This window comes from Gossypium hirsutum, chromosome A09 (assembly GCF_007990345.1).
Source record: "Gossypium hirsutum isolate 1008001.06 chromosome A09, Gossypium_hirsutum_v2.1, whole genome shotgun sequence".
Taxonomy (NCBI): domain Eukaryota; kingdom Viridiplantae; phylum Streptophyta; class Magnoliopsida; order Malvales; family Malvaceae; genus Gossypium; species Gossypium hirsutum.
This window is the reverse complement of record NC_053432.1, coordinates 84,608,819-84,679,921: the sequence shown is the minus strand read 5'-3', so window position 1 is coordinate 84,679,921 and position 71,103 is coordinate 84,608,819. Positions and strand designations below refer to the sequence as shown.

The window sequence follows — 71,103 nt, the reverse complement described above, 5'->3', positions numbered from 1 at the left end:
TGTTTACAGATTGATGACTGACTAGTCTAGCTTCTTTGTGGGTGATTAGGCACATGCTTATGATAGTTGATAATGAGGAGTTTTATGAGCAGGAGAAGCCTCTGTCTTTGAAGGATGTCAGATGCCTAATTGTCATTCTGAGACAGGTGACTTCATTTTGTAAAGTGTAGTTCAGCAAACTATTATTTAAATTATGAAGTAATTTTTAAATCAGAAAAAAGATCTTATGTTCAGTGCACTGTGCTTGCTTTAGATTAAGGACACGATTTGTGGATATCCATCAGCCTTATGATAGCATTTGTGAAAACCATGATTATTATGATTACGTGGAATTGCATAAGAAGGTCTAACTGACATTCTTCTCCTCCTTAATACAGGCTTTGTGGCAGATCCTATGGGTGAATCCTTCAGCTCACCCCAGTTCTGGGAAATTCATCTCCAACACTTCTGGTCATAAGAAGCACCCTGTTGAAGCTATTCAAAGTAGGGTTGGTACTGTAGCCTCTGAGCTGCTATCCCAGGTAGATGCCAGTATAAACTGTCAAATTTCTCACTTCCCACTTGATATTTTCTCTTGTGCATGATATTGCTGATTAACTGGGTTGTGTTCAATAAATATAAATAGAGTGACACATTTCCTGAGAGAAATGGCATGTAGGGAAACATTATGCTTTTTTTTTTTCTCACCTTTCTGATTTTGTTATTTAAACCTACTCTTACAGTTGCAAGATTGGAATAACCGGCGGCAGTTCACTCCCCCTAGTGACTTCCATGCTGATGGTGTAAATGACTATTTTATTTCTCAGGTAATAGCTTCTCTATTGCAGTTTCAAGTTCTAAGCATCAATTTTCTGTTGTAACTTGTTTGTTCTGACCTCAAACTTTCCCTAGCAGGCTGTAACGGAAGGCACAAAAGCGCATGACATATTGAAGCAAGCACCTTTCTTGATTCCATTCACTAGCAGAGTTAAAATATTCACTGTGAGTAACTAGCAAATTCTGTTTGTAACTGTTGGTTCTTGGAGAATAAGAGTTGTGACTATCATAATATAAATTCATTGGACTGAGAGGTTGGGAAGTTATGTGGCAAATTAGTCCAATCTATGCATTCTTTTTCCATTTATATTTAATTTCCTTTTTATCTTCCCTCTATATCTCCATCTTCCAGTCACAACTAGCCTCAGTCAGGCAGAGACAAGAGGCTCATGGTGTTTTTACCAGAAACCGGTTCAGAATACGAAGGGATCATATTCTGGAAGATGCGTATAATCAGATGAGTGCATTATCCGAAGAGGATCTTAGAGGACTGGTATGCTTTACTTAGGTCTTTTCACTCTATTATCTTTTCCTTTAGGAATCTGGATTCTTCAATTTTGACAGTGCCCAACAATGATACAAGCAGTTTCATTTGCTGCCCTGCAGATTCGTGTAACATTTGTCAATGAATTTGGAGTGGAGGAACCTGGTATCGATGGCGGTGGAATTTTCAAAGATTTTATGGAGAATATTACTCGAGCTGCATTTGACGTGCAGTATGGGTTATTTAAGGTTGTTAATTTATGCTACTGCTATCTCCTTTTCATCTTTTCATGTAAACAAGTAATTTCTCGATAAGCTGGTTGGGCATATCCACAAGATACTTTTATTTTTTATTTCACTTACGGTAAAGATGTCACTTGGGGCTTCCTTACCTTTCTGATTTAAGATGGCATGCTTCTTTTGGATCAAATAGGTTGAGAGAGCATATTAATATTCAATTCTTGCTGAATGAGGGAAAGATAAAAGAGGCAAAGAGATGCTCATTTCAATGAAATATTTGAAGATAAAGATGGATTTAACACCAATTGGAATCTGAACCCCTTTGTTTTTACATAAGATTGGAATCTGTACTTGGTATAAAGATATAGAAGAGGTCATGGAATTCAAATAGAGGATATCATTACCCTCTGCTACTAGTTGTTTTCTCGTATTGTCATGTCTGTTATTTAAAGTTCATCAAGTTTTCATGTTTTTCATTTTAAGTCAGTTTTGGCTGTAACTGGTATTGATCCTCTTTGTTGCACATGTTAACTTGTCTCGCTATGTATTATTTCTATTATATGTTCTTTTGACATACTACTTGGCATGGCTACCCAGGAAACAGCTGATCACCTTTTATACCCAAATCCTGGTTCGGGAATGATACATGAACAACACCTCCAATTTTTCCATTTCTTGGGATCACTCCTTGCTAAGGTACGCAATTCTTTTACAGAAGCTTAATCTATTCTATCCAATGCTTTGTCTATGTTTAATATTTAATTTGCTTGAATGCGATCTCAGCTTTATCTATCATAGGCTTATTGATGAGGCATAATATTACCTTCCTTGTAGGCCATGTTTGAAGGAATTCTTGTAGATATACCATTTGCAACATTCTTCTTGAGCAAATTGAAACAAAAGTAAGGTTTTGAACGGTTTCCTCCTCTCTGGAAGACATTGTATTATAGAGATATTTATCCATGTTTTTTTTCTTTTAATTACTTAGGTACAACTATTTAAATGATTTGCCTTCCTTGGACCCTGAGTTATATCGTCACCTTATTTTCTTGAAGGTAATTTTCCTTGACCTTTTCCCTTTTATATCTCTTGCATCCATACTTTATGGAAATATAGTGACTTTAATTGCAGTCACCCTTTAATGCACTCTACATGTCATGGTTCTAGCATTCTAATCCCCACCTTTGCTATGATCTCAGCATTATAAAGAGGACATTTCAGAGTTGGAGCTCTACTTTGTAATTGTGAATAATGAATATGGAGAGCAAACAGAAGAAGAGCTGCTTCCAGGAGGCAAAAACATTCGTGTTACTAATGAGAATGTTATCACATTTATTCATCTTGTATCTAACCACCGATTGAATTTTCAGGTAGTAAGACACTTCATTTCTAAGTATCTTAATGCAATTTAGTTTTTTACCTTGCATGATGATGAGACAATGAAATGATGCGCCATTGCAGATACGACAACAAAGTACACATTTCCTTAGGGGATTTCAGCAACTTATGCGGAAAGAGTGGATTGATATGTTTAATGAACACGAGTTGCAGGTATTTTAGTCTACTAAATTTTGCAGGTTTCTGCTACCATCTGCCTATTTAAACATGATAGGTAGAGTTTTTTGGAATTCCTTTTGGACTTTAAAAGGGTAATGAACCATCAAAATGTTATCTCCGTGAATTGCATTTTTTATCGAGATTTGTGATTGTCATGCATAATATCATGAAACAAGTACCGTATTCACACTGGCTGAAACATCTTGTTATCTTTTAAATTATAAATTTCATCACTTGATTGCATCTGCTTAAATGTAATTTTGACATTTTTTAAATCCTCCGAATCTATTTTCTTTGCAGCTTCTGATATCAGGTTCACTTGACAGCTTGGATGTTGATGACCTACGACAGAACACTAATTATGCAGGGGGCTATCATGGTGTAAGTTTTTTATGGCTCTCATTTTTTTATAGTTGAATTTGAATGATTATTACATATTACATACCAAGTGTGCTTCCACTTTTCCTAGTTTTGTTAAAGGAGTGCAAGTTGTTACTGATCAACTTGTTACCCTATCTGTTGTATTTACCAAGAGTCAGCCCTTTATACTTATTTTCGCTTCTTTGCTTGACAGGAGCACTATGTCATTGATATGTTTTGGGAAGTCCTCAAAAGCTTTTCTCTGGAAAACCAAAAGAAATTTTTGAAGTAAGTTACATCATCTGTTATCTGTGTGATTGTCCTCCTATGATGTCTACTTGTAATTATTAGCTTCAATAATTATTAACGTGAGAGAGAAGAATAACTTGATAAGGTTCTTTTTAGGTTTGTGACTGGTTGTTCCCGAGGACCGTTGCTGGGATTCAAATATCTTGAACCTTTATTTTGCATACAAAGGTAATCATTGTACCAAATGTACTCTGGAAATATGGTAACTTCAGGTGGCTGACAGCTACTGAGGACATGACTTATTTCTCTCTTCCGGCCTCTGTTTTTAATCTTTCATTCTCCGTTTCCGAAACAGAACTAAAGACTTTACTATCAACTCCTTTGCAGAGCCGCTGGAAGTGCCTCTGAAGAAGCATTGGACCGGTTACCAACGTCTGCGACTTGTATGAACCTTTTAAAGCTTCCACCATACGGAAGGTTTGTCTCTCCCTCCCTCTCTATTAGCAGCTTACCTTAGAAGTAATAAAGTGAGTCAAATTCTGATTAGAAGGAGCTCATCATAACCATAGTTGCTTATTTAGATATTGGCCTTTTCCTTTAACTTTCATTGCAATATAATGAACTTCCACATCATGATGTTTGTGGTTATGGTGCAGCAAAGAGCAACTGGAAACCAAATTGCTATATGCTATAAATGCAGATGCTGGTTTTGATTTGAGTTGAGTTGTACTCTACATAAGCAACTCGACACGTAGACAAAGACTGGCTCTGGTGTCAGGTTTGAGTGAAGTATATGTGCGCATCGGTAATTTATATTCTTATATATCGGAATTGGAATGTCAGAAATTTTCTAACCGATACCATGAGAGCTGGAAGGGGGGGATGAATGGTTGTTGAGACCAAAAGGCCGAGAACCATAACAGTGAGTATTAAGATAAATAGGTAAGTTAGCTGTGTGGTTGCTGCTTGGTTACTGGGAAAATGTAGAAACAAACATGGAGTTATCGACAGTGTGTGTATTCTGTTTTAAAATGTAGATTCTGAATCTACAATATGTGGAAGATGACCCTTGCAGGGTCAGGGCCAGGGTAGTGCAGGGTCTAGGTGATACAATTATTCTTGTATTATGATCATTTGTAAATGAGTAACATCATCATCTTCATCATTATCATAATAATTTATAATAATATCCATTTGTCTGCTCTGTGTTATGTTGCAAGTAATTTACCATTTTTTCTAGTTATTGTGCCCATCTAAGACGAAGAATCCTTTCTTTGCAAGGCTTGGCTTTGGCATTTAGCAGACTGATAATTTAGGCTTAATTGATCATGTAAGTGCTAGGTGTAAATGAGATATGGTGCTCGAATTATTCGAGTTTGTTTTGAATAAATTTGAATTCGACCTGATAATTATTGAATCAAATTTGAGCATCGTGATATTTGATTTGTACTGTTTGTGAGTTTAATCAAAGCTTTTTATTTAATATATTTTATATTATGAAATTACATCTTTACTCTTATTATATATAAGAAGAGTTTAAACACGAACAAGTACAAGTATAAATGAGTTTAATCGAATTATTTGAGTTCAAATATAAATTAGCTTAATCGAACTACTTGAATTTAAAAATTGATGTCTGATGTCTGAAAGAGCTAGAATTGAATATCAAACTTCAAGTCGGGGTTTGAGCTTGAATTTGTTACCTTTTTAAGTTTAGCTTGGTTCGGTTGCACTCCTTAAATTAGTGCTCTTATTAATAAAAAACGGGTGCTGTATAAATATAATAATTAAAAAAATGTATGTAAAGGGATGGAGAATTAATGAAAGGGATTCTGAGTTTTGATGCCAACTAATAACCTAACACGCGCACGCGCATATAACTTTGTATTTAATTAAACATATCTATAATGTTAAGACACACAATCTCAGGGATATTGCATTTATTGAATGAAAGGAAGATATGCTTAATTAATTTAGGTGAAATCATAAAAAGGAAAAAAATCCAACCATTCCCTCCCTCCTTCACTATGCCCCATGACATGAGCACAATTATTTGGGTTGAGAATACAATAGATTATTCCTAATCACTATAAAACTTGATTTTGGTGTTTTTTTTTATATTAATTATTCATCATTTTAATCTCTAAAATAATGTGGCATATTGAATCTTGTCATATTATCATCTAATTTTTTTATATAAAAAAAATTAGTGATTATATGGGATGATATTAAAACGTTACACCTCACCTGGATTAAAACAGAAAGAAATTGATAAATTTAGAGAGTAATGCAAATATAAAAGTTAAAAAAATATTTTGAAGTTTAATTATAAAGTGGACTCTTTAATTCTCAATCTCATATAATATTGTATAAGATAGTTTGAAGAGTATCCGTAAGTCCATAACGATTGTTTCCAAAAAGCTATTTAAAGCTTTAATTAATTCCCCACTTTAAAAACATCATCTTCAACCTAAACCAAATTCCCAAGTCCCACATTCTTCCGTATATATGTTGAAAACCTTTTGATATTTTATTTTATTAAATTATATAAAATGTTTCTTTACATCTATATAGAGAGTTTGTTTATATGTGAAATGTCTAAAATCTAAATGTGTTGGGGTATAATATCAACTCTAAGAACCAATTAATACTTTCGGTTTGATCCCCATATATATTTCTCCATCTTAATTAAGTAATTTGATTTGGATTGTATATAATAGGAAATAAATGCCACTAAAATTTCAATCATATGTAAATAATTTAAATATATTTCATTTATAGTTAATTAACCTCAAATTAAGGGCGCATCCTTTTATTTCTCCAATAAAATTAACATAAATTATTTATTCCAAAATTAATATTAAGGTAGTTAAAAAATTAATTAGTTGCCCGTAATTATTACCTTAACAATTACATTATGTTGTCTAAGCAAACCTAAATGAATGGAGTTTTAATTTAATTTAGTAATAATCTAAAAAAAACATGAATTTTAATGCATTTGGACACTTAAATATTTTTAGTGTACGATTTGTATATTATGCGAAAGAAATATCAACACGTGGCATATTAAAAAATAATAAAAAATCAAAAGGTAGCCACGTAAGTTAACTTCCAAAATGTTAGTTATTTTATCTCCTTTTTGTTATGAATTATCCTCACCAACCGACTACCAATTTGATAAGGTAATGCCATGTGTACAATAAAGTAAATCAACACTGTCCAATTAACACCAAATGTACTCATTGCTAGTTTCTCAACCGTTGGATTTATCCCTCTATGAGACACTAACTATGATCCAATAAAGGCTCCTTTTATAAACCCTTTGTGTTAAATCAAACATTTTTGGAAGTAAATATTAAATATTCTCCAAAATTATTTCGAGATTAAATTTATTTGATATCTAAATATTTATATTAGGTAAGAGAAATTATAAGAATAATAAGTTTCAACTTTCATATTTGATATGGTGATTAAGGATTGTTCATCTAGTTTAAATTTTTGAAAAATAAATGATAGACCTTTATTTAGATAACTCTCTTAAAACGTAATATGTAGTGTAAGTATATCTCTACATTAAATTAAATTCAAGAAAAGTATGATTTAAATTTAAAATCTCGAAATTTGCTAAATCTCAAAAAAGAAAATATATATATATTCACCTTTAAAAGAGTTAAAAAAACTTGCCCTTTAATAAATTCTTTTCACCACCATTTCTTGAAAACCCTTATAAATAGACCCAAACCCTTCGTGTTCACCAATTCCCCGGCCTCTCTCAACTCTTATTTCTTACCTTAACTTTATAACCTTTTTTTCTTTTTTTTGGTCCAACAAAAAAACATGTCCCCAAATGTTGTTGTCTCTGGTAATAATCCCAACAGAGCTTATGTGACTTTCTTGGCCGGCAATGGTGATTATGTCAAAGGTGTTGTTGGTTTAGCCAAGGGTTTAAGGAAGGCTAAATCGTTGTACCCTTTGGTGGTGGCTGTTCTCCCTGATGTGCCATGCGACCACCGCGAGATCCTTCGGTCCCAAGGATGTATTGTTCGAGAGATTGAACCGGTTTATCCGCCGGAGAATCAGACCCAGTTTGCCATGGCTTATTATGTCATCAATTATTCCAAACTTCGTATTTGGGAGGTAATTAAATTTTAAAATAGAAAATCTTTACTTTTTGGCGTGCATGCATGACATCCATGTAGTCGATATGCACGTTGTGTACGTAGATTAGTTTAGTTATCCATATGTAGTTTAGTCCAGAAAAACTATTTAAAATCCAATTAAAATATGATTTTTTTTTATCTTTTTACTATACTCAAAATCGAGATATTGATAGAAGAATCGATGTATTTTAATTTTGGACAATTTGATCGTTCTATTATTATATAATTAATACTCTTTTAATTAAAATACCGAAAATGATTTTCCTCTTAAAAACACTCATTGCAACGTTAAAAGAATCAGTCCTAAGAATTGCGTCAAATTAAATTACAAGGATTAAATCTCATATTTGAACATATTAGAAGGACCAAAATTTCACCTTTAAACACCGCCTATACGTTATCATGATTTTTTTAACATGTTTACGTCGTTTTACATGCATGTTGCTAAGACTATTTACCACCAAAATGGTAGAATTCCTTCTAAAATCCCTGAAAGTTTTATAAAATTATTAATTAATAAAATAGTAAAATTACTTTTTGACTCCCAATTTTTTTTCATGATGTGATCAATATATATCAAATTAGTTAATTTTTTTTTTGTAGTTTGTGGAATATGAGAAAATGATATACTTAGATGGTGACATTCAAGTTATGGACAATATTGATCACCTTTTCGAGTTAGAGGACGGGTATTTTTATGCTGTTATGGACTGTTTCTGTGAGAAAACATGGTCCAATTCTCCTCAATACAAGATCGGATATTGTCAGCAATGCCCGGAAAAGACGAAGTGGCCAGTTGGAATGGGGTGGCCGCCGCCGCGCTACTTCAATGCTGGCATGTTCGTTTATCAACCTTGCCTTTTCACTTATTGTCGCCTCTTAGAGACCCTCAGAGTCACCCCTCCTACTTCTTTTGCTGAGCAGGTAATTAATCAAATTTTTTTTTCTTGTGTTTGTGTGTAGTTAAATTTTTAGGTCAAATCTTGATTTTTGTCCCTCTAGGATACTTAATTAAGGTTTAAATTTTCGTAATTGAGAAGTTTAAAATTTTTTGGGAGAATCCAATTAAAAGTTTCAAAAATCTTGGCTGGCTTAAAATTTTCAAGAGTCTAATTAATTTTTTGTTTTTAAAAAAATTGATAGGGTTAATGAAAATGTTATAAAATTTTGGGGTCCAAGTCCCCATTTCCCTAACTACGTTTTGTGTTACTCCTCATACATTAATTATTTTGATTAAAATGGATTTTTTAAAGAAAAAAAATCTACTTCATTGTTTAAAAAAGAATAGTTAATGGTGTTTTCTTTTTTTTCTATTATAAAGTAAAGGAAGTATATAAAATGCCTAATTTGAGTATAGTAGAGGGGTTAAAACAACAATTTGACCCCATTTTTATATTCCTTATATAATCTTAAATCGGCTTTCAAATATATATAATCTTAAATTGGCTTTAATTAAGTTGGATGTGAGCACAAGATTTTCTTGTTCTCAATAAAATCACAAACTTGACCCCTTTGTTTTCATGGGAAAATTGCAATTGCAGGACTTTCTGAATATGTTCTTTAGGGATATTTACAAACCAATCCCTCCTACTTACAACCTTGTCTTGGCTCTACTATGGCGTCACCCTGAAAATATAGATCTTGACCAAGTCAAAGTCGTTCACTACTGTGCTGCGGTAATAACCATCTCCCTTACATCCATTCATCCATCCATGATGAAATGAAGTTAATATACATGCACGAATGCATGCATGTAATGTTTTTACAGGGATCAAAGCCATGGAGGTACACCGGTAAAGAAGAGAACATGGATAGGGAAGATATAAAGTTATTGGTGAAGAAATGGTGGGATATTTATGAAGATGAATCTTTGGATTACAAGAATAATAATGTTATTACGAGAGCCACCATTGATGAACCAGAAAAGCTTGGTTCCTTGGTCTCTACTACCTTGTCTGAAGATGATGATGGTGTTGTTAACCCCCAGTGGACTGCTCCCTCAGCTGCTTAAATTTTAACAAGCATATAAAGATTATTAATTATTATTATGGTGTTTTAATAAAAGTTTAGAACAATTTTAATTTTTTTGTAAGTTTTTATTGTGTTGAGTATGTGGCTTTTTAATGCCCACTGTTATGATACTGGGAAATAAATAAGTTGTTTTCTGTAATTTTACCCCTTTTTCCCTTAATTAATTAAGGCGATTAATCTACTATTATGTTAGAATATTGTTATGATGTCTTTTTTTTTTAATGTAATAAACCAGATTGAATCTTTTGTTTACACTACTATATCAATTGGATTTCAATTCAATTGCGGTCCGAATTCAATAATCATGATGCAAAGACAGTGGTTGACATTAAACCAAATCTTTTTTGATTATACACATCAATCCTCTAGGTGAATGTACTTGGTAGGTCTCTCTATTATAAGAATTATATTAAATTAATCCATCTATTATTAAATGAATCGATTTAGTCCTAATACTATAAAAAAGAATCAAATAAGGCAAAATTAGAATAGATTTAACATTTTTTTATATAAAAAATGTCATTTATTGTTTACCAAAATTATATTTTGAAAGTTTCTTATGGTCATTCAAATGAAATATTTTATTTGGAGATGAACTGTAAATGAAAAAAATAATTTTCGTGTAACCTTTTTAATAGTAAATGTTAATTGTGTCCCAATTTGGTTTTATTTGATTCTATTTTATAGTATAGGGATTAAATTGATTCATTTAATAATAGAGAAATGAATTTGATATTCTAATCACTTTGTAAGTAAAAATCTTAAAGTCTCACAATTTTGTCAAATTTAACCCATTTTATCTTACCAAAAAACATCTAAAATGAAGACATGGGATTGAGGTTTTTGGCCACGAACAAATTCTTATGACATCTGGGGTTTATGCAGTAATTGATTAAACCATGAAAGAAACATGATCTATGGAGTCCAAATTAAGAATGTAAGCCGTCATAAACAAGCAATTGTAACGGCTGCTTTGCTGTTGTTGTTGCAGTTGTTGATAAGTTAAATTAAAAAAGGGGTTGAAAAGTCAAAAATGGTGGGAGGTGCAATTGGCACCGAAAGAAAAAAAATAGTTGGCAAGTTGTTTAAAGTTGAAAGGGATAATTGCAATTTTGGTCCCTAATTTTTTAGGCCATTTGCAAGTTAGTCCCTGAACTTCAACTATAAATAGGCCTAACCATTTCTCATTTCAACCATCCCAACCAATCTTTCTCTCTTAGTTTTCTCTCTTCTCCCATTTGAGAATTCTTAAGGAATTCTATTTGTTTGTAATATTTTGGAGATAGTAAAGTTATCATCTGGTGTTAGTGCCCGAGGACGTAGGTATAATTTACCGAACCTCGTTAAATCTCTTGTGTTCTTTCTTGTCCTATTTTTCTTTCAATATTTGAGGGTATAATAGTAGTATTTAATTGTGCTATTAAATTACTATAGAAGGGATATTCTGTCTAAGGAAAGACTTGGTATTTAAGAGATCCATGTGATCCACCTCTCTTCCCTGGGAATTGAACTTTGTGTGATTTTTTAGTACAATAATTTACACGCTTTCGACCCTATTGGAACAACAAGTGGTATCAAGAGCCGAAGGTTAATCGTAGTATGCTCTGTGGTTGCAGTTTAAACTGATCTTCCACATCAGAAAAGATTTCCTTAGGTATATTGAAAGATTATGGAGAAAACGGTCGGTGTAGGAGCTTCAACATCGTCCATGTGGACAAGACCGACAATTGCAAATGCAAGATTGGCCGTGGAGATCTTTGATGGCACGGGCCATTTTGGTATGTGGCAAAGTGAGGTTCTAGATGCCCTTTTTCAGCAGGGTCTAGACATTGCCATTGATGAAGAGAAACCAGATGATGTACAGGAGAAAGATTGGAAGGCGATCAATCGGTTGGCATGTGGCACAATTCGATCATGCCTTTCTCGAGAGCAGAGGTATGCTTTTTCAAAGGAGACTTCTGCAAATAAGTTGTGGGTGGCACTTGAAGAAAAATTTTTGAAGAAAAACAGTCAAAATAAGCTCCACTTGAAGAAAAGACTATTTCGCTTCACATACGTCCCAAGTACCACAATGAATGATCACATCACCAAATTTAATCAGTTAGTCACTGATTTGCTGAATATGGATGAGACATTCAAAGATGAAGATTTGGCTTTGATGCTTTTGGGGTCACTTCCTGAGGAGTTTGAGTTCCTAGAAACTACTCTACTTCATGGCAGGAGTGATATATCTCTGAGCGAAGTCTGTGCGGCCTTATACAGTTATGAACAGAGAAAGAAGGACAAACAGAAAAACTCAATCAGAGATACAGAAGCTTTAGTAGTCCGAGGTCGTTCATACACTCGGAAGAAAACTCAAAAGGGGAGATCAAAGTCAAAGTCCAGACTCGGGAAAGATGAATGTGCTTTTTGTCATGAGAAAGGCCACTGGAAGAAAAATTGTCCAAAGCTGAAGAGTAAGGGAAAAGCTGCTGTAGATGCTTGTGTTGCAAAGCATGATACCAGTGACTCTGAACTATCACTAGTTGCATCATCATCGTCGTTCCACTCAGATGAGTGGATATTGGATTCAGGTTGTACCTATCATATGTCCCCTAACCGGGAGTGGTTCTCTGATTTAGTAGAACTAAATGGAGGAGTTGTTTATATGGGCAATGACAATGCCTGTAAAACTGTTGGGATAGGTTCAATCCAATTAAAGAATCAAGATGGATCAACCAGAGTTCTGACTGATGTTCGGTACGTGCCCAGTTTGAAGAAAAATCTCATCTCATTGGGAGCCTTGGAATCCAATGGTTCAGTTGTTACTATGAGAGATGGGATTTTGAAAGTGACATCTGGCGCACTTGTGATATTGAAGGGCATCAGGAAAAATAACTTGTATTACTACCAAGGTAGTACAGTTATTGGAGCAGTCGCTGCAGCTTCCGGTAACAAAGACTTGGACTCAATGCAGTTGTGGCATATGAAGTTGGGACATGCCAGCGAAAAATCCTTGCAAATTCTGGCAAAGCAAGGATTGTTGAAAGGTGCAAAGGCTTGCAAATTAAAATTTTGTGAGCATTGTGTTCTGGGAAAGCAAAAGAGAGTGAAATTCGGCACTGCTATCCATAATACAAAAGGTATTTTGGAATATATTCACTCAGATGTGTGGGGGCCTTCCAAAACACCTTCGTTGGGAGGAAAACACTACTTTGTTACTTTTGTTGATGACTTTTCCAGAAGAGTTTGGGTGTATACCATGAAAACTAAAGATGAAGTGCTTGGAGTTTTTCTTAAATGGAAAACTATGATCGAAAACCAGACTGGCAAGAAAATCAAGCGGCTTAGGACGGACAATGGAGGGGAATATAAAAGTGATCCGTTCTTCGATGTGTGCCAAGAGTATGGTATTGTTCGACACTTCACAGTTAGGGATACACCACAACAGAATGGAGTGGCAGAGCGTATGAATCGAACATTGCTGGAGAAAGTTCGATGTATGTTGTCCAATGCTGGGTTGGGCAAGCAATTTTGGGCTGAGGCTGTGACATACGCTGGCCATCTTGTTAATCGTTTGCCATCATCTGCATTAGAAAGAAAAACTCCTATGGAGGTATGGTCTGGAAAACCGGCTACAGATTATGATTCCTTACATGTGTTTGGATCCACTGCATATTACCATGTGAAGGAGTCAAAGTTAGATCCGAGGGCAAAGAAAGCTCTCTTTATGGGAATCACTTCTGGAGTGAAGGGATTTCGTCTTTGGTGCTTAAGCACAAAGAAAATGATCTGTAGCAGAGATGTTACCTTTGATGAATCTGCCACATTGAAAAAGGTAGCAGATAAAGATATTCAGACGAGCAATACTCCACAGCAGGTGGAGTGTACTCCAAAACAGGTGGAGTTTGAGCAGATGGGGATTTGCCCAGTTAATAAGTCTAATTCTCCAGCCACAATGGAGGAATTAGAGGTTGAAGAGGTTCTGACCCAAGAACCACTAAGTACACCAGAACCAGTTGCAGTTGCAAGGCCACGGAGAGAAATTCGTAAACCTGCTCGATTTACTGATATGGTGGCCTACGCCCTTCCCGTTGTTGATGATATTCCTATCACTTATCAAGAAGCAATGCAAAGCTTAGAAAGTGATAAATGGAAAAGCGCCATGGATGAAGAAATGCAGTCTCTCCGGAAGAACAATACTTGGGAGTTGGCGCAATTACCGAAAGGTAAAAGGGCAATCGGATGCAAGTGGGTATTCGCAAAGAAAGATGGATCTCCTAGCAAGAAGGATATTCGCTACAAGGCAAGATTGGTAGCTAAAGGCTACGCTCAGAAGGAGGGAATTGACTACAATGATGTATTTTCCCCTGTTGTGAAGCATTCCTCCATTAGAATTTTGTTGGCCTTGGTAGCACAGTTGAATTTGGAGCTAGCTCAACTTGATGTTAAGACGGCTTTCTTGCATGGTGAGTTAGAAGAGGAGATCTATATGACTCAGCCAGAAGGATACACAGATGCTGGTGGTAGAAATTGGGTTTGTAAGCTTAACAAATCGCTATATGGATTGAAGCAATCCCCGAGGCAGTGGTACAAGCGATTTGATAGCTTTATGAGAAGGCAGAAGTACACAAGAAGCAAATATGACAATTGTGTGTATTTGCAGAAGCTGCATGACGGATCTTTCATTTATCTACTCTTGTATGTTGATGATATGTTAATCGCTTCGAAGAGCCAAAATGAGATAGATAAGCTGAAGGCTCAGTTGAATCAAGAGTTCGAGATGAAAGATCTAGGTGAGGCCAAGAAGATTCTCGGCATGAAGATAAGTAGAGATAGACAGAGAGGCAAGCTTTGTTTGAATCAGAAGCAATATCTGAAAAAGGTATTACAATGTTTTGGTGTAAATGAAAACACAAAACATGTAAGTACCCCACTTGCTTCTCATTTGAAACTTAGTGCTCAATTATCTCCGAAAACTGAAGAAGAAAGAGAATATATGGCAAAAGTCCCATATGCTAATGCAGTTGGGAGTTTGATGTATGCGATGGTGTGTACGAGGCCTGACATTTCACAAGCTGTTGGAGTTGTGAGCAGGTATATGCATGATCCTGGAAAAGGACATTGGCAAGCTGTGAAATGGATTCTACGGTATCTTCGAAAAACCGTAGATGTTGGTTTAATTTTTGAACAGGATGAAGCACTTGGTCAGTTTGTAGTTGGATATTTTGATTCCGACTTTGCTGGTGATTTAGATAAACGTCGTTCAACTACGGGGTATCTGTTTACTCTTGCGAAAGCCCCAGTGAGTTGGAAGTCTACCTTACAGTCTACAGTAGCTGTGTCTACTACAGAGGCAGAATATATGGCAGTTACAGAAGCTGTTAAGGAGGCTATTTGGCTTAATGGATTATTGAAAGACTTGGGAGTTGTTCAAAGTCACATTAGTCTATATTGTGACAGTCAGAGTGCTATTCATTTAGCGAAAAATCAAGTCTATCATTCAAGAACCAAGCATATCGACGTAAGATATCACTTTGTGCGGGAAGTCTTTGAAAAAGGAAAAATTCTACTTGAGAAGATTCCGACAACAGATAATCCCGCAGATATGATGACCAAGGTGGTAACAACAATCAAGTTTAATCATTGTTTGAACTTGATTAACATCCTGAGAATTTGAGCACCTTTAGGTGTATGGCGCTCGAGAGCGCATTTGGAGGCACTACAAAAGATAGCTTTATCGAATTTGGGGAGTTGAAGGAAGTGTGTGAAGATGTGATTATCCTAATCAAATCTTCAAGGTGGAGATTGTTGATAAGTTAAATTAAAAAAGGGGTTGAAAAGTCAAAAATGGTGGGAGGTGCAATTGGCACCGAAAGAAAAAAAATAGTTGGCAAGTTGTTTAAAGTTGAAAGGGATAATTGCAATTTTGGTCCCTAATTTTTTAGGCCATTTGCAAGTTAGTCCCTGAACTTCAACTATAAATAGGCCTAACCATTTCTCATTTCAACCATCCCAACCAATCTTTCTCTCTTAGTTTTCTCTCTTCTCCCATTTGAGAATTCTTAAGGAATTCTATTTGTTTGTAATATTTTGGAGATAGTAAAGTTATCATCTGGTGTTAGTGCCCGAGGACGTAGGTATAATTTACCGAACCTCGTTAAATCTCTTGTGTTCTTTCTTGTCCTATTTTTCTTTCAATATTTGAGGGTATAATAGTAGTATTTAATTGTGCTATTAAATTACTATAGAAGGGATATTCTGTCTAAGGAAAGACTTGGTATTTAAGAGATCCATGTGATCCACCTCTCTTCCCTGGGAATTGAACTTTGTGTGATTTTTTAGTACAATAATTTACACGCTTCCGACCCTATTGGAACAACAGCAGTGTGGTGGCAATCATATAGTCTGGTAAGAAAACGAGTTACATGCTCATGCTTCTCAAGGTTTCCATGATATTCACATAAAAAAACATGCAATTTTTTTGTTTTCTTCTATAACCAACATGCATGATTTTCATTATCATCTTTAACGAGTCTTTTATTTTTTTTGGTCTTTTTTTGCCTATATCTACTTGCGAAGAAGTGGTTAAACATTGAAATTTTAATTTTTATATGTTATTTTTAATCTTTCGATACTTTAATGTAAATTTGAGGTAGGGATAAACTGATTTTTTTTTATTCAATAGGTATTTAAATTTGGTAATTTTTATCATTTTGGTTTTTTTTAATTAATTAGTCCTTATACTTGGTAATTTTCCTCAATCTGATCATGAACTTAAATTCAGTTAAGATGTGACGATGTGATGCTATAAGAGAATGCCATGGCATCACACGAAATGCTTTAAATTTTAAAGAATATAAAAAATATATATATTAAAATATTTTAGCATAAAAACTACCAAGTTTAGAAACCAAATCAAGAAAAACTACCAAGTTTAGGAACTAATGTAAATAAAAAAAATTCACAGACTAAAGTGGAAAAAGTTTTCAAGTTTAAGGACTAAATGTTGACATATCTCTCTAACTAATGTTAATAGTTTTATTATTATTACTTAATTAACATAAAGATGTGTTTTTAATAATTCATTTCTTTTGATTAGGGATGCCTAGCCCTTAAAATAGGAAAATTGTATTTTAATTCCTTTAATTATAAGTTAAATATGGTAAAATTATAATTTGATATTTTAAAAATTATAAAATTATGATTAAATCCTTAGAAAAATTATAAAGCTATAAGATATTTTAACTCTTATAAAAAATTATAATTCAATTTTTACCCTCCAAAACAACTTCCTGGCTTGATTAATGTTTTTTATTACATAGGAGCAATTTCACCAGCGGTGTAAAACTTTTGGGACAAAATTATAGAAATATGATAATGGATCATAATTTGTAACTGAATGAGATAATATATAGTGACGATGTTATTGACCCTTTTTATATATAATATTAATTATTCTATTTTAATTAAGGGTTAAATTAACAAAATATTTAAATATTAAGTGTTTAATTGTCACTATACCAAAAATTATCCCTCTTTCTTTTAAATCAATCGTCGATTCAACAAATTTCAGACAGTTCGCTCAAAACCCGGTTCAACCTTTTTGTTTAGACTAATATATCAATTGGATTCCAATCTAATTGATTTGGTCCGATTCCAATAACCATAATACAAAGACAATGGTTTCCATTAAACCAAATCCTTCATGGCTAACACATCAATCCTCCAAGTGAATGTACTTGGTAAGTCTCTTTATTATAAGAACTATATTAAATTAATTATTCTACTATTAAATGAATCGATTTAGTTTCAATACCATAAAAAAAAAATCAAATAAGGTCAAATTAGAATAGATGTAACATTTAAAGTTTAAAAAATGTCATTTATTGTTTAACAGAGTTATATTTTGAAAGCTTTTTATGTTCTTCGAATGAAATATTTTGTTTGGAGTTGTACTGTAAATAAAAAAAATAGTTTTCATGTAATTTTTTAAATAGTAAATGTTAATTGTGTTCCAATTTGACTTCATTTGATTCTTTTTTTATAGTGAAGGGATTAAATTGGTCTATTTAATAGTAGGACTAATTTGATCCGGTCCCTTTAATAGAGGGACTTCATAGGTACTTTCACCGTTGCCTATATATAAATAAGGGCAATGCCCCTTGAGACATGCATCAACATCAATTAGGTAAAAACCATGGCATTGGCACCTTGCTTTGTTTCCTTTGCAGCTATTGTTTTCATTTCTTCATTTATAAACTCTCTTCTTCTTCCTTCTGCACACCCTTTAGACTTAAATGCCACCATATTACCCATCTTTGATGTGGATTTGTTGGAGTTTTCTTTGAACCTCGAGTATTTAGAAGCTGATTTCTTCTTGTTCGGTTCTTTTGGCCAAGGCTTAGAAAGGGTAGCTCCTAACTTAACTCGGGGTAGTCCACCTCCTATTGGTGCCCAAAAGGCTAACCTTGACAGTATCACCAATGGTTTGATCCTTCAATTTGGTTACCAAGAAGTTGGCCACATAAAGTCAGTACCTATTTATATATATGTGTGTGTATGTATGTATGTATGTATGCACTTGAATGTGATGACTAGATATATGTATATTTGCAGGGCAATTATAAACGTAGTGAGGGGGTTCCCAAGGCCACAACTTGATTTAAGTGCATCAACATTTGCAAAAGTGATGGACCAAGCATTTGATAGGCCATTGCAACCCCCATTTAATCCTTATGCTAATAATGTTAGCTTTCTCATTGCTGCCTATTTGATCCCTTATGTTGGACTTACCGGCTATGTTGATACTATCCCCAAGCTCTTTAGCACCACTTCAAGGAAGGTAAGCCACCATTTTAACCCATTTTTTCAGTTTTTTTAAGCTTTGTTGCAGTAGTATCCTTTTAAATCAACAGTTGAAAAAAGAGAGAGATAAAGGAACACTAATCCATTGTTGATCATGAAACATATGGTTTACATCGAAAAATGTAAGTTTACCTTTTAACCAATTCAATTAGTTAAAAAAAAAGAAGAAGAAAAACTGAATTAAAAAAAAAACAATGTATTCAGTAACCAATTTAATAAATTCTAGATTACTTGCTCAATTTCTTAATTTTTAACATAGCTTGATCAGACGGCTACAGTCTTTTTAATATTATCTTTTAACCACAATCATTTATTTATAAAGGATTTCATGAAATTCCACTATAATAAGATCTCACCTTAGACGTAACTTTTTTGTTTGCAGCTGGTTTCAGGCCTCCTAGGGATAGAATCTGGGCAAGATGCTGTTATAAGAGCATTACTATATCCGCTTAGACAAGTGAAGGTTCCTCCGTATGATATAGATGTAGACGAGTTCACGAGACGGATTTCAAACCTTAGAAACACACTAGGACGTGCTGGGAGCAAAGATGAAGGCCTTACGGTTCAAGTAAATGAGGGAGCCGAAGGCAGAGTGCAAGGCAACGTGCTCGCTGGGGATCAATTCTCGCTCGCCTACAATCGAACACCGGAAGAGATATTGAGGATTGTGTATGGAAGTGGCAATGCAAGCATCCCTGGTGGGTTCTTTCCTAAGGGAGCTGGTGGAAGAATTGCTAGGTCCCATTTACCCAATGGTTACCATTAGCGTAACATGGTAATGTAGCAAGTAATATATGTTGTACTGTTTGGAGCTTAGATGTTAATCTAAACCATAATAATTAAATATGTTTTGAATAAATTCTGTTATTACCTACTTTTGAGATTGATAGAATAGTACATTTTTATTTATGTTAGTTTAATATGTAGTGACAATGATAGTGACCCTTTTCATATATAATATTAATTATTCCATTTTGATAAAAAAATATTAAAAAACGATAAATTATGACATATAGGATCGATCTCAAATCTGAATCAATTATAACTTTGACTTTTCAGTTCGAGTTTAAATCAAATAAATTAATATTTAATTTTAAATCAAATCAAATCAAATTACATTGAGAATAATCAAGTCCGGGTTAAGGTGGGAAAAAACCCGAAAGGTATGGAAGAAGTTAGAGACAGATTAAACAAACAAGCACACGTGAATACACATGAACTCAACATCTGGATTTGGTACAAATTCAAATCAATCCTAAAATTAAATATTCTATTATTTAAAAAATTAAAATATTCTAAATCAGATCAAGCTCTAAACATCTCATGATATATTTTAATTATGATTTTATTACCAAACTCTTACATCACTTGCAAAATGATACCATTATGAACTGTACAATCCATTGAGAAAGAAACAACAAATGTTCCATAACAACAAAGAAAACCCGAAGCTTCATTTTTCTTCAAGTATATTCATATCCGACACTAATAACGTATAGATCTTTAAACACGGATATATAATATATCTATGATGCGAAAAATTTTGAAATACAAACAAAATCTTGGCTAAAATTAAAAATATCCGTGTCGTAACAACACTTACACCCGAATCCAAAGTCCAGGCTCAAAAAACATATATATATATAGGTATATAGTTATTCAGATTTGTAAGTCAACTTGCAAGAACATAATTATTGTACAATTTTTTTTTTCAAATCACTGGGTTTTCAAATTTATTATACTTTATTATTATTATTTGAGATTTGAGAATCATGGCCAAAAATTTACATGGTAATTTCACTCGATCCCTTTCAGCTTTATTCAAATAGCATACAACAGTCCGGGGATGAATTACCAGGAAAAGTTAAAACTCCAGAGATACCAAGGCTGTTAATACGAAACATCTTCTGGAGAAATGGCTTATCCTGAAGATCTTTTCGGCTTTTCCCAAGGGTCTAGACCCGCAACCTGTTCCACTAAACTACAAAAAAGAAAGCAGACTTGAAAATCACTACCATTGCTTCTATTATCTTAATTGATTCGGTTTAAGTACCCAGAACGTATAGAAATGCAATATCAAGTTGTGTTGCCGATATGAAGGGTTACGTACTAGGGAGATCCCGAGTCGGGTTGGTTTGGTATGTTGGCAGATTGTTTCCCTGAGAACTGGACTGAAATTAGACCGCCCTTCACTGCTCTGGCTCCGGCTAGCACAGGTGAACCTTGGAAACTTGTCGGTCTGTTCCCGGATGACATTCCTGCATAAAAACAGCAAACAAATTTTAAGCTATATTCTAGGCTTGGAAACCGAGGTTGCATATATAGTATCCATCCAATAGAATTGAATACCAGATAAATTGAGACAGAGATATCAGGCATCTTTACCGCCAATCACAATGAAATGAAGCCATAAACAAATCATATACACCATAAATAATGCAATGGTCATACCACAAGCTGCAAGATAGTGAACACATTACCTTGAAAGATCATGACAATACAAAAAATGACGGTAAACACAGCAGCAAGCATGTTGTTGGTGCTGTTAGAAGATGTCGCTCCCATTCCCTTAGCAGCTTTCATCTTCTTCAAGGCTTTCAAACGTGCACGTTTCAATCTCGCAAGTTCTGCAATCTCTTTAATCAACTTCTGGTCGGCCGCATCCAAGGACGGAGCTCGTGGTGGCCTAGGAGGTTTAGGAGGTTTCTTATAACCCAAGCTTTTACGTTTCTCCTTCGCTAATCGGTTGTCCTTAGCATCTTTACCATCGCCATTCGTGTTCTCCACACAAACACTACCACAACTCGAAACATCACCAGACAACGACACTCTATCATCGGCCAAACCACCTTTAACCTTAACAACGGGTCGGCTAATGTCTGAAATAGGGCATATGCTATAATCTTCTTTTTCTCCTCTAGCATTATCAATGACCCCATTTTCAATTCCAAGTTCTAAATCTTTATCTCTAGGAGCCATATTAATCAACCTATCAAAATCCTAACTGTCAGAATCTCAATCTATACAAATACATTACAAATTTGGGGATTTTTTCAGATTTAAAAATTCACACAAAAAGCACGGCTTTAAATAAATGCAATTTAGCTTTGTTATTGAACTTACTACCCAGAAGAACACTTTCACTATCAAACCTCCAATGAGCAGAACCCTGAAATAATCAACAGAATATAAGAGATTCAATCACAAAATCATAAAATCCAAAACCCCCCAAAAAAGAAAAAAGAACATCAAAAGCCATTGGAAACAGAGCCAATGCATAAAAAGCAGGAAAAAAATATAAAAACGATTCAAAAACCTGAAAATGTACCAATGAAAACCCCACATTCATCCATACCCAATAAAGAAAATAGGGTTCTTTATCAGATAAATAACAATAAGATATATAAAAAGAATATATATATATATACCTTCCAGTGAAAGCAAGAAAAATACCCAGATCCAATGCTGAAACAAGAGATAGGCTCTACTTTAGTTCAGTCTACAAAAGCTTAATTTATATATAGACCGAATCAATTAATGCAATTTAGAATTTTAATAGCTTTGGATTAAATTAATTAATTAGGAAAAGGAAGATATAAAGGGTGAGGAGGGAAATTGGAAAGTACTAGGTAAGTGGAAACTGATAGATTTCAAATTTGGGTAAAACTACCTAGTAGATCCCTTTATTATAGAAACATTATCAGTTTAGTCCTTTTATTATTAAAGAGATTTAGTATTTAGAAAACATTGTTAAATGCGGTTTTTGCGATTGAACTATAAATGAAAAAGAAAAAAAATCATATTATTTTTTTAAAATAATAAATATTAACTTTATTAAAATTGGATGTTATTTGATTTTCTTTGATTAGAATATGTAACATTAATTTTGATTATAATTTATTTACGTATATTATAATTATGATAGTAATTGTTATTGTAATCATATAAATATTTGAAATGTATCAATCATATTATTGTAAAATTTAGAACCCATCACATGTTTTCAATAAAGTTAGTGACTTGATGTTAAAAATAAATAAATTTTTTTAAGAAACTACTCACACAGACAGTTAATTAAAAAAATTGTAATAATTCTGAATTTAACAAAATAATTTTAACAATATTAAAAATTGGACCTGAATTTTAAAATTTAAAAAGTTGAGAGAACTAAATTTTAAATTTTGAAAAAATAAAGAAGCTTATGACATATTTTAATATTAAAAGTTGATAAAATCGATGAATTCGATTTTAAAAATTCTTAACTGATAATTAACTGATTTTTACTGCCTCGTAGAATGTGACTTGTCATGAAAGAAAATAATAATGTATTTGGATTAATTGCAGCTGAGTTCATTGCTTTGGACCCATTTGCTTAAACATTATCAGATACGATATTTGCTGCAATAATTCATCAAAGAAAAATCCATATAATATATATAACCCTAAATCCTAGCATCAACTTTAAGAGATGATACGTTAATGAATCTAAAATTTCATGAAATAAATTCTTTTTTTTAAAGAAAGTTGAATAAAATGCAAAAGAAAAATAGATACTTTAGGCGTAATTTGCTGTATTTCTATGCCCTACCATGTGAGAGTCCCCCCCCCAAAAAAAAAAAATCTGTTTATTGCCCAAGTGGGTGCATCCATGCATTCATATACGAAAATAAAGGCAAACTACACTCAATCACACTAAATTAATAGTAAAATTCAAAAAGTTATAAAATGGTAACTGAATTATTTAAAATTTTTCGTTTTAGTCATTGAACTATTCGAAAATTTTTATTTAAGTTATTAGGTTATTAAGTATTTTTTTTAAGAGTACGATTATCAAGTTCTAAGCGACAATTCGATGATCGGTGCGGTAGATCAATACTCATCAAAGGGTAGAAGAATATACTTTATGTTCAAGTCGATTTGGCGATCAATATCGAAGATTAGAAAAGATAGTTGTTTGGACTTTTGTTCTTAGATTCATAGTGTTTAAAACTGCTTCATGAAAAAATATATATATAAAAGAGGAAGAGAAGCTTTCGATTAATGCAGAAGGTGAGAACATATAAGACCATACAACAGTAATTATAATAGTTCAATGACTTAAATGAAAACTTTTGAATAGTTAAATGATATTTTTGTAACTTTTTAGATCAAAATGTAAACTTAATAATAGTTTAATCATACCAAAAAAATTCAAACAATCTTACTTCATTTTTGAATGAGAGTTACTTCTTGTTATTGTTTGGGATTTGATTTTTATTTTTTGTTTTTTGAATTTTGATTGAATAGATTTGAATCATTAATTTTTTTATCTTAGATTTAAATTAGTGAATTCCTAAGTAATAAATGATCTAAACACATGTATTTATCATTGAGTTAAATGATGGAAAGCATAATTTTTTTTATGAAAATTATGTAAAATTTGAAAGGAAAGTATATGAGGCTGAATTTCAAACAATTCAACAGTCACATCATGAAAATATCCTAAAAATGCAAGAAAAAGCACTAGGGTCCACGTGGTAATTGAGCTAGTTTGAAATGTTAGAAACTAATAAAATTATGGCATTATGGATATGAAATTATACTTAGAGAAAGTTTATAACTACAATTATAATTTCAAATATTACATCTACAAAAAATTAAAGGAATTTATTTGAACTAACGATTTATAAAAGATGATATTTAAATTAAAATAAATTTAACAATAATTTATATATGATTAATACATAATATCAGTTAAACTTGAATATCAAAATTATATAGTCTTGGCATTTGACAATACTATTGTTGAGGGATGTTCGAATTCTTTCTCGAGAGAGAAATATTCAAAGTGTTGTCTACTTAGGAGTTAATGGACTCCCTAAACGTTGAAGGAATTATCTCCATGTCAAGGTTGTCTCCCAACTCCCTGGAGAGCCTTGAAGGGTATACAAAATGGAAACATCTCTGTTGATATAAATGTAACATGTAATAGCTCACGGAAGGTATTAGTATTATGCGTAATATTAACCATAGAAAACACATCCACGGAGATTTGAACTAGCCACCAGGACATATATAATCTTATCTTTGTAATACCATCTTCCCCGATAAGTTATTTATATTCTCAAGGTTCAACCCTGCCAAGGGCAAGATTATCATTTCATCTTGAAAAATGAATGTATAATTAAAGCGTTTTTAGTTCTATGAACCAAACCCTTAAGACAATTACTCATGCCACACTAACTCTCTGCAGACTATAAAACATAATCTTCCTCAAAAGACAATACATTTAATTGTTGAAAGTAGGATCGACTATCCAATAAATGACACTTAAAAAGACTTTTTCTAAAAAGATCTAACCCCGCAACAATTACCACAACTTCATTGGCATATGGATTAAGGTCATAATTCCGTACTTCATAATCCGAAAAAATAGAACCCTAGACTTTGTCCAATACTACCACGGCTTCATTGGCAAATGAGTTGAAATAATAGTATTACACTTCAATGTCAACTTTATTAAAAAATGAATACGAATCCTTGCAAGTATTTAAGAAGATTGATCTACACGTGTTCATAAAATCTTCTCTATGCTTCACCTCAATTAAGATTTCGTAAAGTTGTGTCCAATGTAAAATATGATGTTTAGAGCATCATAAAGTACAAAATCAAATCTTCGAAATAGTTTCGTGATAACAATAAAAGTAATAATATATTGTGTACAATAATTTAATAATTATAAGATTGATGGGTTGTCCATTTTAAAGTTGAATCAATGGGGACTGGGGGGGCAGGCCAGAAGTTGGGATAATTTTTAACTTTATTTAATGGTACAAAGGCACGTGGGCTTGGATCTTTTCAATCCACTATAGACCACCATCCAATCCGAAGACAACACCAACTAATCTTCAGTAATTTTCTTCATGCAATGAACGAGAAGTTTCGTACTAATTACTATTTTAATAAATAAATATTATGTTAGAAAATAAGAAAAATAATTAGAAAATAAGAAAAATAAATATTTATTTATTTATGAATATTTTTATAATTTTTATTTTAAAGTTTTTAAAAAAAATTAATTTTTAATTTTTAAATTATATAAACTCTTGATTTTTTAAAAATAGAATTAAATTATAAAAATGTAAACATTTAATGACTATTATACCAACAAAAAATAGACCAGAATATTAGATTTTGATTACTGAGTATTCAATGACTATTTTAACTAACTGGATATCTGGTGACTATTTATTTAGTCGATGTTAGAATGATTGAATTAAATTAATTAATCAACTTTTTGATTATTCAATTGAATTGATAAAACGACTAAAGTGGCTAATAACTCGAACACCAAAGAACCGTTGATCGATAAAGCTTCCAAACTTCGACCACCAGTCACCACCATTGTTGATTGGGTCCCTTGGTCGGGAGACTACGTACAAAGAAATATCTTTCCATTCCACCACAATCAAAACAATCACCCATGTTATGTTTGCTAGCTAGCACAAAATATACTGACCACGTACGACTCAGGGTTTTTTTTTTTTTGTATTTATAATAATAATAACTTCCAAAAATTAAGGAAAAAAAAACCATATTCAAGTCGGTCTTAGGATAAATAAAAGATGATATTGACGGAAGAGAAACAGACGGGAAATAAATTAATGGCTACCTGCTCAACATCACTAATCCATTTACATAGAGCGAAATCAGTGTCCAATTTGTCTAAAACCATACACAAAACGATCAAATTTTTATTGAATTTTGTTGTTCTCTATTCCCTAAACTGATTTTCCTTTTTTTTTTAAATCTTCGGCATGTGAAATTGAAAATGTTATCGCACAACCGATAAGTTAAATGAAACGTACTAAAATTTAAGAATAGCAGCACCACTTGAAGGCTTTGAAGCAAACACATAGAGACCAAGGTCATTCTGATTTATCACACCTTTGTCAATCCTAGACTTGTAGAATTGTTCCTGAAAACATAATAAAGTCTTAATGCTTGCCGTTATACACACACACACACACACACACATATATATCCTGGATCTCGTGTCAACTGTGCAAATCTTTTCTTACTGGCTAACTTGATGCTTGCTTAAATATACAAAGCTGGGTTTAAAGCTTGCTCATATTTATATATATACACACGTAAAATCACGTGTATATATATACTAGATTATAGAATATGACATATCCATGATATGGGTGAAAAAAAATATTTATAAAAATTTTGTTTAACATACAAATGAAGGTTTGATTGAAATGGTGAAATTGAAGTTATAAAAATCATGGTGGTCTAGGTTCAAATCCCCATCATAGGGATATTATCTTATAAAAATATAGAAAGATTGAAACATCTTGCTATTTTTTGTAATAATAAGGGGTTTTTAGTCATTTTCTTCCTGACTTGGTGTCAGGAATGACTCGGGACAGTTACAAGCTTAACTAATAGTATAATATGATGCCTTTAAAACGGAAATAAATAGAGAGAGCTTGCACGGAGAGCTATACCTTCAAATTGAGGATGAACTGTGGTACGATACTCTCTTTTACCAAGGCCACGGCACAACCACCCCATCCAGCTCCGGTAAGCCTTGCTCCCATAGCGCCATTGTCTCGGCATACTTTTACAATTTCCTCCAACTCCGGGCAGCTAGTAAAAAATTAAAAAAAGTAAGATAAGTGACACTAACCAGCAGACCATGTGAACTTGCCATCAAAAGAAAATACAGTCACAGTACATAGAAAACCCCCATAAGCAAAACAAGCCAAGCCAATCGATTTTTGCTATAATCACGGAGAATAGTGTTAACAGTAATATAAGATAAAGTTATCTTGTAATTATTGCCTTACAAGACATAAAGTCACGTCAGTCAATATCAGTACTACAAAGAGGACGAGTAATATAGGTCGAAAAAACTTTATCATACATAGAAAGAAGGTAGCAAATCATCCTTTTTTAAGGAGATTTCAGTTATGACCGAAGGAGCAGTGTGACAGATTCATGTTAAACAATAAAAGGGCCACTAAATCGTGCTTTTAACAAGTTTTCAATTACAATCTTACTAACAGTTCAACAGACTCGATGTACATTCTGATAGTTGTACCTGCATTCATAAAGAACACTACAGCTGTGGTGGCTTTCATTCATAAGATTGCCGAGTTTCTTGAGCTTTTCCTCCTCGCTGCACAAATTTATTAATAATCATTAACTATCAGTTATGAAACAACTTCAGCATTCGGACAGAACACAGCCTATTGTTAAAATTTGAAAGTCACCTTAACTTTGATGCCACAGTATCCTTGAAAGCATAAACACGCTTGGCTTCAGAGTAGACATGAGCAGCTCTCTGGAAATTAAGAATCAAGAAATAACTAAAATACTCCATAACTTAACCCAGTATATCAACATGTTTCTAGCGAAAATGTTAAAGATGTATAAAACGGTCTAAAGACCTAAAGTTTCGCATAAAGATGAAGACAATATATCAGGATCACTGGTACTAGTTCCAGTAAGGGAACCGGTAATAAGGAGTGTAAAGAGAAACTAGGGTTTAACCCAATTGGTTTATGCAGCGACCCTTAAGTGGTGGTTTTCCGGTAGGCTTAGGATTCAAATCTTAGCATCTGCAACCCCTTTCTTATTCCCAAGTTACAACCCCCTTCAAAAAAGCGTAATGTGAGTGGTAGCCACCGTGCTACACAAAAGTCCAAAGGCAATTTTTTTGCATTTAGAGAAGCACCTCAAAAAGTCACTATTGATTGAAGAAAATGTATATATTATGGAACATAACTGCAATTAACTTTTTTTTTTTTAAAAAATCATAATTGATAATAATATTAATTTGAAAAAATAAATTCAACTTCAAACAAAAGTACCTGATGCAACTTGAAATGCTTGGCCGCTTTTAGCACATCTAAAGAAGTTGGGTTATCACGCAAGATTGATGGAAGATCCTTCTGAGTAATTTTCTCAACCTCTTGAGCAGTATACGGCTCCTCTTTCAAGAATTCCTGAAGCAAAAGTAAAGTTTGATGTAAGACTGTATAATTTCTAACGAAAAAAGAAATCACCACAATATCATGGCGGTAGAAAATTAAATAATAGAAACCTTGACTGCAAGGACAGGGTCATTAGAACCTTGACCACCAGCAAACTTCACACATAATCCTTCCACATCTGAAAGAGTTTTGACTTTTGATATTGCTTCTTGTGGCTTCATTCCCAGCTTTATACCAAGCACGATCTGAAACGTTGAGCGCATTGTGAGTGTCCAACAAACAAAGACGGTAGAATTAGAAATGCCATGATGCAAGAAACCCCCCAAAAAGTTGTAATTTCAGTAAGGAAATGTAACTTACAGCTGCCAGTCGGCATTCCACAACTCGGTTATTATAATTTGTTGCAGCTGTTACAGCTTTTTGAGATTCTGCCAATGAATGGGCTATCACAAATGTACCACCAGCAGGTAGTTGCACGTCAGTTGCACGAATAGGGTTGAAATCTATTAGCTCAGCAAACCCATTTTTGGCCATAACGGAGATTGCCTGTAATAATTAAACAGGGTAGTAAGTTACAAACGATTTTGAATAATAACAGAGTAAATTTAAATAACTTCAAATTATAATGAGGTAGCATGTTAAGCATCACAGCAACTCAGGAAAATTAAATGTAGGAAAAAGTGAAACCTGGTCCATTCCACCTGACTGTGTTCCAATGTGTTGTTCACAAATACATGTTACTTGGGCAATTTCTTTCTGTTTAAGACGCAGATATTAGTATTTCAAATTTTGACTTGTGGTTACCAATGCAAAGATATAATACCTTTGGGAAGTTAACACCAACAGCAGCCATAATAGCAATTGCAGCTGAGCAAACCAAAGCTGCAGAGCTTGATAGACCAGAACCTGAAACAAAAAAGATGATCCAATTTCTATAAAGAAACAAACTACCACCACGTAAAGCTAAATTTTTATTCAATTACCATCAAAGTTATGCAAGTGGAGCAAAAGAATACCTGTAGGAACTGTTCCATCAACAAGGACATCAAGGCCCACTGGCTTACCTACATTCACTCCTTTTGACTTGGCATATTCATAAAAACCCTTATACCTGCATAACATGGATGGACAATACCATTTTGAAGGGATCCATTGCAATACAAGAATAGTCAATATATATGTCACTCTGAAGTGTCTTCACATACTTGGGAAAAGGATAGAAACATCAATAGATTGTATTGACTGTCATTGTCAAATAGAAAACATATACAGGGAAAAGAAGAATTTAATATCTCACCCACAAATGAAGTAATGGCCCCATTTATGATTCTTCAAGTCAATTTCCTGCACAATAAACAATACCAGGCATTTTAACTCAAATGAAGAGCAATCCTTAAGCCAACAAACCAACACAAAGAAGGAAGTCAGCATTTTTTTTAATGCTATAGAAACTAATGCAATCAGGGAATGGTAGTTAAATAGGTAAACTTGCAGATGAACATTTAACAAGTAACCTAATCAACTGGATAACTATAAGAAGAAAACGAAAAGGTTAGAACATTGCTAAAGTTACCTGTTTAGGATCAGCAGGATAAGTACAGGTAGCATACTTATCATTGACATTAGCAATTTTTAGAAGCTTTTCAGCCTCCCCTTCTTTGTGCTTTCGGATTGCCACAATCGTGTCTTGCCTGATTGCCATAGGCAACACTGAGTATCCTTCATAGTCAATGTGTTCTCCAATTAAGTTCACTCTCCCTACACATAAATAGCCATTAGTTGATCAAACGATTAAAAAATAACCACTTTTCACAATTAAAACAGTCAAACCACTCACAAGAGGAAGTGAAAAATCACCATCTTCCTATTTTAATTAATTGTTTTGATTAGCCAATCAATGTAGCCTATTTTTCTCAAAACATTTCTCAACAAACAACTAGAAATTTTTCTAAGGTAGATTTCAGAACTTGAATTTCAAAAATAGTGCAAATTGTGTGATAAAACACATAAATATGACAATCATGATTAGTTCTCAAATCTATGCATTTGTTGGGTGCTTATTTACCATGTGAAATTTGAAATTACTAAGGATATCTGTGAATCTGAAATTTATGTTTTTATATCTTAAATATATAATCACACTAAATCTCAACTAATTTAAGTATACATTTTTTTCTCCTCACGATTTATAGAGTAATTGAAATCTAAACTCAAATGTCTCAAATTCATGTTCTTAATCGTACTAACTGAATTCGGAATATATAATCATGCTAAAACTCAACTAATTTAAATATGCATTTTACTCCCCTCACGATTTATAGAGTAATTGAAAACTAAACTCAAAGCTTTCAAGTTCCTGTTCTTAATCATACTATATAAATTCGAAATATATAATCAAACAGAAACTTGAATAATTTAAGTAAACATTTTATTCTCCTCGTGACTTATAGAGTAACTGAAATCCAAACTCAAATGTTTCAAGTTCATATTCTTAATCATACTAACTATAGATTTTACTCTTCTCACGATTTATAGAGTACTTGAAATCTAAACTCAGAGCTTTCAAGTTCATGTTCTTAATCATGCTAATTGAATTCGAAATATGTAATCATACTGAAACTCAACTAATTTTAAGTAGAAATTTCATTCTCCTCGAGATTTATAGGTAATTGAAATCTAAACTCAAATCTTTCAAATTCACGTTCTTAATCATACTAATTGAATTCGAGATATATAATCATACTGAAACTCAACTAATTTTAAGTATAAATTCCATTCTCCTCACGATTTATATAGTAATTGAAACCTAAATCCAAATTTTCAAGTTCACGTTCTTAAACATAACATTAGAATTTAACACACACACACACACACACAAAAAAAAAAAAAAGGAAACAGTCTTTCATCCAAAAAAATCAAAGTCAATTTTCCAGCTTATCGCTCAGCAACAGCGAGAACATAGAAAAGCAAACCTGGAGATCGAGCGAAGACATCGGGAGGATGACCAAAGACTTTGACAAACTTGGACTTCAATTGATCGAACCTAAGCTGAGCTTCTTCCAGCTGAGATCCTTCGCCGTAGACCAGTTCTAGTGAAGAGTAAACCGGAACCGGAAGGTCTTCGTGCTTTGCCATTGCTCTCTTTGCCTCTCTTCCGGTCACTGTAGCCTGCAATTTTTTTTTGAGTGATTGATTCCCTTGCGAATAAAACACACCGAATCAAAATCTAAATAATTTCGAATCGATTGGTCCTTTTTAATAATAATCGCTCTTTTATTTATTTATTTTATTTAAAGCCATATTTTACGTGGCAGATATCCATAACGAGAGGCATCTCTACTAATTAAAATATGTCTAATTCTAAATTTCATCCCTTTATTTATAAAATTGAGAAATTAATCCCTCTAATTTGATTTGTCATAGTTTGATCCTCTTACTTTACCAAAAAAAAAAAAGTAAATCCAGTTATTGATAAACTCAGACAATTGATTTTTGTTACTTGATTACATACAAATTGTTGAATTGTTAATTTATTTTGCAACTCAATAATTTAATAACAAAATTTAATAGTGGTACTCAATTGGATTATTTTTTTAATTTGGTAAAATAAGAGGATTGAATTCTAATAAATTAAAGTAAAGAGATTATCTTGTCGATTTTCATAAATAAAGTGATGAAATTCATAAGTATACCATTAAAATAAAACAAATATATATGTATATATCTAAAATTTTGAATCAATCCAATATCTCAATCATGTTTATCCTTAAAATTATTTTATCAATCTTTTATATTTAAAATAATAGTAATTAGATACTTTTGAAATATTAATATATAAAAATATATTTTGTTGATTGAATTTATCTTTTATGATTGTAAAAATTAGAAAGACATGAATTCTAGCACATTTAAACATGTATAAAAATGGAAATTTGAATTTTCTTTAAGTGTTTTGCTACTAAACAAAAAGCTAAAATTTATTAGAGAGAATATTGTGCTTCTATAATAATTGAAAGATGGGTTATAAAAATGAAGGAAGACCGTCAAATGAAAAGTTAATTAAGTGTTGGCTTTGTTTGAGTAATAATTAAGGTTTTATTTGAACCATAAAAATGTAGTTTATTTTAACAAAATGATAAATTCTAGACGTTTTTAGAATAGTTTAGCAAAAAGTATAATCATAATGAGAAAGACAAAATTAGTGTCGTGGGCCATTTTGATCGAGTTTAATATGATTTTAATATAGTTAATTAAGTCATGTTGAGAGAAAGGATTTAAATATTGATATATAGATATGAACTAACAAAATAAATTCAATGGGTCAAAGGGTTGTCACTCTAGTTTCTTTTTTTTCTTTCCATTCAAAGGGTCAAAACGTATTTAGAAGAAAAATAGCAATAGATCCTATTAGCAATGCGAAAACATTGTAGCAACAATAAATAACGGAGGACAAAATCCATGTTCTCCAAAATATATATAGCTTGAGTCTTGACCCTTAAAATATAAATGGGTTCTGGTTTGGGTCTCAAGTGACCAAATAAACGGGCATGGAAGAGGTGGAAAACCTTTGTTGGGGCTCTATGCTAAGTTCCCTAAGATTAAGATATGGAATCTCTAAGTCCTCTTTTCTTGTAGGTGTCAAAGTTCCAGCTAAGGGACCCAAATATGGTCGGCTCGAGGTGGTTCTATAAGGCATGGTTGAACTGCTTTGGCTCTCATTTATGCAAACAGATTCGGACATTGAAGACTTGAAAGCTCGAGCCTTAACCCAATGACATTTGGTAGCGACGGGATTGCATCGGCAGTTGTTTAGGGTTCATGAAAGAAAGGTTTTGCTTTTGTTTAGAATGACTTTTGACTTAGGTAACATTGACCTGAAATACACGTCTACAATTATCATCGGCGTTAGATTTCCGTCACTTTTTAATTGAAGATAACGATTTAATGATTAAAATGTAATAAATGACTATTTTATTACAATTAAAGTTTAGTGACTAAAAATAATTTAAATCATGATTATTTTTATAATTTACCATTTATATTTTAATTTGATATTATTAAAAAATTTATTTCAACGTGATTAGTCGTAATGGGTATTTTGAAAAAAAAAACTCATCTATTTAATAGCAATAATTAATGGTGTATTATAAAAAAATAGAAAAATCAAATTATATCATACTAAAATATAAATACTAATTTTAAAATTTAAATATAGTAGGTTGGCTATAATCATAATTTAACATTAAACTATCTATACATAATACGATGGTTTTGCCATTTGATTTAATAAAAATATAATTAGAAATTTTATTTTAAATTAAATTTTTAAATAATGAATAAATCATTTAAATCATTATAATTGTTTTAAAAAAACCTTAAAATTTTAATAAATATTTAATATCTAATTATAATATAATTAAATTATATAAAAAAAATTAAAACCCAACATTCCAGTGTATAACTGTATAAGAATGATTAAAAGTAATTTGTTCTTATAAAAATTATTGGAGTATGCTTGATTAATACTAGTTTATTTTCAAATGGGCAGTCCAATAATAATCCAAGATTGAAGTGGGCTTTATTAGTACCCAAAACTCAATTTTGATGATTTATGCATGTATCATATAGGTTAATTATTCAAATAAAAAAATTTCACAAACTAATTTAAAATATAATTGTATGAGCCCATTTTGCCCGGGCCCAGTGCAAAACAAAAACAAAATAAAAATAAAACATAAACCAAATACATTGCAGCCCAAATTTCATATGGCCCAAACTACCCAAAATTAACCCTAAACCCAAACCAATACCAAAACCCTAGCCCAACTATTCCAAAATTTTTCAGCAATCAACCTTCAGCCGCAACTCAGCCCCCCAGGTGTGCTACCGAACCTCTAGGCCAACCATTGGCCACCTTGCGCACTACCACCGTCGCACGCCCCACGCATGCCCCTCTCCTCCATGCGTCTGACACCCCCACCACCAACACCGGCCATACCCTGCAAACACAAACAACAAAAAAGGCAGCCACAACAGAGGAATAAGAGCATTTTTTATTGTTATTGTAATCGATTATAAAACGGAAGGGAGAAATTTTGAAATGAGAGGACGGATGGTATTTTGGAAAAGGGGGGATTTTTTCTTTGTAAAAACGCATATCAGAGAAAAAATTACAAAACAAAAGGTTGTTGTTTTCTTCTTTTTTTTTTCTTTGATTCATCTATTTATTTTATTTATCTTTTTTAAAGAAAAACTATTAATAAAGAGGATAAAAAAGGGAAAGGAAAACTCACCTGAATCGGCCCCTGAAGCCGTTGTCGTCGTCGACCCTTCGCCGTCGTCGGACGCGAGTTTAGGAAGGGGCGGAGACTTTCCGTTTTCCCCTCGTTTCACCGTTTCAGAGCCTTGGTCTCTGAACGCACTCCAAAGCGCTGGTGGGAGACGCCCTCGCATGGCTCCGGCCACCGGGCAGTAGGGAGGCGTGACGGCGGCGGGGCTTCTAGCCTTAGAACCCTAGCAGAAAAGGGATTCTCCCTTTTATTTTTTGCTTTTTTTTGTGATATTCGCAGCAAAATGAAACTGCAGAAAGAAGTAATTTTTTTATGCTTTATCTTAATTGAAACGGCGCCGTTTGAGGAAGGGAGACCCGCGCATTGCCCTAATGGGTAATTTGCGCACTTGGTCCCTCCATCTTGCGCTTGAAGCGCAATCTGACCTTTCATTTTTTTTTGATTTGGGTTGCAAATTTTGATTCCGTTTCAATCTGGTCTATAGACCATGCGCAGTCCCTCACCGCGTTTAGGGCTGTGGAATATTTCCCTATAGGTCCCTCACTCTTTGAGCGCGTCCCAATTCGGTCCCGAACTACCCTCTTTTATTTATTTACAGTTTGGACCCCAAATTTTGGTTTGATTTTAATTTCATCCTTTAGTTCATTTAATTTATTTATTTATTTTTAAAAAAAAAGGAAAAGGGGAGTTCCTTTATTATTTATTTTAAGTTATATATATATGTGTATATTTTATTTACCTAATATTTTTCTTATTATTTGTATTACTTGATTTAAGTCATTATATATACATACATGTTTTAAATACACATACACGTACATATTTTTCTATAATTTATATATATACATACTCATATACATTTCTTACTATATCTTATAATTTATATATATATGTACATATTCTTTATTCATTTTAAATATATATCTTTTATATTCTATGTTTTCTACATGCATATATATATACTTATATATTTACATATTTTAATTCACATACTTATAAATGTATGTACATACTTACGTTATTTTATTTTTTTTATAATATACACATTTATATCTTTTGTTGTCTTTATGTAATATATATACACATATATATACGTATAGACATACATATTTTCATTATATATATATACCTATATAGTTTTTTTTTTGTATTTTAAATTCTTTTTCATACATACGTTTTTAAAATTTTTATAATTTTATTCATTTCTTCATTATTATTATTGTTTTGCTTTATGTTTATTTATTTATTTATGTGTCCATTATTATTTTTTAAAAAAAATGTTTTAGTTTTTTTTTATTTTGTTTATTTACTTGTTATTGTATATAATTGATTTTTCATATATTTATTTTTGTTATTTTCGCTCGTATTATTTTTACTCGCATTATCATAATTGTTATTCCGTCACATCAATTTTTACCCAAATTCGTAAAAAAGGGAAAATTTTGGAAATAAAAGCAATACTCGGTACTTGGGATCTTCGAGAGAATTGGGCCCTAACGTGCTGGGTTTTAATTTTCTGTTGAATCTAAATACTCAAGAATGCTCTTTAATAAAAAACATAAATAAAAACTCATTATCGGGATTTCAATATGTTATGTCCTAACGCATTGGATATGACACGTGGTTTTCTCGATATGAGGATTTTTCGAAAGATAAGGCAATATTTCGTATTTAGAAAATTCGAGAAATCGTGCCCTAACTTACTGAGCTTCGATTTTTCTCGTTGATTCTAAGTAATCGAATATCCTTTTAAAATTAAAATAAATGAGGTTTAAACAAAAAATAAAGGCAAGCTTACTCTCGAAAATACGATGTGTTGTATCCTAACTTACTGGATGTGGCATCTTGTTACTTCGAGATAAGAAGGCATTTTCCATTTTGATTTATTCGAGTAAATTTTAAAATAACACAATATAAAGAGGGATCGTATTTTTAAATTCTTTTCGAGTTTTTATTTTCGACATCAAGACATTAAGTAATCAACTAGGTACCAATTTTGGGCGTATCGAGGGTGCTAATCCTTCCTCGTGCGTAACCGACTCCCGAACTCATTTTTCTAAATTTCGTAGACCAAAATCATTGTTTTAATAAAAATTAAATCGTTTATTAAAAACAACCACTTTTCGAGGTGACCCGATCACACCTCATCAAAAAGGATTGGTGGCGACTCCCATTTTTCGTTTTATTTTCAAAATCTAAGTCGACCCCGTTTTCATCCAAAAAAATGGTGTCAACAATAATTATACATCTCTAGTCAAACAACATTTTATACTTACTTAGAGTTTTTTTTTACTCACAATGTATTAAATTTTTATTATCTTTATAATATATCGCATGTATTACGTATTTTACCTGAGTCATATATGTATTTTATATTTTTGTATCTTTATTGCTTGGTGTAACTTTAAGAATAAACGTGATAGAGGTTGGTTGAACCGTGAATCCACTACACCAAAACAGGTTTTTAGCGGCGTTTTTTTAGGCCTTTAGCGGCGCTTTTTAGTGCCACTAAAGGCATTTGCGGCGCTTCCACAAGCGCCGCAAAAAATGCCGCTAACGAAAACGTCGCTAACGTTTGCAGCGTTTACAGAAATAAGCGCCGCTAAAGGTCATGTTCTTTAACGGCGCTTAAAAACAAAACGCCGCTAAAGAACATGTTCTTTAGCGGCGCTTTACTCATAAACGCCGCTAAAGAACATGATCTTTAGCAGCGCTTTTATCACAAACGCCACTAAAGAACATGATCTTTAGTGGCGCTTTCATCACAAACGCCACTAAAGAACATGATCTTTAGCGGCGCTTTTATCACAAACGCCACTAAAAGTACGATTCTTTAGCAACATTTATGGAAAAACGCCGCTAATTTTGGCAAATTTGTATCATCCGATTTTTCATCCATATACAATCCTTCTTGTAACATAAAATCCAACCAAAAACGACAAATTTAAATGATACTTCAAATTCAATGAAAGATATATGATATAAATTGATAACTGAATTATATAATTCAAAATATTATTACAATAATATTAAAATTAACAATGTTAAAAATATTCTTACAATAACTAAGTTACTAAAACACACTAAAATGTTTACACAATCATCTCCTACAAACAGGTGCAGCACTAACCACAAGAAAAAAAGAAGAAAAATACACAAATCCAGAAACAACAGTTTTTGACAATCACTTTTTCAGGAGTAATACCAAAAAAAAAAAACCCCCAGGTTTCAACAAAAATGACACATTACTTAGAAGTCTCCTTTGCTTTATCTTCAGTTTCAAATCTTAACTGCAAATAGAAGAATAGAAATGCATTTCAGATTCATCATATTTGTTCACATGACAAATCAAAACCCAATGTCCATAACTTAAACTACACAAAATACCAGCAAATGCTGCAAGCAACTGACTAGATCAGCCTGAATGTCCTTCTCTTGCAATAGGGTTTCCAAATTATCCTGTCAAATGAATGTGCTGTCAAGGGCAGGAGAAGAGAAAAGCATTGAATAGATTCAACCTTTTTAAAAGTTAAAGGCTAAACTGCCACTTTTACCAGAATATTTTTCTCTATTTTCATAAAATAAATAACTTAGAGAACATTTTTCTGCATCAGCTCCGCCGCAGCAATACAAGTCGCAGACCTTCAATATTCACAAAAAGGAGTTAAAATATGAAAAATAAAATATACCCATTTGCAAATAGGAAGTAAGGAAGTGAGAGAACCAAATATTTCAATCCTTCCCAGAATTCAAATCTTTCAATAACATGACAACAGAAGGAGACAACCAAATCTAATTCAAAAGAGAACTCCACATAAGCCAACCTAATCTTTCAATCCTTCCCAGAATTCCTCATCTTTAGAGTAAATATTTCGGGAAAAGTTTACATACTTGAGAAATAGAAAAACAAAATTATGCACCCAAAAAAATTGAAAAAAAACATTATAAGAAAACAGCAATAAAGTGGATACAATTAGGGATTCACCAAGAGATTTCACATCAGATTGCTCAGATAAATGTAAATCTGCTAATTTGGCAATCAGTTCCCTCCGGCCTTCTACCACCTGCAATGTACAATAATTTTCTTTTCCATTTCAAATTTCTCAGGAACCAAAAAAACCATTACCATTTCCATAACTACAAACCCTCAACTATTACCATAGATAACTTCTTGAATCGCTAAAGAATATCCAAAAAAGATGGAAATGTAATGAAATGGAAAGTAAATTTTCAACAACAATAATAATAAAAGCTTACCTCTGAAATTTTTATGGCTTCTATGAGCTTCTGCAACTCGCTGCTGTAACTTGAGTTCTCCATCGCTAGTCTTTTCTTCTCTTTTCTTTTTCAAACCACATTCACAAAGGAAATCATTCAATGTTAAAAATTAACTCAATTTATGTCATTAATCCCTGTACTATGCATAAATTGCAAATTTAATTTAGCTACTTTTAAAATTTTGAATTCCAAAAAACATATGTTAAATTATAGAAACTAAAATAATACTAAAAATATAAAACTAAAAATAATCAAACTGAAAGATGCTTGGATATTCATCATATATGTATCTTTACTGCCCAAGATTGAAAGATGCTTGGATATTCATTTCAGGCTTTAAAAAGGTTCAGATATGGCTCAAAATATGTGCTCGGTTTTCACTTTTTCTGAAGTTGTCCCCAGATGCAATTGCATTCATCAACAAGATCAAGCAAAGAGGATAGTCATCTTACCATCCACAGCATCATGAGAAGTAGGAGTCTGTCCACTATGGCTAATCCAAAACCCAAGTCGCTCTTCTGCAATATCATCTTCCATGCCATACACTTTGGCTCTTCTCCAGAAATACGTTAACCAAGCCTATAACAGTTACAATTTATAAGCACAAGAGGAGGAGAATAACTCAACACAAATTGTAGAAATCAAGTTAGGTCCTATAAATAATGGTAATAAAGAGCATTTACATGAGGGTCTGAATTGACTTGCAGGAAAGTAGCTTTCCATTGTCTGACAACCAATGACAAATGCAGAATGCTCCAGTTTTGTAGGATAATCCAATCTATAAGAGAAGCAAAGAATTGTTAAGAACACTTACAGCTGTTTCTGACACCACGTCTGCAGAATGCTCCAGTTTTGCAGGATAATTCAAGTCTTCGTTAATCGGGATATAATTTGCAATCTAAGTATTCAAGAAGACAATATGTTCAGTGTTGGGATGTCTGGTATTAACTCAGACAGGCACATTCAGAAAGCACAATACAGTTTCTCCCAACATGGTAAACATGAAGTGCAACTGTATGCAATTTTATTTTTAAATCTCAAAAGATTGACAACTAAAATAATTTGTTCTTTCAAAAACAGAGAATAAAGTCACAAACATATACATGAAAGCACACATAAGCAATAACAAACCTCATCATGGATATATGTTCGAGCACGAAAAGTCAAGCGTTCATGAATGTCTGCCAAAATTCTTTCTAATGATGGGCGTAACCCTGCCAATGACTCACTCTTTCTACTAAGTTGTTCTCCCAAGACTTCAACTTTGAGAATATCAACCATTTCACAAAGAAAATCAACATTTGCTTGTACAACGTTAACCAAGTCGCCTATGCCTGCCTAATGCCTGTACAACAGCATCCTCAACCTGAAAGCAGTATTGAGCGTGAAATTAAAAAAGAAAAAAGAAAAACGAAGTGGTACTCCAAAAAGTGCAGATGAAACACATAAGTAATAATAAAATAGAAGTTCATATAAATACAGAATGGAGGGAAAGAAGTATTACTGCTACTAAAATTTTTAGAAGTTAATGCGCAAGGCATAAACCATCATAGAGGTGGCACACAAATTTTTAAAAAGGGATGTAGAACATCCAGGAAAAGTATACCAAATTAATATTTAATTTTGCTTAAAAAAAGCAACCTTCAAAGATGCTAATTCCCTAAGGCCCATTTCAACTGAAAGCATACTCTCAATATTTCCTTCTCCAGTCAGATCATTCAGATCCCGGACAATTTTACTCCGGTCTGAATGTCCACCACCTGTAACAGTTCTAAAATTTAATAGGTCAAAATAATATATATTAAAAAGAAAGAGGGATTAAACGGGATGTAGTCAGAAAATGAACTAGCCTTTATCCCATGCCTCCTTTTTAGCCTTTTGTCCAGCTGAGACAACAACTTCAAATAGAAGAGGAGCCAATGCCGACCAATATTCATGCTTTGACACTGCTATATCTGCACATATGCCTGGAAAATCCAGTAGCAATTGCAGAAAAAGCAAATCCTATCAGGTTAATAAACAATAAAATGCAAACTCCATCACCAAGGGAACAAAATAAAAAGGCTAAGCATTACTGGGGAATCGGTTTCTAGGGAATCGATTTAGGGAGATTTCTGGGGATGGGGGGAATCGAAAAAAGAAGGGGGAAAAAAGAATATTTCATTTAAAATGCAAATAGAGGGAGAGAGGGGAAGATGGTGATGAAGACGGTGGCAGAAGAGAGAAACACTCAGGTGTTTTGAGGATACCAATTTTAGGGGGGAAACTTTAGGGGTTTCAGGGGGAAATTTTGGGATAAAAACGCGTAAAAATTTTGGGAAATTTTTTATAAATTGATTTATTTTTTACGGCGTTTTTATAGAAAACGCCGCTATTTCTTACCTTTAGCGGCGCTTTATAAGAAGCGCCACAAAATTTTTTTATTTTGAACAAAACGACGCCGTTTTGCTATTCTAAATTTTTTTTATTTTTTATAAATTGATTTATTTTTTGCGGCGTTTTTATAGAAAACGCCGCTATTGATTACCTTTAGCGGCGCTTCTTATAAAGCGCCGCAAAATTTTTTCATTTTGAACAAAACGACGCCGTTTTGCTATTTTAAATTTTTTTTTATTTTTTTATAAATTGATTTATTTTTTGCGGCGTTTTTATAGAAAACGCCGCTATTGCTTACCTTTAGCGGCGCTTTATAAGAAGCGCCGCAAAATTTTTTCATTTTGAACAAAACGACGACGTTTTGCTATTCTAAATTTTTTTTTTTATAAATTGATTTATTTTTTGCGGCGTTTTCTATAAAAAACGCCGCTATTGCTTACCTTTAGCGGCGCTTCTTATAAAGCGCCGCAAAAATTTTTCATTTTAAACAAAACGACGCCGTTTTGCTTTGCGGCGTTTTCTATAAAAAGCGCCGCTATTGCTTACCTTTAGCGGCGCTTCTTATAAAGCGCCGTAAATTTTTTCATTTTGAACAAAACGACGCCATTTTGCTATTATAAATTTTTTTTATTTTTTATAAATTGATTTATTTTTTGCGGCGTTTTTATAGAAAACGCCGCTATTGCTTACCTTTAGCGACGCTTCTTATAAAGCGCCGCAAAATTTTTTCATTTTGAACAAAACGACGCCGTTTTGCTATTCTAAATTTTTTTTATTTTTTTATAAATTGATTTATTTTTTGCGGCGTTTTCTATAAAAAAACGCCGCTATTGCTTACCTTTAGCGGCGCTTCTTATAAAGCGCCGCAAATTTTTTCATTTTGAACAAAACGACGCCGTTTTGCTATTATAAATTTTTTTTTATTTTTTTATAAATTGATTTATTTTTTGCGGCATTTTTATAGAAAACGCCGCTATTGCTTACCTTTAGCGGCGCTTCTTATAATGCGCCGCAATTTTTTTTCATTTTGAACAAAACGGCGCCGTTTTGCTATTATAAATTTTTTTTATTTTTTTATAAGTTGATTTATTTTTTGCGGCGTTTTTTAAGCTATTTCATTTTGAACAAAATGACACCGTTTTGCTATGCTAAAAATTTTTTATTTTATTTTTTATAAATTGATTTTTTATAAAATAAAATAAAAAGTACTCTCAAAATAAATATTGTATATTTTAATAAGAAAACAAATGATAAAATGGTTGTAATTAATTATTAAGTTAGAATTATCTAAATTAAATAATTGCCTATATATCCATATCATTTTTATTTTTGTATTTTTTTCTTATAATTTGGTCCTCTCCAAAATAAATAATTATACATAAATATTCATATCAATCTATTACTTTTTTAAACTTATTTATTAATTCTATTTAAACTAATTTAAATATATCAAATAGTTTAGATTACATTTTTTTAAATATAAAAGCATTAATTTATTATTATTATCTATTTTACAATTATATAAGAAAATATTTAAAATATAAATTAAAAAAATAATTAATATAAACTCAAAATCTTAACTCGACCCCTGAATCCCTAAACCTTAAATCCCTAACTCTTAACCCCTAACATCTAACCCCTAAACCCCTAACCCTAAACCTTAAATCTCAACCCTTAAACCATAATCCCTAATTCATAACCCCTAAATCCATACTCCCTAAACCTTAAAATATGAACTCCTAAATCGGCTTTAAATCTTAAATTAATCATATACCCTAAACTAAAAACCCTAAACAAATTTATTATTATCTCTTTTACAATTATATAGGAACATATTTAAAATATAAATTAAAAAATAATTAATCTAAACCCAAAACTCTAACTCGACCCCTGAATCCCTAACTTTTAATCTCTAAACCCCTAAACCTTAAATCCCAACCCCTAATCCATAATCCCTAAACTCATACTCCCTAAACCATAAAATATGAACTCCTAAATCGGCCTTAAATCTTAAATAAATCATATACCCTAAACCAAAAACCCTAAACAATTTTATTATTATCTCTTTTACAATTATTTTAAATAATAATATTTTAAATTTTCCATGTGTTTTATTTCAAATTATTTCTACATGTCATAATTTTTTCTGAAGATTTTAAATATTCAATTAGAAATAAATTGAATTTTATTTAATATGAATAAACCAATTAAGATAAAAAAAATTTAGCGGCGCTTTTCAAAAAACGCCGCAAAATCCCCGAAAGCTCAGAAAACGGCGTCGTTGAGCTTAGGTTTTTTTGCGGCGCTTTTCCAAAAATGCCGCTAAAGCCCTGGGCATTAGCGGCGCTTTACCAAAAACGCCGCTAAAGTCCTAGGCATTAGCGGCGCTTCCTTAAAAACGCCGCTAAATCCCCGAAAGCTTAAAAAACGGCGTCGTTGGGCTTAGGTTTTTTTGCGGCGCTTTCCCAAAAATGCCGCTAAAACCCCGAGCATTAGCGGTGCTTTCTTAAAAATGCCGCTAAATCCCCGAAAGCTCAGAAAACGACGTCGTTGGGCTTAGGTTTTTTTGCGGCGCTTCCCAAAAATGCCGCTAAAGCCTTGAGCATTAGCGGCGCTTTCTTATAAACGCCTCTAAATCCCCGAAAGCTCGAGAAACGACGTCGTTGGGCTTAGGTTTTTTGCGGCGCTTTCTCAAATACGCCGCTAATGCTTATTTTTAGTGGCGTTTTCCGTAATGCGCCGCTAATGATCGATCATTAGTGGCGTTTTTTATCCAAACGCCGCTAAAAACGCCGCTAAAAGCCTGTTTTGGTGTAGTGATCATTTTATCTTAATCTTTTTCACTTTCGTACGGATATCGAAAATATTAATATTTAAAGTAAATTATATCTAAAGTCATTAAACTATTAGTAAGTTTATATTTTAATCATTTAGCTTCAAAATGTTATAAAACAGTCACTAAATTATTTGAAAATTTTTATTTAAATCACTAGACTATTAAATTTAAAAAAGAAAAAAGAAAGTCCAATTAACAAATTTTAAATAACAATTCAATAATCAATATAATAAATCACTACTCATCGATGAGTAAAAAAACATAATATATACAAATTCATAACTTATTCATGAAGTATATGTAAAATATTCACATATATAAGACTATTAATTGTATGAAGCCAGCTGTTGTAGCGTATGGAAAAATCTATTCTTCCCAATAGTATGGCTCCCACTATAGGAGATAAAATGAAAGATATACTGGTAAGACCATTTGGAAAAAAATAAAAGTTTATGCAGTCTTTAAATATATGATTTTAAAATTATTAAACATTATATGGCCATATATATATATAAGCATAGCTGGTCAGCATGTTAAGAGACATCCTAGTGTAAATTTCCCCAAGTATATGATTCTTCAATAAATTATTAGTGAAATAAAAATAATAATAATTTTATTTAAATATATACTCAAAATTTAAGAGAAATATGAATTTCTAAACCTTAAACTTACGATGTACTCTAAAATTTTAAATCTTAAATTATAAATTTTAAATTAAAATTTGAGATAAAATAATAATTATAATTAACATTCGGATTAATATTTGATGTATTATTAGTATATAGGTGTTATGCATCATTAATTAATAATAAAATAACATGTCATCATTTATGTAAAATAAAAATTATCAAAGGACTTGAAAATAAATAATATTAACTTAATAAACATAAATATTAATTATAATTATTTTATTTTTTCAAGTTTTAGGTTTTAAATTTCAGATTTAAGATTTTAAATTTTGAGCTTCGAATTTATTTATTTATGTATAACTATTATAATTAATAATTTTTTAAATAAAATTATTAAGTTATCAAATATTTTTTATCTTACCCAATAATAAAATGATATACTGTGCACGCATCGAATATTATTCTTTTTCTAAAATGCACCTTTTTTTTTTGAGTTTTTCCATAAAGTTCAAGAATTTTCTCTTTTATACGTATAGTAATTTCCAGTCTTCCGTAAAAACTTTTCTCGTCAACCAAACAAAACCTAACCCTAAATATTTCTTCATCATTGCATGGCTGCAAATTAATGATAAAAATAAATAAACAAATGACTAGACTAAAGCAGAAAATGGAATAAATAATTTAAAAAAAACACCATTAGTGAAAATTCTCTAAATACAAAAAGTAACTACAAGAAAAAAACCAAATACAAAAGGGTAGCCGGAGGCATATAAATATTATACATGTAATAATGGCAAAAAGTGGGTTCTCTTTGTTCAAAAAATAAATCTCCCCAAAGTTAAAAAAAGTTACATACCATTAATTATTAACTAAAACCCCAACTTTTTTTTACCCTACACTTGTTCATTAGCCTCGTTCCTCATCTTAATTGGAAGCACAATATCTTGAAGAAGCCCATGGTCTCTAATTAATGAAGCTGAAGAAGAACCATTAGGGCTAAAACATGGATTCAATGGAGACAATGAAGCATACATATAGGGTTGTTCTACTTCTTGTTGTTGCTGATCCTGGTACTGATGATGGACCATAAATGATGGGGTCAAACCGATATTATCGAAACCGCTTCCTCGAGGCGGCACCGGACACGGATGGGTGTGTTTGCCTTCGTAAGTGGTGATAATGATCGTCGTATCATCGAACGATCTCTCGACTCGTTTCTTCACACCACATCCGCTACTAGTGCAACGATAATAGCTTCTGCTTTGTATGATATTATATACAATAAGTATTTTTTTAACCCCAACAATAATGTTAAATCAATTAATATTTTTACGTACCTTGGATAAGGGCTGTTTTTGACAGCTTTTTGGCCATATTTTCTCCATCTATAACCATCATCTAAGTGATCAATTTCAGTCTTTGTGATGAATGCAAATCTGGGTTCCTTTTGCTTTTTTTGGTTCTTCCCTTTGTGTTTTAACCTAATTTTTCCCATAAATTATTAAAAAAATGTAATAAAAAAGAATTAAAAAAGTTTCTTTAAAAAAAATCATAAGTGAGATAGATTGTATTTTATATGTCTAATAAATAAATTAATTAATTAATCCATAAATAAATAAATTAATCTATGTACATAAAATTAAAAAATAAATTAATTTTTTAAAAATTTTATTATTTTTACTACTAAAAATTATTATGACCGATGAAATAACTGAATTATTATACATAACACATCATGTTGAATTATAAATATCCCAGATAAATAAAACGCATTCTAGCAAATGCTATAAAGTTATCTATGATACTTTTACGGACTCTTTTAACTTACCGTTTCTTTGTCTTGTCTTGTTCTTCATCATCACCGGCGTTAGTACTTTGTTCATTAATATTCGCAGCTTCATTCGATAAAGACGAGATGGAAGACGAGTTCGGCGTTGCCGGCGGGTTGCTTAAACACTCTGAAAAATCCGACACGGTGGAATACGGCTGCAATTGGAGACCAGCTTGAGGCTTCTGTTCAGTGTCTAGTTGTAGTAATGGTGGTGAAAGGATCAAAGCAGGCTGCTGTATAAAGGATTCGAAGAAATCTTGATGAATACCGAGCAACTCCATGAAGCCTAACGAATCCCACTTATCTCCTCCACCATCACCACCACTACTTTCGGCAGCTGCCGTCGAATTCTCATCGGAAAATCTCATATTTGCAAACGAATTTTTTTTTCAAAAAAATTAAATCAAACCCAGAACTTTATTTTATCTTTGCATTGCATTAGACCAATAAGAAATTATCAGATAAGATTAGAAAAAGAAATACCCAGAGAGAGAAAATGGGAAGTGTTTTTGGGTGTTGAAATGTGAAAAGGACTTTGCGTGTTGGGAATTTGGAGAACAGCTTGGAATTTTATACAAGAAGAAGGTGACCGGCAATTGTCGGTTAATTATGACTGCTGTAGCTGACGGTGGAGGGACGGTGTTGGAGCCATTTATTGCTTTTTCTTTTTTCTTGAATAACTACACCATGATACTATTATTAGTATGTTTGCATTTTGATTATTAATTTCAAAAAATTATAAGATAATTATTAAATTATTTAAAAGAATTTATTTACATTATTGAATTATTTAAAAATTTTCATTTAAGTTATCGAATTATTAAATTTTTTCTCTAAAAAAAAGTTTGACAACAAGGGTGAAGTCAAATTTTTTATTTGAAGGAGTAAAATTTGAATTACAAATTTGAGTGAGCTAAAAATGTAATTTCTTTATTGTATTAATGTAAAATTTTATAATTTTAAGTGTTTAAACTTAAACTTTTTTGTTTTTGGAGAGGGCATAATTTAATTTTAAATTTTAAGAAGGGTCAAAATATAATTTTACCATTAAGTTGAGTTAAAACTTTATAAATCCTCAAGAAAGGGGTAATTTTTTTTGGGCGGGGGGTTAGGACCCCTACACGCCTCTCTAGCTTTACCCGTGTCCAATTAGCAAACTCTAAATGATGATTCGGCGATCGGTACTATAGATCAATTCCTATCGACGAGTAAAAGAACATATCTTGTAAAAGAACGTATCTTAGATCAAAATTGATCTAGTGGCTAGTGTCGAAGATCGAAAAATAAAGTTATTTGAATTTTGGTTTGAAGATTTGTGACATTCAAAACCGTTTCATAAAAAAAATATAGAAGAAAAAGAAAAAGAAAAATAGAGCTTCTGGTTGGTGCAGGCGGTGCAAATAAAAAAAATCATACAACAATGATTTTAACAACTTAGAAACTTAAATGAATACTTCTAAATAGTTTAGTGCCTATTTTATAAATTTTGAAAGTTAATTAATCAAAACATAAATTTACTAATAGTTTACTTACCTTAAGTGTAATTTATCCTCTTCTTTTGGGTCAAGTCTCGAATACGCGGATTGTTGACCGGTATAACCGGTTGTGTGTGGAGGGGGACCCTTCATTTTGCGCGCTTTGCATTTTTAACTTTTCATAAAATCGGTTTTTTTTTTCTAAATTAAATCAGTTAACATTGTATGAGTTAATTTGCATGACACGTCCTCAAATTATGATATATTTTAAATTGATCCCTAAATTTAAAAATATTTCAATTAAGTCTTTAAACTGTTAGTATCCTATTAAACAATTTATGTTTTCTACTAGTCATTAGCTTAGATATTAGGCCGTGTTTGTTTCACTAAAAATAACTTTCGAGAAATAATTTTTGAAAAATAGATTTATTTTTCGGTGTAAAATATTTTTAGTTGCTTAGCAAATGCATTTATACTTATTGCACAAACAATTTAAATATGACATGTTATAAAAAAAATCCTTTTTAAATTTTAGTGATGTTATTTCTTTTTAATATGTTAGATTCAAATTATTCATATAGTAGATAAACACGTGTTTACAATCTGATTTGACTAATAATTTAACCAATGAAAAGAGCTATTTGATACCCTTTTTGATTCATCAAGAGTAAATTAGAATGTTTTGAAATTTAGGACCAATTTAAAATTGAAGCTGTAAGCTAAGGATGTTTAGAGCAATTAACCCAGTTGTTGCGGATGCTGATACAATAAACGCGTCAGCAGAGTCCCCACTCCATCATTTGCACCATTCTTCCTCGACAAGCTATACATAGTTATCTTCGTATTAGGTTTAATTCAGGATTTGACCCTTAAATTATAACTGTCTTTTTAATTTGGTACATATTTTTTGGAATTATAATTTTCATCCCACATTATCCAAATAAAAAAGACTGCCAATAAGAACATAATACATGGCACATTAGCACTTATATATCTCAAGGAAAATATATGAGATAAGACTGTTTCCAAAGTTCTTGCAATGATGAAACTTTGCTTTTTATTTCTTGTGGTATATATTTGTCCATTTTGTCATATACCCACCAAATAACCTCTATTATCATCATCTACGCAAAATATTTTCAAAATAAAAAGATAATTTAATTCTTTTATTTCTATCTAACTATAATTTTCATTCTCCTACTTTATATTATAAATTTCATCCTCGAGAAGTTAGTCTTTTACTTTAATTTATTAAAATTCGATCTTTGTAATTTATACAAATTGAGAAATTAGACCTATTTATAGTCAATATAGGAAACTAAACCATTGATTTCTGTAAATTTATTGCATATAAATTGTTAACGGTTGATTTTTACAATTTCTTTGCATATAAATTACTAAACTTTTGATTCCCAAGTTAGAAATTTAACAGTAAAGTTTCCTTTTAGTTTTTTTATAAAGTATGAGGAGCACTTTTTAATTAATTAAAATAAAGGACTAACTCTTCAATTCTCATGAAAGTAGAAGGATGAGTTTTAGAATTAAAACTTTTTTATCACCACCAAGGCCTCTCTTTTACTCTTCTTTTCCTTGATGTTATAACTAATTGAGCATTATTTAGTAAATTAAAAAAAATAGAAGAAAAACTATCTTTAACAAGAAAATCCTACGTGTCAAATCCAACGGCGGATGATTCTCGATCCCACTGCCAAAGCACATGCACCTTCACGCGGTTTTAGTATATTCCCTTCACCTTTGATGGGATTTGCTTCCAAGTTATCATATTTACACACGCCCCCTTCATTTTTTATTTGGGTTAATTTCTAAAGACATCCTTAAATTACGACTCCAATTCTAAATTGATCCTTGAACATTAAAACTTTCAAATTAAGTTCTAAAAGTATATTCTTTCACCTTAACTATTAGCTTGACCATTAAATGCCAGCTCAAATACGAAGTAGAACAATTTTAAAACATGTAAATCAAAGTGTAATCACATATGTACCTATTATATATACAACTTTAGAAAAAGCTTTTATATAGTTTATTGATATTGTCTAGTTTCTCAATATCTCATTTTCAAACTATCCATGCAATAAATATTATATACTTGCGATTTAATTCACGTATTTTAAATATGTGCAAAGTCATTTATAAATTAACATTTAACGTCTAAATTGATGATTAAAATGTCAGCAAAAAAAGGACATGAAGTTAAATTTTAAACAATATAGTTTTAAGTACATTTTCTGAATTAAACCTTTTTATTTTTTCTTCCTCTTTTTTTTTTTTTGTTTAAAAGAAAAACGAATTTAAGTCTCTTTATTTCTCGAATACAACTCCTTATTCTTGGCCATCAAGTTTTTTCCATGGCTAGTGGTTACATCTCTATCAATTTATTTCCTTACTACACAATTTCTTTAATTTTATTCATCTTAATTATTTTTGGAATAAATTATAAGTACAGATACAATCACGATTTAAATTAATATATCAAAATAATTATAATAAAAATAAATCAGATGATAATAGAGCTTAAATTTGAGATCTAAACTAAATTATTAAATAATCCTAAGAATATAGCCTTAATAAAATATTGAAAGTACGAAATTAAGATAAAAAAACATTTTAGCATATTTTCTCTATTAAGAAATAAAAGTACTGAATAAAATTCATTAAGTTTTAAAACGACAGTTAACTCTGGATTACTTTGTGATTAAGGCTTCCAAACTACAGAAATACAAATCGTTACTTTCTACAATTTCACGTGCATGTGAATGACGACGAAGCTTCAATGAGGTTTGGAGCGTGATGTACACGAAATTTATGTGGCGCTTGTTCTTCGATTTTTACCCCCACCGAATTCCCTCTAGTTTCTAGATTACACCCAACTCTCAATAAACTATTAATAAATTTAGTAAATTATTTTAAAATGTTTCGTTTTAAGTTAGTAGATTATCAAATTTGTTATTGTATAACTTCATCTATTTTCAGGTGTTAATCTAAAAAGTAAACTTTCCCTCTTCTTCCATAGTTTAGTTTCTTTTTATAAGATAACTTTAAACATTACAAATTTATGAATCAAAATTCGAATAACTTTCTTTTCCGATCTTTAACACCAATATTGTTCTACTATATCAATTATCGAATCATTGCTCGAAACTCATCAGTTGAACTTTTTAAGAAAAAGACTTAACAGTTTAGTGACTTAAATAAAAAAATTCAAATAATTTAGTAACTATTTTATAACTTCTTAAAGTTGAGTGAACAAAAGATAAACATATTAATAGTTTAGTGACGTATGATTTTGTTGACTTTTGTTCTTTTTTTCCTTTTTTTTTATAACCACAACTTAAAGTAAATGGTGATGCTCATCTAAAATCTTCAAAATAATGTTAATTTTAAGATTCGAATTTAGATTAAATACTTTTGAAAGAAATTCACTTCCACTTTTTTTCTAATCAATTGTTGGTAGTTGTACAACTAGAATTAAAATTACAACAAATTAAAATTTGAAATATGTTCACATATGCCTACACAACATAATGATACTTAAAATAATCTAAAAAGAACTTAGATATGATATTTGCACACGATGAAACTAAAACACGAGAACCTAAGATCTTAAATTTTACAGATACTACCAAAGTCTTGTTAGCTATAATTTAAAATATATATATTTGTACATAGATCTGTCAATTTTATTCTGAATTTAAATATTTAATCTAATAAATTCAAATCCAATTCTATCCTAACTTTAAACAACTCAAATCAAAATAATTTAAACAAATAAACTAAAAAAATTCATATTTTAAGTGATCATGTCTAAATCCGTATGATCTGATCGGAAAAAATTCAACCCTTAAACTTATACTATCTGAATTCAAAAAAATTCAAAACTCAAAATAACATGCCTACACCCAAATTAACCCCAAAAAAATAACTTTAAAAATTTTAAAGTGGGAAATCATCTGATTCAAACCTACACCATATAAAACCAACTAGGTCCACCGGATAACTTGTATATTTTTATGTATCATATGTAAAATGTGCATCGTTGAGTTGAGTGTGTATATATATATATACATATATACATCGACCTATTTCGTTTGTTTCGGAATCAAATTTGAGATTCCAAAAAATAAAATTAAAAAAGAAATAGCGATGTTTGAAATTTCTATTGAGAATATAATGCATGTATAAATTGATTCTTTATTACCGATGTATAGCCGACCATGTATTTCACATATTTTTTTTTAATTTTTTTACGATTGATATTTTAGTTCATCAAAATCAGTACGAGAATCTCGTGAATATATTAAAAACCTAGATATGTTATTAAAAAAAACTAACTATATGAATACGATGTCGTTGATATATTAAACATAATGCTCAATTTCACTAGCATCCTTAAACTATCATTTAGATTTTAAATTAATCATAAATTTTAAAACATTTCTAATAGAGTGCTCAAATGTATCGATATCAGATCAATTAAGTTTTTCCGTTAACTTAACCAAATTTACACTTGGGTCTAAACTCTAACGTATTAAAAGATATAACAATATTGTTAAAATTTGTTGGTTAATTTTTTCTTATTTTTAACATGTACCAAATCAAACATGTCCTTGCAAATACATATATACTTGTTTACAATTTGCTTAAATATGCTTAACATCAAATTTGAGCTGTCACTTAATGTTTAAGCTTATGGCTGGTCTTATATAGAAGGACATGATTGATATGATGATACTAATATTTTGATGATTAAATTAGAATGTTTTGAAATTTAGGGGTCAATTTTAAAATTTTGATGATTAAATTTGAGGACTTTTAATGGAATTAACCCTAAATAAATATCAATCCTTCGTTTTCAGTATTTTTTGTCGTTTGTAATGAATTTTCTTAATTGATAAACATCACTTGAATAAATAAATAAATATTGGGGTTACAATACTAGTGTCGACGAATTATACATTAATGATGGTTCTAAGGAAACTTCTAATTAATTGCTTAGTAAGATATAGATTATATTATAGTTAGACAACTACCACTTATTCCTTCATTTTTTTTAATTTATTTTCCTAAACTGATTTTCTCTTTAATTTACACGATTAAGTATCAAAATTATATATGAAGCATTATTTTAACATGGGTTAAATTTGGTCAGAATTTGACAAATTTTCTTAATTTGAATTGTTTTTTTTTTTTCGAGTTAGATCTTAAACGTGATAATTGTTCTTACATTGGGTATGGACTAGACAATTGTTCTCACATCGAGGTTTAAACATTTTTTTCCAAGTTAGTCTCAGAACTTAACAATTATTCCAACAGTGAGCTTGAACTTGATTACTGTTCTCACATTTGGGCTTGAACTTTAGGACTTTAAATGGCTAACTTTGACAAAAAAAAATGTTCAAGTCCCAATGTGAGAATAATTATCAAATTCAGGGCCTTACTTAGATAAAAAAAGAAGTTTAAGCTCAAATGTGGGAACAATTGCAAGTTTAAATCCTAATTTTGACAAAAAAAAAATCAGACCCTTATTCAAGATATAGTATAAAGACTTCTGTAATACTTTTATCAATAATTTGAAAATGTTAAAAGATAAAATACCTCAACGTATGTAATTCTTAAAATAACCAGAGAAAACGACTTCAACTAAAACAAGAGCCAGAAGCTATACAATGTGTTGGATGGCACAATAGTGATGATTGAGAATGAGAGTGATGAAGTCACTAAGGATAATGGTTTTGGAGGAGGTATTCAAGAAGACTAAAGGTTATATGGTTGATCTCTTCTGCGTTCATCAATTTGCCTTGGTGTTAAGATGAAGTACTTATAAAGAGAGGTTGGCTTGGTATGAGTTATAACCATCAAATGGTCTACTCTATAAGTACGAGCCAGTGATAGAGTGGTGGATTGTCAACTAAGAGTATTGTTGGAGTCAGTATGAGGTGACTAGCTGGAGCATCATAAGATCCAAAGAGATGATAGATTGATAGATGCTAGTAGAAACTATTCCCCATACATCTTCTAGGAATTGCATAAATTCAACTTATGCAACGTGAGGTTTTGGTGAGACGAAATTAAAACTATACTTTTAATGATATCACAAAATTGAGCTTCATCAAGTTTTATCTTCAGACATAAGGTTAAGGTTTAAACTTACAATATATATAAAAGAAATTCAGTGATTTACTTATATCTTATCATAAAACTAAACTTAATCATTCTAATTTCTTTTTTAATAATTTAAAGCATAAATATAGTCTTAGCACAGGAAAATGGACGATAAAAGCTAGTTAGTTCAGCTCAATTAAACCTGTCAAATGAGGTAAAAATATTGTGGAATCCTTTATACTAGGAGTTGAATTGCATTTTATCTCCTCTATTCAAAAAATGAGCAAAATAATCTCTATGGATTAGATTATATATTAGATCAAAAAGTAAATTAGTTATTATGATAAAATTTTCATCTATTTCTACTGTTAAAAATCGGCCATTGTATGTCAGCATAAGGTACAAGTGGTACGCCACGAGTTACTATTTGGTTATTCTATCAATTGTGCAAGATTTTAATAGTAAAAATGAATAAAATTTTAATAGAAAGAATCAGTTTACTTTTTGATATAACGTAAAAGGACTAATTTACTCATTTTGTTAGTTGAAGAGGCAAAATGTAATATGACAGTTAATATTGGGGCGTCCATGATATTTATATTGTTAAACGGGCAAATTAAATTAGATTTTAAATCAAACCACAAATTAATCAAATTCAAGATTTAAGTTTTTAAAATTGAATCTTATAAAAAAAAATTGTGTGTGTAAGGATGGTTTAAACTCAGGGAGGCTTTGATAAGTCAAAATGGGAGATGAATTTTGAATCACAGATTCAGAATGTAGAGTCATATGAGGACTGTGAGGGCAGTAGGTAATACGGAATGGCAAATTTTTTGGGTCCAATTTCAAGGGTCAATTCAACGAAGCGTGAAACGACACCTTTTTGTTGCTTCTGCAGGGTACAATTTTTATTTTTTATTTTTGCATTCCAGTACAGGTTCAACCTGGGAATAAGTTATTTTTAAGAAATAACAGTACTTTGAAGGGAACAGCTACACTGGCCCATGGTGGGGTATTCAAATTCAATGCACGCTGAAACCCTTGCAAGTTAAATCAAATCATCGGACACATCTTCACTCAAGTTTTATCAAAGTCGATTTTGTTTTTTTATTCTACATGTTGATTTTAAACATATGCTGAGTTCATACATGAATAGGTGGATTTGAACCCATGTCGTAAAAGTTATAAGATATCTTTTGAGAAGCATGGTCCACATTCTTAGAATCTCTCCCTTTGTGAATGTCCAATCTTAGGGATTAGTGATAGAGCCTGAAATTATTTTTGAGGGTGGGAATTGAATTATGTATTTTTTTAGTGTTGTATTATTTTATATATTTATAATTTTTAAGGATCAAATTAAAAATGTATCATTTTAAGGGTCAAAGTATAATTTAATAATTTATTCATTTATAATTTTATAAAATATAAAGGGTCATTGTGATATTTTTCTATTTTAGGGGCCTTGACTCCTACTAATCTCTTGGTGCCACCCTTGTAAGGGACGAAGCCAAAGAGATAGGTAGTGGTCTTAGTCCTACAAAATGGTAGATTTACCGTTGAACTCCTTAAATTTTTATGAAATTTCATATTAATATAATAATAAAATTACATTTTAGCCTTCAATAATTTAATCATTTCATCTCTGCCCCTAGAACAATATTCTAGCTTCATCCTTGCACAACCTTTTCAGATATTTAAGTTCTTAACAGACAACCTCCATCATAGTAAATATCAAACATGTTGAGAGGTCTGATGGCTTCGAACAAATGATACTTCACATTTTTTTCCTCAACAAGTAAAAAATCTTTCAATATGTACAAGTTGTGTTATTTTGAAAAGCAACTCTAAAATTTTAAGACAAAGTCTACAATTTTGTGGGCATGGAGTGGCCATTATCCCAAAATGTATATGTACGAGTTGCTAGCCTGCAAAAACTTAGAAAACACTTAAATAGAGATAAATATTAAATTTATACATGAGTTTTCAGTTTAATGTGTAATTTGTTACATTAATTTTAATTTGGTGCAAATATACACATGAAATTTGAATTGTGATTTATATGCATACATAAAACTTTGATTTTGATTCAATAATATACATTTAAAGAAATGAATGCATACATTTATTTTTATTTTGAATTAATATAGTTGTTTGTGTATGCAATATATCAACGCAAAATAGTACTAATCCGATAATGTTGTTAGTGATTTGTAAAAATTAAATCAAATCAAAATTTTATTTATAAAATCACACAAAATAAAATTTTATATATAATATTACACATTAAATCAAACTTATATTCAACGAGAATCCAATCATAAAATTAAAAACCCCGTTTTCTTTCATTTGCAGCACATGCATTTCATGCATCATCTAACCAGATAAATTATTTAAAAAGCTCATAAAACCCTTAATCTATAATGGCTAAAAAAGTCCAAAGGACACATACAAAAGAAGTGGGTATATTGAAATGTACAAAATAAGTCCATTCAATCAATGGTAGCTTCACAATCTAGCATTGGCGGACATGGTTCATTCATGTACATTATTAAGCTTTTAGCAGATTTTGAACTGACACCATTTAACACAGCAGCTAGCTTTAAGACGACCTTGTCATCTCACCAGCTCAGCTCAAAGTTTTGCCGACAATCTCTTTCACATTAAAAAGTACTTTGTGGGGGACTTCTTATCAATTATATCCCTGTATCGAAGTTTCAAATTTTGAACCAAACAGTTAAAAATAATATTTAAACCACTTTTTGAAAATTAAATTTGATAAATATTTTTTTAAAAACTTTAAATTTCAAATTTCAAATCTCAATACGAAAACAATTGATAAGTTTAAGCACTGGTATAAGAATAATTGTAAAGTTCAAGAACTAATTTGAATAAAAAAGTTCAAACTTTAATGTAAAAGTCGTTGCTTAGTTCATGATAAAAATTCAAGTTAGGCCTTGATGTTGACTGTTGTTATCACATGAGAGTTTGAATTTTTTATCCAAGTTAGACCTTAATATTTCTTTGAAAATCCTAAAATTTAGGTCTCAATATGAGAAAAATTGTTAAATTCAAAGACTAATTTAAACAAAAAATAAAATTTAAATTTTAATATGAGAACAACTGTTTAATTCAAAATTTAATAAGAAAATATTCATGCTTTAATATAAAAATAATTATTAAATTCAGGCCAAATAGTGATTTTTTTTCTTGCCAAATACAGTACATATGCATGCATCAACGGAGTGACATAAGCATATGGTTTGAAGTTAAAAAAGGAGTCTGAAGTGTGCGTGTGTAAGCATTGGGATCATGTCATTCCCCAAAACCAATGAAATGGGGAGGACTAGGGACTATCCACCTCTATGTTTGATAAAACAAAATATTTCATGTTGATTTGTTTAGTTATTTAAAAAATATGCACAGTAAGAAAATTATTCATTATTAAATATTAATAATTTTCATTTTTAAGAAAATAATTTTTTAATGATTTATCAAAAATACCTTAATGGATGGACGTGAAAATAAATAAACAAATCAACATGAAATACCTGAATGCATGGACGTGAAAATATTTTTTACTGAATAACATGCAAGTGGATAACGGTCTCATGGTAAGAATTAGCTATAGTTCGGGGTCATGAAAACCAGAATTTGACCTTTTTACTTCTACCTGCATTTCTATTTCAAACAACAAGTGTTTCCCTGATTGATTCACGAATGATATTTCATCACTAAAGATCATAGAACACATTAACATTAGGGTTAATATACAATTTAGTACCTGAAGATCTTGTTGTTGAGCAAAAAAGTTTCATCTCAATCAACTTATACACTGCTCAAGCCTGCAAATTTAAATCCCAAACTGAAAATCAAAACTTAAAAGAAACCCAAAGCTTGAAATTTTCCAATTTTTTCACTAAAATTAGCTATCAACACTAAAAAAGGTCGACTATAAAAAAGCGACCTCTCTTGGAGATGAAGATGTTGAAATTTTACGACCTCTCCGGCGTCGTTTTGGGTGATGTTGAAGACAAAGACGCCGCCGCCCGCCACAATATTTTTGCTTCGAGGAAAGCTTGCTTGCTGCGAGTGCCACCAAAAACGAATATAGTTCGGCCCAAAAGCACATTGCAAAAATGGGCTCAATTTTTAGGCCTTATTCATTGTTGTTAGGCTAGAGCTTGATTAAAATAATTAATCGATTCATAGATTATAATGGAGTAAATATCAAATTTATACAATAACTTTGGTCCAATATGCAATTTGATACATGAACTTTGATTTGGTGTAATTATACACATGAAACTTGAATTTTGGTTCATATGCATGCATGAAATTGATTTTGATTCAATTGTACACATTTAAAGAAGTGAATACATATATTTATTTTCATATTGGATTAACGTAAAATGGTGTTAATTCGATAATGTTGTCAATAAATTGTTAAAATTTAATCAATTCAAAATTTCATATATAAAATTACATATTTATCTCATTTTTAAATTGATTCTTAAATTTTAAATTGTTTCGATTGAGTCTTCAAAGTACTAGAAATACATCAATCGAGTCTTATCATTAATTTAATCGTTACTTTAAGTGTTAAATGTAGTTCAAATAGAATGTAAAACATATTTAAAATACATAGATCAAAGTGTAAGCACTTGTGCATCTACAACATATCAACATTGAGGCTTTTTTCAAACTATCAAGAGATGACCTTCTTCAAGTATGTAAACCTTGCAATAGCTTTTGTTTTTGAACAGTTTCAGCTTGTTTGGCCCACGGTTGACAGGGAGGAGAAGGATTCTTGGTGTTAATGTCTCAAATCTACAATATTTGGTGGTGGAATCCACACTTAAATCATTTTGTCCATTCCATTTTCATCTTTCATTTGGCTTTTACGACAACTACTGGTGCTTATCTGTTCGCCTTGCGGTGGTATGACCTCCTTGGTTGGAGCGGAGCTTGCTGACTGGAATATTTATTTTTCTTGGGGAGGAGGGTTTGATTTGTTGGTGTATTGGATATGTCACGGTTATTTTATTTTAATATGGTAAAAATACTATGAAAGATCTTATATTAGGAATCAGACTACATTTTGTATCATTTACTAAAAAATGGATAAATTAATCTATGAATATTAAATCAAATAGTAAATTGGTGTGGTAGATACATTAACAAGATATCTTATATTGATTTATAGTGACTAGTTTTTAACAATAAAAATAGATAGAACTTTTAATAAAATGACTAGTTTACTCTTTGATCTAATGTATATATATATATATATTAATTTATTTGTTTTTAGAGTAGAGGGGTAAAATGCAACCCAACTATTAATATAAAAACATTAATTATACTTTTTATTGCATCAGCCTAAATATAAAATAAGTGAAATTTCTTTTTCTTTTTTCTAATAAAATGCATCCTTTTTTTAAAGATGAAATTAAGAAAATTACCTTCAAGATTTTAATCAAGGAATTTCTTGCATTATTAAACTTCATGTTACATGTTCCCCGCCATATCTAACCACAAATTTAGCATAGTTTTTTAATCCTCCTAAAATGATTGATACAATTATTGCAATAGCAAAGCCAAGGGGCAGGGATTTTGGCCTTTTCTTGGTTAAATGGAAAATTTTCTTCTTTAGTCCCTCTTAAAAATGATCAAATTACGTACTTTTAACTCTTGAATAAATAGAAATTTTACATTAATGGCCCCTTCAACAAAAGAATACTGCAATTGAAGTCTTTTTAAACCAAAAAATTTAACTTTTATCCCTCTAAATTCTTATAATTTTATTTCGCCTCCTAAATAAAACTATTAGCCTCACCTCTAAATTATTGATGATTTTCAAGTTTTGAAAAAGATCTTTCAAATAGACAATAAGAAGACCGATTCATTGCACAATTAAATTGAAAAGTCTACCAATAGTTTTCCCACTAAATTACAGTAGCATTGTTTCCGTGCTTTATGAATTGTTGGAAGAGAATTCCCACGGCCTCTGCCATAATTAGACATTATACATAGCACATGTTCATAAGTCGAATTTTATTTTAAAAAGTTTTCTAAAATTAAGTCTGACTTCTACTAGCTAAAAAATATATATTTTACTGTTTAAAAATATATTTAAATATTATTATTTATTTATAATCAATAAAACAGGTCAAGCTGTCTTAAGGTTAAAAAATATAAATTCAAACCCAGTTCAAAGCAAGTAAAGTCGACTCCTCATTCTCCCAATTTATGAACACATCTATCACTGATCCAACATTTCTAGTTTTTACATGATGCGATAACTGGTTTATGAGTTAGATTATTATCTATGATTTAATTTTTTTTAATTACTAATATTTTCGTACGTTGAGGAATGACATTTTTATACAATTTTTAAGTTGTTGAAGATATTTTACATCCATAAAATAAAGAAAATTAAATACATTCGAATCTATATATTTTACAACATTATATTAACATCGATGCAACATATTTGTATGGATAAGAATCTGTTTGTATGTCATAATCAATCATGTTATATATTTGTATAATTGGACCGATGGATTATGATTAGTAAACTAATTTGAGGTGTGGAGAAAATTTGGGGAATCCAAGCAAAAGGAGATTGTCTAACTTATAGCTAAATTCACACACACATATAAATGGGTTACAAATATATGATAGAACTAATATTAAATTTAAAAAATAAAATAAAATTTACATAGGAAGGAACGCAAGCTCAATTTTATCATTAATTAAGGCATCCTTAATATAAATATATAACTATATATATATAACTATAAAATTAGTTAAGCTAGACATGTACTTAATTGAAAATGGCATGAAACTCACCTCCATTCTATAAATTAATATTTTAAGAAAAACTATTTTTACACATTATAAATGTAATAAAATTATAAATTTTTATTTCTGTAATTTATTAATAATTCTTATTTCATTTATTTTGGTCAATTATTTACCCAATCTAACCTATAATTATCGGAATTAGAAGATATAAATAAAGTTACTTAATATACACGATCACAATCCAAGTGTTTGAGATTTAAAAACTTAATATATATATATATATTTATATTCTAAAATGATTTTATAAATGTATTCTTTTATCATCAATTGATAAATTTAGAAATTTACTTAACTTTATATAAAACTTGAATCATGGTCAGGGGCAAAGCTAAAAAAAAAATTTAGCGGGCCGAAATTAAATTAAAATTTTTATGATAGTAAAAATATAATTTCACCATTTTAATAGTCTACATCTTTATAGTTTTTAAACAATTAAACCAATTTTTTTTCATCTTAAGGGACAAAGTGTAATTTTACCTTTATTAATTTAACTTTTTAAAGGGCTTAAATGAAAATTTTTCTATTTTACGGGGATCAGGGCCCTTACCAATCCCCTCTAACTACTCCCCTGATCATGGTTAAAAGTTTACAATAAAGTTTATATATAAAATGATACATGTGTTTATATACACATGTATTTTTTTGGGTGTAATATATATAGAAATTTATTTAATATATTAATGGTGAAGTTTTTTTAATTTAACAAGTTAAATTAAAAGTTTCAAATTCAAATATTAAAAATGATATTGTTAAAGAAATAATCACAAACCCTAAAAAAATTAGATTTAATGGATAGTACAACAAATATAAAAGACATCTTGATAAAAAAAAATGGATGTATCAAATAATTATCATGTGTGCATGGGCATAACTAGAGGTGGAATTACCTCGTAACTAAATGGTATAATAGCTATTCTAATTATTTTTATAAAATATTCAATTTAAAATCTTTTAAAACAACATTTACCTTTAGTGGTTAAACTTTAAAATAAATTTTATTTTAGTTCTCTAATACCGAATTCTTAATTTCACCCCTACACAAAAAAATATATAAAGTATAGGGGCATTGTTTGCTCCAAAGGAAAGAAAAGGGCACGCATGATTTTAGCTAAAGTATCCTAAACGCACATGGAGGGGTCATTCCTTGTCCATTGAACTCCTCCAAAACAAAAGCAAAATAAAACCAACATATATATATATTTGTGATTGTGATTTTGAGTTATGGTTGGGCCTTTTTTTCCCTATATATGAATAACTATTAAATTTTAATGAGTTTAGAGGCTGCTATGTGTTTTCTTTTTTCTTTTTGTTATTTACTTTTTAATATATTAGAAAGATATATTACAATATTTTAATTTTTTTTTAAATTTATTTATTTCACGGGCATAACATTGTAAAAGCATGTGTATATGATGGACTAGAATAATCAAGCACCTTGGAATTATGTCAACACAACTTTGCTAATGCTTCGTTAAAGAAACTAGGTTTCATGTTCTCATCTAAACTTCATACTTATGTAGCTCACACGATCTGTAAAAAATATATTAGGAAGGGTCTTGATGACACTCATCAATCCATCATATTTGATAGACTCTTTGTTTAATCTCTTCAAGTCGACTTCAATAAAACTCTAAGTTGAAATATGTCATTCTCTCACTACATTTAGGGGAAGAAAACAAGTGGTTAGAATTTACGTTTAGTCTCCACTTCTCTGTAAATATCCCATTATCAGTGAGGTAAAGGAGATATATAGCCCTTACTTTGTCAGGACTTCACCCCATTCACATTGTTAAACTTTCAAGTTTAATAGCTTTTTGCACATTTCATGATGCAAATCACTCTGTAAAAAATATATTATGATGTGAATTGTCATAACAAATTATCTCAAACTTTTGTGCTGTAATATATGCATGAATGCACACACAAGATTATATAAATATATAAGAAAATTCACACACAAAATAAAGGTAGATAGAATTGGCAAACTTAACATATGGAAAGAAAAAAAAATTATGCTTTGTAATATACGTGGTGTTGGGTGAAACATTGACATGTCACATGCAAGACTAATGATTTTTTTTCAACGTTTTGTTTGAATCTTTAGTTCTTTATATGTATGTGTGTGTATACGTATCATGCATTTTTCTTTTGCTGATAAGATAAAGCTATTAGAGAGGAAACAAAGAATGCTTTCCTTTTTTCTTTTTTCTTTTTAATGTTTGTTTCATTATATTGAGAGGCAATATAATTATTACATAAATATCAACAAAAATCTAATCTATTTTTATGGTCTTTGTTTCATCATAGCTGTACCTTAAAAAAATTTAATTCAATTAATCCTTCTCTCAATTATTGCTTATTATTTTTTTATTTGAAATCAATATTTGTTATGTACAATTTAATTTAATTGATTGGTGATTAGGGGAATTAGAAGGTGGATTGTAGCTTTCTAGCTTTTGAATCAAGGAAGTTTGTTGATAATATATAAAATATTAAAATGGAATTTTTATTAACATTCAAACTTAGCTCTCAACCACTTATTAAGTGGGATTTGCTTTAGCTATCAAATCTAAATCATAAAAAAAAACACACATTTTGTTTATTTTTTTAATCATCAAAAACTTTTGAAAGGCACCCAATATTTCATTTTTTTCTTTAAAAGATATTAATTAATTTAATGGGAAAATGAAAATAATAATAATAATAAGGAATTGGAAATTGAAACACCACCAAATTTTTTGTTGGTGTTCCCTTTTCACTTGATTAAGCAATAGTGTTTAAATATATTTATATTTCATTGAGATTATTTAAAAATAATAATATTATTGCATGAGAAATAAGATTTGAACTTGAAATATCAAAGGTAAGATTTTAATTTGTAAAATCCGTATTTTTTGTCTTTAAAATAAAGGTTAGAATATGTTTAAATATATTTAAATTCACGTAATCTAATTTGTTGCAATAATAACAAACATAACTAAATCAAGATTAAATGATAAAAAACATAAAATTGAAAAGCTGAATTTATCATAAATGAATCACTTAATATAGTTATGATATGCTATTCCATGGGGGAATTATGATGAAAAAAAACCTCATTAGATAGCTTAATAATTGTGCTTTCCGAAGACTTATTACTTGCAGTCAATTAACAGGTCAACCAACTTCCCATTACACTTTGAATTAAGCTTTAATTAAGAAGTTAAGATTCTTACAACCCCATCAATAATATATATATATATATATACACACATCAAGTTCCTTTCATAGGGTGAAAGACATATAAACATATTTGAGTTTATGCAAAATCTAATCCATGTTTTTTTTTTCACTATATTCTTTATCGGGTATTCTTATTGTGTATAAAAATTAATTTATTCGGAGTTTATGTTTATTTTTTTAATAATATTATTTTAAAATTCACTTTAAAAAATATAATATATATTATTACTGTACTAATTATTATTATTTTGTAACTCTTGCTCTCGCAGTAACTTTCAGATTTTGCATGGATGAAACACAGACGAAAAGATCACATGCTTTTTTCGTTCAAATGCATTGTATGTATATGAAATAATTGACATTTTCTTTTTCTTGTTTGATATGATGGATAAACAATTATGACTTTTGTGCTTTTTTGTTTGAAGGCTGTAATTTCATATATATATATATATATCTAAATTTTCATTTTAGAGAGAGAATAATTGAATTTTTAAATTTAAGTAAAAAGTACCCATTATTTAAGTACCAAATACCCATTATTTAAGTAAAAAATTTAACCGATATAATATTAATCTTTAATGATTCAATTAAAATATTTGAGTGCGTTTATTCATAAATTTAGAATTTAATATTTGTGCTTTTACTTTTAGAAATTTAATTTCTTTACTTTTCAAATTTTAAACTTTAAATTCAATTATTAATACTGTTAAAATTATTTCGTCAACTTCAAGTTCATTACAACATTTTTTAATAATATAGTTACATAATATTTTTGTATTTCAAAATGTCACATTAATAAATTTAATAAAAGATTTAATAATTAGACTTGAATTTAAAATCTAAAAAGCGAAATTAAATTCTTAAAAATAAAAGGTATTGAAATTAAATTTTATTTTTTAAAATACAAAAATTGTTGTAACCATGCTTTAATGAATTCCAAGCGTCATGAACGACACTTTAGAACAGTGGGAGAAAAAAAGGAAAAAAAAAGAAAGAAAGAGGTTTGGCATCACATGGGATGGGGGGCATAGCGGTGAAATGCAAGAATACAATAATCACACCACTCTCTCACATGTGCCCAATTTTGGGCACCTTTTTTGAGTGCAAAAAAGAAAAATGTGGGGACATTTTTAACATTTTAACCCATATGGACACCCCTGCCACATTTCTCTGCACTTGGATTTCCTTGGATATTCACATTCATTAACCAACTTTCTTTTTTAACAACTTAAAGAAAATCAAATTAAATTTTATAAAAAAAATTCTAAAATATAGATAGATTTAGTTGATTTATCATAACATATATTATTTAAATATATAACAAATTATTTACTTAATTTCAAGACTAAAAATACATATTTTAACAAATAGAGACAAAAACAAAATAAAAATTATTAAATAAATTAACTCCATTAAAAACCATAAATACCTCTCTCTCCCAAACAACATTATCCATATATAAAATGATAATAAATCTCTCAAAATAAAATAAATAAATGATCTAATACATGGATTCACCTAACTTACCTGTTCCACCTTGATAATTATTATCCTTAACATATACTCTAATGAAAAGAATATGAGATATAATAATCTCCTATGCCAAGCCTACTAATATATATATATATTATATTAGAATAGCCTTATTCTCATCCTACTTTCTCAATATAATTCAAGGCACTATGGAATGAACGTGGGTATCACATTTGCAAACACACTTTCATACCTAATTTTATGTAAAAAGTTTATAAAAAAATGTTTCTTTCAATTTTATCATCGGATCTCCCAAAACTTCAAATAATGGTAACGTCGAATTTAAATTTTAAATTTTAATATTTGATTTAAAATCGATTGAATATTGATTTTAAATTTAATTTATAAATCGTTCAAATTTAGTTTAAAAATTATAATTTTTTTTTCAAATCCAACTTAAAGAAGTTACGAGCAGTGATGTATCGTTTAAATACTTCATATACTATTAACATTAAAAATGGAAATGAAAACACCACAGCATGGATATCATCCCAAGATAATGGAGACCTATCATGAAGCAGGCAGGCATGGCATCAAGGTTCATTTGTCGCCTATCAAAATGAAACCCTTTAAAATAGATAAACAAACAAACAAACAAAGCTTTAATTTCTTGATTTTTAGGATCAATGAGTAATGATTGACTCTACAAATCAAGCATTTACAAATCTTTTTTATTTGGAATATATATATATTTCAGTACATAATATGGAAGAAAATAATTGATGGATTTTTAACGTAAATCTGAGATGAAAAATGAAAAGTACTTGGATGTATATTAACAAGGAGAGATGACGATTACTTGGAGATAAAAGAAAAGAAAAATTAAAAATAAAGAGGATGATACTTGGAAATTAAGCAAAAAAAAGGTGTCACTGGCTGGTCGGCGGTGAGCTAGAGGTGGCGGAGCCGGAACCAGAAAGCAAATCAGCAAGAGCGCTCATGGCGCGAACCTGCATCTCAAGCGCGGCAATATAATCAGTTGCTTCTTCGAGAATAACCGGTAACGGTTGTTTCCGGCAACCGGGAACCAACCGACCAATAACCTTGACTTTCCTTTGGACAGATTTCGCTTTCAATTTCAAAACACTAAATCTCTGTTTCCTCGACCGGTTTCTACCGATAACGCCAGTCACCGTCGCAGCAGAAATAGATCCACTTCTCTGTCCCTTCTCCTTCCTAAACTTCAGCTTAACACGGCTCGTCAAAATAGCACGGCTCCACCTCGTCCTCCCTTTAGCCGCTACAGCCAAAGCTCTATCAGCAGCTTCACGAACGGCTCGTCCACGACGCGGAGCCGAAGGAGAAGAATGGTTACCGTTGAGATTGACTTGACTCAAAGCTTGAATCAGCTTCGAAGAGTAGATTTGTTGCTGCGCCTCGGATTTCCATCTGGTGTGATTGTTGCTCTGGTTTTGGTTCTGCCGCTGCTGATTCGTCTTCAACGTCGCCGTTGCCGCCGCTGCTGATGTTTTCTTTTTCTTCTTCCTTCTGACACGGTCGGAATTCGAGTTCGGCAATGGATTCGTTACAGTAGTGGATTCCATTTCGCAGATATTCTCTCCTTTTCACCGTACGATAAGGTGGATTATAACAGAAAAAAAAAAGGATTCAATTTGAAATTCTGAAGATTTGTTGAAGCTCAGTGGAATCAAAAGAAGTTATTGAAATTAACAGAGTTAAGAGGGAAAGAATAGAGGATGAAAGGAGAAGAAGGCAAAAGGTTTATAAAGGAATGGAAATGAAAGCAAGGTGTGAATTTAATTGGGTAAACTACACCCAAGGTCACTAAACTATTAGTAAGTTTACATTTTAATCATGAAACTTCAATAAAATTACAAAATAGTTACTGAATTATTCGAAAGTTTTTATTTAAGTAACTGGGTTGTTATGTTTCTATTCTTTTAAAGTTTTGCTAACAAGCTCTAAGCAATGATTCAATAATAATTTTATAACTTTTTAAAATTGTGTGATGAAAACATAAATTTAAATAATAATTTAGTGACAATAAATATAATTTACCTTAATATTATAAATTTATCTTATTTTACCTAAAAACACAATACTAGCTAATAAAAACACATTGTATAATATTTTGGGTAAAATAAGATGAAATAAATAGTTTAGGTACTACTTTTAATTTAAAAATTCTTGTACTCAAGTGAAAATATGATATAACCTAGGCACCAAATTTGTAGTTAAGCCATTTAATTGGTATACTTTTATTTATATATTGCTTTTGTGGTGGTGGGTGTGAAACGTTGATGGTCGGTCCGATTAAACGGCCCCGGTCTGCTGTTGGTAGGGGCTCCCATTGTTGTTTTGGGTTCGGTTTCCCATCCTTTCACTAGATATAGCTCGACGGTCAAAATATATTATCCATAGATAAAATTTGAGATTTTTGTTTTAAAATAAAAATTAAATCATTTTTAATTTTTTAATTTAAAATTTTTAATTCTATCATTAAGATTGCAAATATTTTTATCAATTATAGATGAAGTCATATTTGAAAGAAAATAACAAAACTACAATTTAATGTGGGTAATAAACAAATACAAATTTCAAAGTCAATTGTGCATATTTGAAGTATTTAATAACTTACAAAAATTACAAATATTGACCCATTCCCATCCTTATTACCTTCATAAAATCCATTTTCTCAAACTTTCATCATCTAAAACTTTTTTTTTCTTTTATATACTAGTTCTTTGGGGTGAAAAAGTTAAAAAGATATTATTAAAAAAATATTTAACATTTTACCTAATAATTATTGTTCAATATTTATATTTTTTTCTAAAATTAGTTCTTATTTTTTATTTTAACTAAAATTGATTCAATTTAAGTCAAACAATATGGTGTAGATGCAATTTTGATTTAAATGAACCTAAAAGCCATAAAGTATAAGTAATGAATTGTCGTCTAAGCCAAACCCTTGGTACAATTATACAAACTTACAAGTTCTAAACCATGTTTACAAACATCATTCCTAATTACATAAATAAATGTAGTTTAAGAGTTATTTATTTGCTTTTGGGGTTTCAGACAATAAACTATTGTTAAGGTGGCGGATGATGGTTGGATGTATTTTGGGGTGTTCGCTTCCACTAATTGACAAACTTGTTTTCGTTCTCTGCAATCATTATTGGATAGGTGATGAATAAAAATAGAAAGAAAAAGAAAACCATAAACAAGTAAAAAACATAAAAAAGCATGTGCAATGTGGGTTGTTTTTTCGTCACCTTTTTATATTCGCCTTTATTATATATATAATGTCTTCTGCATTTTCTTCAAATGGAACCCAAATTCTCTGATCCCAACCATTTTTCCTATTTGGAAACTAACTAATCCTATCCTTCTTTAACAACAATGATTCTATTAATTGTTCGAATATATTAAAAGACGTATAAGTTTCATTATAAATATATATATGATTTTTTTTATATATATACAAGGGTAATATAATTTTTAGCCTTAACTAGATTTATTTTAGTATTTATATATATATTTGTTTTTGTTTTAGTATTTGAATTTGGTAACTAAAATCTATTTTAGTCTATGAACTTGAATTCTGTCAAAATTAAATAATACTATCAATGTTCTTAGAATATAATTGTATTGATCGATCAAATCGATTAAATCTAGAATCGATTGATATACTAATTCAAACAAAAAGATTGAACCAATTGAATCAAAAATTGCTCGAAACAGGTAAAAAAAAGAAGATAAAAACCAATAGTTGAAAATGATAGAACCAATTGAATCCAATACCAATGGTCTAACTGGTTCAATCGTGAATCCATTTATTGTAACACTATATGTGACAATATAATATTATACCATGTCATAACCTAAAAATTTATATATTTTTTAAAATTTTCAAGTAATGATGGGACATAATCTCAAAATGCCACATCATCAAACTTTTATAATTCTAGAACTAAAATGAATCTAATTACTAAGTTCAAGTATCAAAATGGAAAAAAAATACAAGCACCAAAGTGGATCTAGTTATTAATTTTAGGGACAAAAATTATATCATCCTATATATAAGGCTTTATTCACTATTTGACCCCTAACTATACCCATTTTCTTATATTAGTACCTAAACTTTTTTTGATCCAATTTAATACCTAAATTGTGATTCCGTTACACTTTTTGGCCCTTACCGTTAACGGTGTTAAAAAATTTAATAACCAATTAAAACACACCATGTGTCCCTGTTGACCATTGATGTAGCTAATGATGTAGTTGCTGATTGAGTGTCGACCAAATTGACTGGACATTGACCGAGTCGAAACAATTAAAAATTGTAAAAAAATAAAATAAAATTCGTAAAAAATCGTTTCAAAGTCATCTCCCGCTGTTGCTCCATTGATTGGTTATAGTCCAATGAAACGAACACCTTCTCTCCCCTCACCTTCGGGTTGAACAGCTTGCTTTGCTTCATCAACCCAAACAACTAATCTCGTTCCTCCACATTGTGGCCATCTATCAGCTTCCTCATTTCCCTAATGTCGAATTCATAGTTCTCGAAAAGTTCAAGCGATGAGTAGCTTAAACAAGGGTTCGAAGATAAAGGGTTGGGGATAGCAATGGTGGGCAAGATAAGAGATAATGGGTGAGAATTTGGGTTCTTTGGAAAGCTCGTTCCATTGTGAAAACAGGGTTTTTTCTTCTCCTTGTATTCTTTTAGAATTTGCAAAGAAAATTGAAGAAGAATTATCTGATTTGTTAATTTTTTTACAATTTTTATAATTTTTAATAACTTTTTTTACAATTTTAAAATATTTTTAAAATATTTGATAATTATTTACAAATTTTAATTTTTTTACTATTTTTACAATTTTTTTATAATTTTCAGCTTTTTTATAATTTTTAATAATTTTTTTACAACCTTTCTTTATTTTTTTTGTTTGGTCA

At 30.8% G+C, this 71,103-nt stretch overlaps 7 protein-coding genes and 3 long non-coding RNA genes across 12 annotated transcripts in view; 4 read left to right on the top strand and 6 right to left on the bottom strand.

Annotated features, from left to right (window-relative positions):
• LOC107935159 (E3 ubiquitin-protein ligase UPL6) overlaps nt 1-4,909 on the top strand; it is a 9,527-nt gene extending 4,618 nt beyond the window's left edge. For both annotated transcript variants that reach the window (XM_041077352.1, XM_041077353.1), the window contains exons 11-26: nt 50-146; nt 378-521; nt 723-806; nt 895-981; nt 1,169-1,309; nt 1,423-1,548; nt 2,137-2,235; nt 2,374-2,441; nt 2,528-2,594; nt 2,739-2,909; nt 3,001-3,090; nt 3,397-3,477; nt 3,671-3,744; nt 3,862-3,933; nt 4,093-4,182; nt 4,362-4,909. In XM_041077352.1, coding sequence (XP_040933286.1) covers nt 50-146; nt 378-521; nt 723-806; nt 895-981; nt 1,169-1,309; nt 1,423-1,548; nt 2,137-2,235; nt 2,374-2,441; nt 2,528-2,594; nt 2,739-2,909; nt 3,001-3,090; nt 3,397-3,477; nt 3,671-3,744; nt 3,862-3,933; nt 4,093-4,182; nt 4,362-4,428 — 1,558 coding nt within the window. In that variant the 3' untranslated portion in view covers nt 4,429-4,909. The remainder of the gene's footprint in view (nt 1-49; nt 147-377; nt 522-722; nt 807-894; nt 982-1,168; nt 1,310-1,422; nt 1,549-2,136; nt 2,236-2,373; nt 2,442-2,527; nt 2,595-2,738; nt 2,910-3,000; nt 3,091-3,396; nt 3,478-3,670; nt 3,745-3,861; nt 3,934-4,092; nt 4,183-4,361) is intronic.
• A 2,523-nt stretch (nt 4,910-7,432) lies between these two features.
• On the top strand, nt 7,433-10,035 carry LOC107935137 (galactinol synthase 2). Its single transcript, XM_016867691.2, has 4 exons — nt 7,433-7,842; nt 8,469-8,789; nt 9,407-9,541; nt 9,634-10,035. The coding sequence occupies exons 1-4, from the start codon at nt 7,543-7,545 to the stop codon at nt 9,874-9,876; spliced, it is 999 nt and encodes a 332-aa protein (XP_016723180.2). The 5' UTR covers nt 7,433-7,542; the 3' UTR covers nt 9,877-10,035.
• Nucleotides 10,036-18,027: 7,992 nt separating this feature from the next.
• Nucleotides 18,028-19,602, top strand: LOC107935133 (desiccation-related protein PCC13-62). Its single transcript, XM_016867687.2, has 3 exons — nt 18,028-18,407; nt 18,495-18,720; nt 19,126-19,602. The coding sequence occupies exons 1-3, from the start codon at nt 18,076-18,078 to the stop codon at nt 19,507-19,509; spliced, it is 942 nt and encodes a 313-aa protein (XP_016723176.1). The 5' UTR covers nt 18,028-18,075; the 3' UTR covers nt 19,510-19,602.
• Nucleotides 19,603-20,472: 870 nt separating this feature from the next.
• Nucleotides 20,473-22,310, bottom strand: LOC107935120 (uncharacterized). 2 transcript variants are annotated; one of them, XM_016867673.2, is made up of 5 exons: nt 22,172-22,310; nt 21,867-21,912; nt 21,224-21,732; nt 20,854-21,001; nt 20,473-20,724 (listed from the first exon to the last, which is right to left on the bottom strand). In XM_016867673.2, the coding sequence occupies exons 3-5, from the start codon at nt 21,720-21,722 to the stop codon at nt 20,664-20,666; spliced, it is 708 nt and encodes a 235-aa protein (XP_016723162.1). In that variant the 5' UTR covers nt 21,723-21,732; nt 21,867-21,912; nt 22,172-22,310; the 3' UTR covers nt 20,473-20,663. The 2 variants fall into 2 exon arrangements, with proteins under 2 accessions (XP_016723162.1, XP_040933285.1); XM_041077351.1 differs by lacking the exon at nt 22,172-22,310 and adding an exon at nt 22,060-22,139.
• Nucleotides 22,311-26,353: 4,043 nt separating this feature from the next.
• On the bottom strand, nt 26,354-31,976 carry LOC107935097 (galactokinase). The gene is made up of 13 exons (XM_041077350.1): nt 31,702-31,976; nt 30,303-30,487; nt 30,027-30,073; nt 29,746-29,840; nt 29,553-29,635; nt 29,417-29,485; nt 29,090-29,275; nt 28,840-28,974; nt 28,607-28,741; nt 28,007-28,077; nt 27,835-27,912; nt 27,239-27,380; nt 26,354-26,700 (listed from the first exon to the last, which is right to left on the bottom strand). Exons 1-13 carry the CDS (start codon nt 31,862-31,864, stop codon nt 26,590-26,592), a joined length of 1,500 nt encoding a protein of 499 aa, XP_040933284.1. The 5' UTR covers nt 31,865-31,976; the 3' UTR covers nt 26,354-26,589.
• A 1,270-nt stretch (nt 31,977-33,246) lies between these two features.
• Nucleotides 33,247-33,742, top strand: LOC121206428 (uncharacterized). The gene is made up of 2 exons (XR_005901483.1): nt 33,247-33,285; nt 33,365-33,742. It is a non-coding gene; the product is annotated as an uncharacterized lncRNA (long non-coding RNA).
• A 4,855-nt stretch (nt 33,743-38,597) lies between these two features.
• Nucleotides 38,598-39,832, bottom strand: LOC107925382 (uncharacterized). The gene is made up of 4 exons (XR_005901481.1): nt 39,750-39,832; nt 39,277-39,361; nt 39,005-39,083; nt 38,598-38,661 (listed from the first exon to the last, which is right to left on the bottom strand). It is a non-coding gene; the product is annotated as an uncharacterized lncRNA (long non-coding RNA).
• Nucleotides 39,833-39,837: 5 nt separating this feature from the next.
• Nucleotides 39,838-40,356, bottom strand: LOC121203524 (uncharacterized). Its single transcript, XR_005901480.1, has 3 exons — nt 40,112-40,356; nt 39,981-40,023; nt 39,838-39,876 (listed from the first exon to the last, which is right to left on the bottom strand). It is a non-coding gene; the product is annotated as an uncharacterized lncRNA (long non-coding RNA).
• Nucleotides 40,357-45,789: 5,433 nt separating this feature from the next.
• Nucleotides 45,790-47,523, bottom strand: LOC107935118 (WRKY transcription factor 23). The gene is made up of 3 exons (XM_016867670.2): nt 46,967-47,523; nt 46,476-46,619; nt 45,790-46,395 (listed from the first exon to the last, which is right to left on the bottom strand). Exons 1-3 carry the CDS (start codon nt 47,335-47,337, stop codon nt 46,032-46,034), a joined length of 879 nt encoding a protein of 292 aa, XP_016723159.2. The 5' UTR covers nt 47,338-47,523; the 3' UTR covers nt 45,790-46,031.
• Nucleotides 47,524-66,933: 19,410 nt separating this feature from the next.
• Nucleotides 66,934-67,911, bottom strand: LOC107935166 (transcription factor bHLH148). Its single transcript, XM_016867725.2, has one exon. It carries the CDS (start codon nt 67,728-67,730, stop codon nt 67,056-67,058), a length of 675 nt encoding a protein of 224 aa, XP_016723214.2. The 5' UTR covers nt 67,731-67,911; the 3' UTR covers nt 66,934-67,055.
• Between the last annotated feature and the right edge of the window lie 3,192 nt (nt 67,912-71,103).

Coding starts and splice junctions, on each gene's coding strand:
- LOC107935137 (XM_016867691.2), top strand. CDS start 7,543: ATGTCCCCAAATGTTGTTGTCTCTGGTAATAATCCCAACAGAGCTTAT. Junction 7,843..8,468: donor CCAAACTTCGTATTTGGGAG/GTAATTAAATTT, acceptor TTTTTTTTGTAG/TTTGTGGAATATGAGAAAAT. Junction 9,542..9,633: donor TCGTTCACTACTGTGCTGCG/GTAATAACCATC, acceptor ATGTTTTTACAG/GGATCAAAGCCATGGAGGTA.
- LOC107935133 (XM_016867687.2), top strand. CDS start 18,076: ATGGCATTGGCACCTTGCTTTGTTTCCTTTGCAGCTATTGTTTTCATT. Junction 18,408..18,494: donor CAAGAAGTTGGCCACATAAA/GTCAGTACCTAT, acceptor GTATATTTGCAG/GGCAATTATAAACGTAGTGA. Junction 18,721..19,125: donor TTAGCACCACTTCAAGGAAG/GTAAGCCACCAT, acceptor TTTTGTTTGCAG/CTGGTTTCAGGCCTCCTAGG.
- LOC107935120 (XM_016867673.2), bottom strand. CDS start 21,722: ATGGCTCCTAGAGATAAAGATTTAGAACTTGGAATTGAAAATGGGGTC. Junction 21,002..21,223: donor TATTGTCATGATCTTTCAAG/GTAATGTGTTCA, acceptor GTTTTTATGCAG/GAATGTCATCCGGGAACAGA. Junction 20,725..20,853: donor CCCGACTCGGGATCTCCCTA/GTACGTAACCCT, acceptor TCTTTTTTGTAG/TTTAGTGGAACAGGTTGCGG.
- LOC107935097 (XM_041077350.1), bottom strand. CDS start 31,864: ATGGCAAAGCACGAAGACCTTCCGGTTCCGGTTTACTCTTCACTAGAA. Junction 29,841..30,026: donor GGCCATTACTTCATTTGTGG/GTGAGATATTAA, acceptor CATGTTATGCAG/GTATAAGGGTTTTTATGAAT. Junction 26,701..27,238: donor AGTTCATCCTCAATTTGAAG/GTATAGCTCTCC, acceptor TTATGTTTTCAG/GAACAATTCTACAAGTCTAG.
- LOC107935118 (XM_016867670.2), bottom strand. CDS start 47,337: ATGAGATTTTCCGATGAGAATTCGACGGCAGCTGCCGAAAGTAGTGGT. Junction 46,620..46,966: donor CAAGACAAGACAAAGAAACG/GTAAGTTAAAAG, acceptor GGGAAAAATTAG/GTTAAAACACAAAGGGAAGA. Junction 46,396..46,475: donor AAAAACAGCCCTTATCCAAG/GTACGTAAAAAT, acceptor CATACAAAGCAG/AAGCTATTATCGTTGCACTA.
- LOC107935166 (XM_016867725.2), bottom strand. CDS start 67,730: ATGGAATCCACTACTGTAACGAATCCATTGCCGAACTCGAATTCCGAC.